At 46.0% G+C, this 60,948-nt stretch overlaps 1 protein-coding gene across 1 annotated transcript; it reads right to left on the reverse strand.

Annotated features, from left to right (window-relative positions):
* Positions 1–49,636: 49,636 nt before the first annotated feature.
* LOC146342935 (vomeronasal type-2 receptor 26-like) lies at positions 49,637–60,279 on the reverse strand. Its single transcript, XM_084808083.1, has 5 exons — positions 59,995–60,279; positions 55,134–55,994; positions 54,213–54,440; positions 53,072–53,198; positions 49,637–50,538 (listed from the first exon to the last, which is right to left on the reverse strand). The coding sequence occupies exons 1-5, from the start codon at positions 60,028–60,030 to the stop codon at positions 49,637–49,639; spliced, it is 2,154 nt and encodes a 717-aa protein (XP_084664209.1). The 5' UTR covers positions 60,031–60,279.
* Positions 60,280–60,948: the final 669 nt, after the last annotated feature.

Consider the following 60,948-nt stretch of genomic DNA (forward strand, 5'->3'; position numbering starts at 1 on the left):
AATAAAAAATGTACCCTTCTGTTGTTGGCTTAAGTGTGATTGCAAAAGAAAAGATGCTAAATAGTTTCATCAATTTGCATGATGTACAACTAGGGATGTACAAAAGTCCCTTACCTTTGACGAAAGTTGATTCGTGGTGGGGGGGAGGCGCTCCGTCCCTTCCCCTAAAATTCTGGCTGGGGGGGAGGCGCCCTGTCCCTCCCCCCTGGAATTCTGTCCAGGGGGGAGGCGCCCCGTCCCACTGGCCGCGAATCCAGTTCTGCCGGGACTGCAAATGGTGGCAGCTGTAGTCGCCGCCATTTGCGTCCCTACAGTCAGCCGTTATAGCCTACGTAAATGTTTATGTAGCCTGTCATGGCTGAGTGAAAAAAAAAACCGCGCATACGCAAATGGCGGCGCCCATGGGCGCCACCATTTGCGTACACGTGGTTGTTGTTTTTTTTCACTCAGCCGTGATAGGCTACGTAAACATTTACGTAGACTATCACGGTATTTTTTTAAAAATCTAGCTGTGATAGGCTATGTAAATGTTTATGTAGCCTATCACTTTTTGGTTTTTTTTTTTCCCCGCTGGAAATGGCGGTGGCGGCAGCCGGTCAGAAGACTGGCCGCCGCCGCCGCTGCCGCCACACCGTTGCCGAAACACCGCTGGAGCCACCGACGCCAGGGACATTCGCACAAGGTAAGTCCCGTCCCGGGGGGGCAGGGGGGGCAGACCATTTCGCCACCGATTTCGGGGGGCCGAATGCGCTGGCATTCAGCCTCCCCGAGATTCGTGGCGAAATTCTCTGACATCCCTATGTACAACCAAGTATAAACTCCATATAACAAAGTATAAACTCCAGGTACTTGCGGATGAGACTGGAGGACAGCCTGCAGAAGAAGAATCACAGGGGAACCTGCATGAGAGTGAGCAAGAGGCTAAAGGTCAGTCAAACAGAGGCGATGAAACCCAGGCCTACAAGAAGAAGAAGAGAAGAGTGGTAGTAGTGGGAGACTCCTTGCTGCATGGGATCGAGACCCAAGTATGTCGCGAAGACCCATGGACTCGCCAGGTATGTAGTCTCCCGGGAGGACAGATTAGAGACGTGACTGAAAGGTTGCCTGCACTCATAAAGCCCACTGACAGGTATCCCTTTCTTCTCATCCATGTGGGAACAAATGATACCGCCAAGCGGAGCTACGAAGAGATCACGTCAGACTTTGAAGCTTTGGGAAGGAAACTCAAGAACTTTGGGGCCCAGATAGTTTTCTCATCCATCCTTCCAGTAGTTAGAAGAGGGATAGAAAGGGAACAAAAAATACTCCGGGTGAATGACTGGCTATGAAGGTGGTGCCGACGAGAGAGATTTGGATTCTGGGACCACGGGCTATACTTCCTGGAAGATGGGCTGTTGGCTAGGGACGGGTTGCACCTCACAAAGGATGGGAAGAATGTGTTTGGCCACAGCATGAAGAACTTCATCAGGAGGACTTTAAACAGAATCCTACGGGAAAGGGAGATGTAATGTTGGGGGTAACAATGGACATAGGCGCATGCACTGCAATGGAGAGAACACAATGGAGAGAGCTCTGATAGCGCCCAATAATAGTCTTCAGCCACATCTAGGAAGAAAGCCAGACTATGAAGCACATGGTCTTCGATGTCTATATACTAATGCCCAGAGTATGGGAAACAAACAGAACGAACTTGAACTCTTAATACAAGAGGGAAATTATGACCTGATAGGTATAACTGAGACTTGATGGGATGACTCTCATGACTGGAATACAGCAATTGAAGGATATAACTTGTTCAAAAAGAACAGGAGGAACAGAAAGGGAGGTGGGGTTGCACTGTATGTGAAAAATACATATCTCTGCACAGAAAGACAGGAGGAGGAGCTTGGTAGCCCCATCAAGAGCATCTGGGTTGAAATAAATGGAGCAAAGAATAAAAGGAACATGGTGGTTGGAGTCTACTACCGGCCACCCAATCAAGGAGAAGACAAGGATGAAACTGTTGAAAAGCAAATAGCCAATGTTTTAAGGAAGCATGATGTAGTAGTAATGGGGGACTTCAATTTCCCCGATATTTGTTGGGAGACAAATTCTGCAAAACATGGCCCCTCCAGGAAATTCCTGACTTGTGTGGTGGATAACTTCCTCCTACAGAAAGCAGAGGAAGGAACTAGAGGATCGGCTATTCTTGACTTGATCCTAACCAACAGAGATGACTTAGTGGATAAAGTAGCAGTTACAGGAACTCTGGGGGAAAGCGACCATGTTGTACTTGAGTTCTTGGTTCTAAGGGAAGCAAAAGCCGAGTGTAGTCAAACGCGTACCCTGGATTTTAGGAAAGCTGATTTTCATAAACTCAGAACAATGATCAGTAAGGTCCCATGGCAAGCGATGCTAGCGAGAAAAGGAGTCCAAGATGGGTGGGAGCTTTTAAAAAAGGAAATTCTCAAGGCACAATCACAAGCAATTCCAACAAGAAGAAAAGGTGGACGACAACAGAAGAAACCAATGTGGCTTCACAAAAAGCTTAGGGATGACCTGAAAACAAAAAAGGACACATATAGGAAGTGGAAAGGAGGCCAAGTAACAAAGGAAGAGTACAGGCAGATAGCACAGAATTGCAGGGATGGCGTCAGGAAGGCTAAAGCTGAGAATGAGCTGAGGTTAGCAAGGGATGTTAAAAACAACAAAAAGGCTTTCTTCAGCTACGTGCATAGTAAAAGGCAGAGGAAAGAAATGGTGGTTCAGCTATTAAATAAGGATGGCAAAACGATAACAGATGACAAAGAAAAGGCAGAGGTGCTCAATTCCTACTTTGGCTCAGTCTTCTCCCAAAAGAGGGTCTATGACCCCCCTGGCAAAGGCGAAGTACAGGCTGAAGGGGCAGGATTGCAGCTTGAGATCGACAGGCATATGGTCAAGGAACACCTCATTACTTTGAATGAGTTCAAATCTCCAGGGCCAGATGAACTGCATCCTAGAGTCATAAAGGAACTGGCAGAAGAACTCTCAGAACCGTTGTCTATTCTCTTTGAGAAATCATGGAGGACGGGGGAAGTGCCAGATGACTGGAGGAGGGCTAACGTTGTCCCTATCTTCAAAAAGGGTAAAAAGGAGGAACCTGGGAACTCCAGACCAGTCAGTCTGACATCAATCCCTGGGAAAATTCTGGAGCAGATCATAAAGGAATCCATCCAGAAGCACCTTGACAACAATGCCGTGATTACTCGAAGCCAACATGGATTTGTCAAGAACAAGTCCTGCCAGACAAATCTGATCTCATTTTTTGATCAAGTAACCTCCCTTGTAGACCGTGGGAATGCTGTAGACATCATATACCTCGACTTCAGCAAAGCTTTCGACAAAGTGCCCCATGATATCCTGATGAGCAAACTAGCTCAAAGTGGGCTAGATGAAACAACGATCTGGTGGATCCACAGTTGGCTACAGAATCGGACTCAAAGAGTGCTTATCAATGGGACCTTCTCAGACTGGGGAGAGGTAACGAGTGGGGTACCACAGGGCTCGGTCCTGGGCCCAGTGCTCTTCAACATTTTTATTGATGACTTGGAGGAGGAGGTGCAGGGAATGCTGATCAAATTTGCATATGACACAAAATTGGGAGGGATAGCTAATACTTTGGAAGACAGAAACAAAATTCAAAGTGATCTGGATAGACTGGAGCACTGGGCAGAAAACAACAGAATGACATTTAATAGGGATCAATGCCAAGTTCTGCACCTAGGAAAAAGAAACCAAATGCACAGTTACAAGATGGGGGCTATGTGGCTCAACCACACTACAAGCGATAAGGATCTTGGAATTGTTGTCGATCACAAGCTGAATATGAGCCAACCATGTGATGTGGCTGCAAAAAAGGCCAATGCTATTTTGGGCTGCATTCATAGAAGCATCGCTTCCAAATCCCGGGAAGTACTAGTTCCCCTCTACTCAGCACTGGTTAGGCCTCATCTGGAGTACTGTGTCCAGTTCTGGGCACCACACTTTAAGAAGGATGCAGACAAACTGGAGAGAGTTCAGAGGAGGGCAACAAAGATGATCAAGGGACTAGAAACAAAGCCCTATGAAGAGAGACTGAAAGAACTGGGCATCTTTAGCCTTGAGAAGAGAAGACTGAGGGGAGATATGATAGCACTCTTCAAGTACTTGAAAGGTTGTCACAGAGAAGAAGGCCAGGATCTCTTCTTGATCATCCCAGAGTGCAGGACACGGAATAATGGGCTCAAGTGACAGGAAGCCAGATTCCGGCTGAACATCAGGAAAAAATCCTGATTGTAAGAGCAATACGACAATGGAACCAATTACCTGGGGAGGTGGTGGGATCTCCCACACTGGAGGCCTTCAAGACGAGGCTGGACAGCCATTTGTCAGTGATGCTTTGACTTGGATTCCTGCACTGAGCGGGGGGTTGGACTCGATGGCCTTGTAGGCCCCTTCCAACCCTACTATTCTATGATTCTATGAAACAACAATATATACAACAAAATGAGTATATATGTTCTGATATATAAACCTCAAAGATACACCATTTTATCTTAAGTAAATATTTATGTAGGCTATTACGGCGAAAAAAAGGGGAACGCAAATAGTGTAGTGGGCAGTATTTGCATTCCTTTTTTTCCCGCCATAATAGCATACGTAAATACTTAGGTAGGCAAAAACGGTGGGGGAAAGAAGGAACGCAAATAGTGCCCACTACGCTATTTGTGTTCCCCCTTTTTTTCACCGTAATAACCTACATAAATATTTATGTAAGATAAAATGGCGAAAAATAGGGAACGCAAATGGCGGCCGCCGTAGCCACCACCATTTGCATACGCTGTTTTTTGTTTTGTTTTGTTTGTGCCCAGCTGTGAAAGGCTACGTAAATCCCACCCGGATCCGAAACTTACCTGGGGTAGATCTTCCGGGCAGCAGCAGCTGCGACAGCTGGTCTTCTGACTGGTTGCCACCGCCGCCATTTGCAGTCTTGCAAAACAACAACAACAACAACGTGATAGGCTATGTTAGGGATGTACGAAAGTCACTTACCTTTTGACAAAATATGATTCGAGGTGGGGGGGAGGTGCCCCATCCCTCCCCCTGAAATTCTGGCCAGGGGGGAGGCACTCCATCCCTCCCCCCAAAAATTCTGCCCGGGGGGGAGGCGCTCCGTCCCTCCACCCCCGTATCCTGGCTGGCTGGACCCGCAAATTGCGGCAGACGTACCCGCTGACATTTGCATCCCTGCAGTCAGCCATGATAGGCTACGTAAATGTTTATGTAGCTTATCACGGCTGAGTAAAAAAAAGAAAAAGCACATATGCAAATGGCGGCGCCCATGGGCACTGCCATTTGCGTTCCTTACTTTGGCACGTCTAGTCTATGTAAACATTTACGTAGACTACGGCGAAAATATGGGGAACGCAAATAGCGTAGCATAGCGTAGATACTTGCATACACACGTTTTGTTTTGTTTTTACTCAGCCGTGATAGGCTACGTAAACATTTATGTAGCCTGTCATGGTATTTTTTGAAAATCTAGCCGTGTTAGGCTACGTAAATCTTTACATAGCCTATCACGATTTTTTGTTTTGTTTTTTTACTGGAAATGGCGGCGGCAGCCTGTCGGAAGACCGGCCGTCGCAGCCGCCGAACCGCCGCCGCAGCCGCTGCCACAAGGGAGATTCACCCAAGGTAAGTCCCATCCCGGGGGGGGCAGGGGGGGCAGGCTGTTTTGCCACCGATTTCAGGGTGCCGAATGTGCTGGCATTCAGCCTCCCCGAAATCCGTGGCGGAATTCTCTGACATCCCTAGGCTATGTAAAGATTTACGTAGCCTATCATGGCTGGGTTAAAAAAAAAAAAAAACACCCACGAACGCAAATGGCGGCTATGGCCGCCACCATTTGCATTCCTTATTTTTGGCCGTCTTAATCTACGTAAACATTTATGTAGACTACGATGGCGAAAATAAAGGGGAACGCAAATAGCGTAGCGGGCACTATTTGCGTCCCTTTTTGATTCGCCATTTTAGCCTACGTAAATATTTACATAGGCTAAAACGGCGAAAAATAGGGAACGCAAATGGCGGCCGCCATAGCTGCTGCCATTTGCGTATGCCATTTTTTTTGTTTTTTGTTTTTGTGTTGCTGTGATAGGCTATGTAAATACTTACGTAGCCTATCATGGCAGCCTAGCTGGATGAAAATGGCGGCCGCCCCATTTCCACCCCATTTGCATCTGCAGCAGCCCGTTCATGGCTGGAAATCCAGCTGCGGACGGCCCTGGCTGGCTGCTCCGCGGAGCTGCCATGGAGCGGAGCTGGCTGGGCAGTATTCTGGGGGGAGGACTGGGTCACCTCCCGCCCCCATCGAGGATTCTGGTGAGAGGGACAGAGTGCCTCCCCCCCACACCGCGAAAAATTCTGTGAAAAGGTAAGTGAGTTTTGCACATCCCTACTCCACAGTGATTCCGTGGATCCGGCCGTCGGCTCCTTATCAGCAGCAATACAGCTGCCATTGCCATGCCGTATCACTGGCTGAGGGCTCAATCTGGATTCAAATGGTGTAGCGGATGCCATTTGCTGCCATAAAGCTCTTAGATTAACCTAAATGCAGCCATAAATGGCTGCAGTTAGTTTATACTAAGGGCTTTACGGCTGCAAGTGGCATCTGCTATGTCATTTCCTTCCGGAGTGAGCCCTCAGCCAGTGATGTGGCATGTCAATGTCGGCCATATCACTTGAGATACAGAGCTGCCTGGGGAGGATCCGGCCAAAGAGGATTCTGAAGGGAGGTGGAGGTAAGTGCCCCGTTCCGCCACAGACTCCGGAAGCGGGATTCAAAAGAAGCTTGTCCTATGTGAAACTACCTCATTGGGGTCCGTGGCGGAATTCTCTGACATCCCTAGGGGTGGAGCTATGGGCTTATATAGACCAGCTTCCCTCTTCTTCTGGCCTCTGTATCCAGCTGTGATTAAGGATGGAGCATTCCAGGGGTGTTATGGCCAAGGCTTAGTGTGTAAATGGGTTTATGTGGATAAGAGGCTTCTCAGACTCATATTTGGTCATCAGCAGTCTGTAGCTTTATTTTGTTCCCTCCATTGGCCATTTTTCACCTTGCTTCCCTTGCCCCTTTTTAGCATGGCCTCTTTTCACCACAACCAGGTCTAACCCAGGCATCCATGGTTTTACCCAGCCCTAGGCTTCACAGACTTATTGGGCCTAGAGCTCCACAGCCTTTTTTATTTTACCTATCATCATCAAGACATGTGGATAGACTTCTCCACTTCTCATTTAACCAACATTTTTAATATTTAAATTCATAGTCAGTAACCATTATGGTAGTCAATTTTATAAGTTCATAATGTATAGATCCAGAGTTAATCATACTCAGAGTAGACCAATTGAGATGAACAGGACTTAACTTGGTGAGGACTAACTTAAGTGCCACTGATTTCCATGGGTCTGTTCTCAGTATGACTAAATCTCATGTTTTTGTGAAGAAGTGTTTCCATTCATGTGGACTATGGGTAAAACAGGGGAATTAACTGAGGAACAAACCCTTCCATATATGTATAGATATCTTAAATGCTCCTTCCAAGAGATTCTCTCTCTCTCTCTCTCTCTCTCTCTCTCTCACACACACACACACACACACACACACATCATTCCTCATTCTCACCAGCAGAGGGAAGCAGATACTTGCAAAACAATCTATCTTGCTCATGATTCTTGACCAAAGAATGCTTGATCTTGGCTTTTGTGCTTATCTTCCTATTTTGCTTCCTTCTGCTTTTTTCTTGCTATCCAGTTAGTTATTCCATTATATGTTTGGTTTCTTCAAAAATAACTTTTCTGACAGTTATATTTAATACCTAGATGAGCATCCCTTTGTTCAGCCCAAATGGATATGGAACTCTGAGTCCACTTCAAGGAAATTTAGGCAGATCCCTCAAAGGCACTTGAGGAGAGCTTTCAGCTGACTCTGTCTTCTCCTACGCAAAGTAGACCCGAAGAAACAGACTGATTCATTCATAACTGATAGACGTACTGAAATCTCCTTGCATGATGCATCACATATTACAGCAGATGTGTCTCTTTGTGAAATCACATCAGACAACTAGAAATGGATGAACTCAGAAATTCGCACCAGATTCACCTGGAAATTTAAGCCAATCCAAGGTGCTTGGGAAAACAGCCATTTTCTTTACCTCTATGAAATGTAATGCAACATCACTTCTCCATGACATCACATTGAAATATTTGGCATTTTTCTCTAGCTTCAATTGCAGTCCAACCTGGAGAGTAATTCAGGAACTTGTAAAGTTCACCTCCACTTAAGAAGAACTTGAGGAGAGCTTAAATGTTATCCAAGGATAGCTAAAGAACTTCATTGTTGTCTCTACTGAGAGCTTTTCTTCATCTCCTTCTCACAAGGTGGCAGCAGGGTACGGATGTACGAAAGTCACTTACCTTTTCGTAGATGTGATTCGCAGCGGGGGGGAGGCGCTCTGTCCCTCCCCCCAAAATCCTCGACAGGGGAGGAGGCGATGCGGTCCTCCCCCCCGGAATCCTGCCTGGCCGGCTCTGCTCTGCGGCAGCTCTGCGGAGCAGCTGGCCAGAACCGTCTGCAGCTGGAGTTCTGGCCACAGACTGGCTGCTGCAGATGCAAATGGCGGCCACTGTAGTGGCCGCCATTTGCGTCCAGCCAGGCTGCCGTGATAAGCTACATAAGTATTTACGTAGCCTATCACGGCAGGCAAACCATGGTTCAATCCGCGGTTACGAGCTCTGAAACAGGAGGTGAGACGGCTAGAGCGCCGGTGGTGGAAGTCTCACTCCAAAGACCATCAGACATGGGCTAGAGCTGTATCTTCAGCCTACCACATGGCGGTGAAGGCAGCAAAAAAGGAATATTATGCTGCCTCTATCACATCTGCAGAGTGCTGTCCCAGGAGGCTGTTCCAAGTGGTCCGGAGCCTGGTCGGTCCTGTGGTTCCTGAACCACTGGAGCATTCTAAGGCCTCCTGTGAGGCCTTGGCAAGGCACTTTGCAGATAAAATTGATCAGATTAGGTGTGTTACTCTGCACGCTGTGGATACAGTTAGTGAGCAAGAGGCGGCCTGTGGCAAACCGGTTTTGTGGGATCGGTTCCAGCTTCTTCCTCCTGATGAAGTGGACAAGGTGCTTTCATCTGTAAGGCCGACCACCTGCTTACTTGAACCTTGCCCATCTTGGCTCATTATGGGCTGCAGAGAGAGACTGGGTGAGGGGATCAGGGTGGTGGTGAATGCCTCCCTTGAGGAGGGAGTGATGCCATCAGCCCTCAAGGAGGCAGTGATAAGACTGCTCTTAAAGAAGCCCTCCTTGGATCCTCAAGTTCTGAACAACTTTCACCCAGTCTCAAATCCGCCATTTTGGGGCAAGGTGATTGGGCTGGTGGTGGCGATGCAGTTGAAGGCACACTTGGAAGAAACTGATTATCTAGACCCATTTCAGTCGGGCTTCAAGCTTGGGCATGGGACAGAAACGGCCTTGGTCGCCTTGGTAGATGATATGAGGAGGGCTCTGGATAGGGGTGAATGCTCCTTCTAGGGATGGCGGAGAATTTCTCCCCGAAACTTCGGGGGGCCGAGCGCCAACGTGTTCGGCCCCCCGAACAAGTTTCGGGGAGAAATCCTCCGCACCCCCCCGCCCCCCGCACCCCCCCGGGACGGGACTTACCTTCCCTGAATGTCCCTCCTGGCGGCGGGTCCAGCTGGCGGTTCATCCGGTGTTCGAGCGGGGCGGGAGCGGCAGCCGGTCTTTCGACCGGCTGCCGCTGCCGCCATTGCAATGAAAGAAAAAAAAAAAAAGTCCCCTGATCGGCTACGTGACGATTCACGTAGCCTATCACGGCTAGATTTGCAAAGTCAGCCATGATAGGCTACGTGAATCGTCACGTAGCCTATCATGGGTGACTTAAAAAAAAAAAAAAGTGTGTATGGATAATGGTGGCCCCCATAGGGAGCCGCCATTCGCGTTCCTTATTTGGTCGCTGTAGTCTACGTAAATCTTTACGTAGACTACGGCGAAAATAAGGGCAACGCAAATAGCGTTGCCCTTATTTTCGCCGTAGTCTACGTAAACATTTACTTAGACTACAGCAACTAAATAAGGAACGCGAATGGCGGCTCCCTATGGGGGCTGCCATTCGCGTACGCGCTTTTTTTTTTTAAAGTCACCCGTGATAGGCTACGTGACGATTCACGTAGCCTATCACGGCTGACTTTCTAGATCTAGCCATGATAGGCTACATGAATCGTCATGTAGCCTATCAGGGGACGTGTTTTGTTTTTTTTTTACTTTTGTGTTCGCGGCCGGGCGAGGCGGGAAGCCTCCTCCCCGGCCTGAATTTCGGCTGGGCGAGGCGGGAAGCCTCCCCCCCAGCCTGAATTTCGGCCGGGCGAGGCGGGAAGCCTCCCCCCCCGGCCTGAACTTCGCGGGTGAACTTTTCTCGCCGCTCACCGCGAACAAGCTGCGAGAAAAGGTAAGTGACTTTCGTCCACCCCTAGCTCATTCCTTGTTCTCCTCGACCTCTCAGCAGCTTTTGATACTGTTCACCACGGTATCCTCCTGAACTGCCTGGAGGGGTTGGGCATTGGAGACACCGTATTGCGGTGGTTCTGGTCCTTCCTCTCCGGCAGGTACTGGAGGGTAGCACTGGGAGAGGAGGTTTCGGACCCGTGGCCACTCACTTGTGGGGTGCCACAGGGTTCCATCCTCTCCCCGATGCTATTTAATATCTATGTGAAGCCACTGGGGGCTATCATCAGGAGGTTTGGGGTGCAGTGTCATCAATATGTGGATGGCATGCAGCTCTACCTCTCATTCAAATCTTCACCAAGGTTGGCCGTAGAATCCCTGTCCAAATGTCTGGAGATGGTGAGTGGCTGGATGGGGAGGAATAAGCTGAAGTTGAACCCTGACAAGACCGAGGTACTTTTGGTGGGAGACAAGAGGAGGCTGGGGGATGTTGACCTGGAGTTGCATGGGGTACGGCTACCCTTGAAAGACCAGGTCCGCAGCCTGGGGGTCATTTTGGACTCCCAGCTGTCCATGGAGGCTCAGGTGTCAGCTGTGAGCCGGACAGCGCTGTATCAACTCCATCTGATACGGCGGCTGCGCCCCTTCCTTCCCGACCATCTGCTCCCATCAGTAGTACAGCCTCGGATGGCCTTCTCTCTGTCCCATCAGCCAGGACAGCTAGACTGGTGGGGACGAGGGAGAGGGCCTTTTCTGTGGTGGCCCCCACTCTGTGGAACTCCCTCCCTAGGGAACTCTGTCATGCCCCCTCTTTAATGAGCTTCTGTCGTGCATTTAAAAAGTGGTTATTTAGGCAGGCATTTGGGGTGGGTTAGGGTATTTTAGAAAATGTTTTTATTGTAGAATTTTATTGTTTTAAACTGTTTTATTGTATGCTGTGCATCACCCAGAGTGGCTGGGTGACTGGCCAGATGGGCAATTAATAAACTTAATAATAAATAATGAATGAATGAATAAATAAATAAATAACAGCGTATGCAAATGGTGGCGGCTATGGCAGCTGCCCTTTGTGTTCCCTATTTTTCGCTGTTTTAGCCTACGTAAATATTTACATAAGCTATTACGGCGAAAAAAAGGAATGCAAATAGCGACCACTACGCTAGTTGCATTCCCCTTTTTTTTCGCTGTAATAGCCTACATAAATATTTACGTAGGCTAAAACAGCGATAAATAGGGAACGCAAATGGCAGCCACCATAGCTGCCACCATTTGCGTATGCTTTTTTTTTTTTTTTTTGCCATGATACGCTACGTATATATTTATGTAGCCTATCACAGCAAAATACAGGGACACAAATGGCGGTGGCTATGGCGGCCACCATTAGCATCCCTGCAGGCTGCCCAGTGGCCGGATGTCCAGCTGCGGGCGGCCCCGGCCGGCAGCTCCACAGAATCTCCGCAGAGCGAAGCCAGCCAGAGAGAATTTTGGGGGGAGGGACAGAGTGCCTCCCTCCCACTGCGAATTTCACCCTTCTAAAAGGTAAGTGACTTTTGTACATCCCTAGATTCCCACCACCATTATTTACCTATTCACCCTTAAAATCCATGACAGCTTTACATTTGGGTTTGCCATGTGGACAAGATGTCTGGCTCACCCCCCCCCCCCGATTCTCAGCATGCTTTCCTGAAACCAGATTCTTGCCTTTTCATCCATTAACATACTGTATCTTGTAGTTCCAGAAATGTGAGGCACATTTTACAGTCATTATTCTGTAGGGCTGGGGGATTAATCCCCCCCTAGAAATCCAAACACCTTAATTAGGTCTTTCTTCCCAATGAAAGTGGGAGCAATTCTCAGGACTTTCAGGATGGTGGAATGATTGGGTTACTTATAGGCAGTGGTAGTCATATTTGCATAATGAATAGCAACATGGTCAGTAGGCGAGGTGGTCAGTGGGACCCTAAAATAGCAGTCTTCTTAAAGCTTTCATACTGCAGCTTTACTTCTAAAAAGCACATTTTCAGATGATGCCTTTGACCATGTTTGATTGCCAATATCATCGGATGTGTCTTGTTGAGCATAGGTGCCCCTGTGGAATTGTCTCCAAAATGTTCCCTGTGTTCTCTGCTCTAATGTTCTTGTTCCATCCTTCTGCATGGATCCTAAAGTTTAAGGCATTTTTAGGACACAGCTCTTGTGTGTGTGCCCATGTCAGTCCAGTCTTTCAGCTGCCTGTGGCCAGAATGTGGAACCCAGCCTCACTTTTGGCCTCCTGTCCTAACTCTGGACCCCACTGTCTTCCTGATCCCAACCCCAAATCCAAAGTAAATATGTGACATTCTAAACTGGCTTGGGGAATATTTGTATAACATTTTGTAAATTACCATTGAGCCATGTGCATTTCTACTTGGAAGGAATCGTCATGAACTTCAGTGGGACTTACTTCTGTACAAAGTTACTGGCCATGGCTGCACTCCTTGATCTACTTATGGCTCAGTGGACTCCATGGGATGAAGTGTCTAACTACACGTTATATCCATTGATGGTGTTTTATTTTAATCAAAATGTTCTGTTATTTTTATCCAAGGTTTTAGTTCAAAGCCCTAATATTCAAATGTAAACTAGTCCTTAAACTTAAAAGGAAACCTCACAAGCAGTTCTCTCCATTGCTAAGCTGCTGTATTTTCACATTTTTACAACAGAATCCACCTTCCCGTCCTATTGTGCCCCATGGTTATGATCAGCACTTGTCCTCCATCACCTAAAACGTGTACTGTGCACATGCTGCTCTTTTATCCTGAGGTGTATGTAAATTCAGAGACAACTTCCTCTTTAAATAAGCCCTACACTCTCCCTAACCCAGCTACACCTACAGGCACAGGTCCTGTATGTCTGTGACTACTTTTCAAACAACCCCTCTCAAAACAACAGAAAAGAAAATGATAATTTGGCTTCAATGTCTTTTCTTTTTAACAGTCATCAGAGGTGCTTATTCTTCCTTCAACTACTGAGGAATGGCATATTCCAAGGGCTAATCTGCAGCAGGTCTCTTTAATATGTTTTTTTTTTCTTTCCCCCAGGTGTCCAGTTGGAGGTCCAGCTGGTTGAGTCTGGAGGGGATGTCAAAAGGCCCGGAGAGTCCCTCCGCCTCTCCTGTCAAGCCTCCGGGTTCAGCTTCAGCAGCTACTACATGAGCTGGGTTAGACAAGCTTCTGGAAAAGGCTTGGAATGGGTCGCATGGATAAGCAACGCTGGGGGCTCACAGAATTATGCTGAGAGTGCGAAAGGCCGTTTCACTATTTCCAGAGACAATTCAAAGAGCCAGCTGTATTTGCAAATGAACAATCTGAAACCTGAAGACACATCTCTCTATTACTGCGCAAGAGACACAGTGAGAAAAAGTGAATCTGAAAGGAGGAAAAATCCCTTCTTGTCAATGGCAGCTCTCCAAGTTGATTAAAATGCAACTGTTCAAATGAAAGGAAGAACAGATGAAGGAGAACAATAGCCAGGAAACCCTAAACTCTTGATCATGCACAATCTTTGAAGGAGCATGGTGTGGAAATCAGGGGCCTCAGCTCAGTGGTGGAGCACATGCTTTTTGCACGCAGAAGGTCTGACATTCAATCTGTGGTAGGGCAATGAAAGAATCCTGCCTGAATCTCTGGGAATCCATTGCCAGTGTCAATACTACTGGGCTAGATGGAACAATAATCTGACTCAGTATTTATTTATTTATTTATTTGCCACCCAATCGCCAAAGCTCTCTGGGTGATTCACAACAATTGAAACCACAAGAACAGCATAAAAGAATATAAAATAGGAAAGCTTAAAACCACAATATGACAGTACATCCAGAATAAAACCTAGCAGCAATGCACGCAGATTTAAAATACAGATGTAAAATGCCAATGCTAAAAGACCAGGAAGCTAAAATGCTAAAACACTGGGAGAATAGAAAGGTCTCCACCTGGTACCGGAAGGAGTACAATGTAGGTTCCAGGCAAACCCCAATAGGGAGCTCACAGCCAAGGTGCCACAGCAGAGAAGGCCCTTCTCCTAGTAGCCACCCGCCTCCCTTCCTTTGGGAGGGACTCATGGAGAAGGACTGCTGAGGATGATCTTAGGGTCCAGGAAGACACATATTGAAGGAGGTGATCCTTCAGATAACCTGGCCCCAAGCCATTAAGGGCTTTGAATGTTAATACCAGCACTTTGGATTAGGCTCAGAAATGGGCTGGCTGGCAGCCAGTGCAGCTGGAAAAGTACAGGTGTAATGTGATCTCATTGGCTAGTCCCTGTTAACAATCTTGCTGCCCTATTTTGGACTACCTGAAGTTTCTGGACCATTTTCAAAGGCAGCCCCACGTATAACGCATTGCAGTAATCCAGACGAGAGGTTATCAGATCATGAATAACTGTAGCTAGGCTATCTCTGTCCAGATAAAGGCATAGTTGGTATACTAGCCTAAGCTGATAAAAGGTGCTCCATGCCACTGAGTTCACCTGTGCATCAAGTGATATTTCTGGATCCAAGAGAACCCCCAAACTATGAAACTGATCTTTTAGGGGGAGTGCAACCCCTTCCAGAACAGGTTGATCACCACCAAGAAGGGCAGAAGAACCACCTACTAACATGGATTGAGTTTCAGTTTATTGGCCCTTATCTAGTCCATTACTGTGCCCAGGCACTGATTCAGAACAGCCACTGCTTCACCTGAGTTTGATGAAAAAGAGAGGTAGAACTGGGTGTCATCTGCATATTGATGGCACCTTAGCTCACACCTCCAGATAGCATCCCCCACAGCAGTTTCATGTAGATGTTGAACAGCATAGGGGATAAAATAGAGCCCTGTGGAACCCCATGCCATAATTGCCATGGCACAAAGCAATCATCCCCCAGCACCACCTTCTGGAGTCAGCCATCCAAGCAGGAGCGGAACCACTGCAGTGCAGTGCCTCCAACTCCCAACCCAGACAACCTATCCAGAAGGATACCATGGTCGATGGTATCGAAAGCCACTGAGAGGTCCAGGAGAATCAACAGGGTTGCACTCCCCCTGTCCCTCTCCCAGCAGAGGTCATCCCACAGGGCGACCAAGGCAGTTTCCATTCCAAAACCAGGCCTGAAGCCCAATTGAAATGGGTCTAGATAATCCATTTCATTCAACAGTGCCTGGAGCTGTCCTGCCACCACCCGCTCAAGCACCTTGCCCAGGAAGGGGATGTTGGCCACACTGGCCTATAATTGTTAACATCCTCCGGGTCCAGGTTAGCCTTTTTTAGGAGTGGTCTGATTACCACCTCTTTTAAAGGGGCTGGCACCACTCCCTCTCTCAAGGAGGAATTTGCAACTCCTGGACCCAGCCAGTCATCCCCTCCTTGTTTGATGTAATAAGCCATGAAGGGCAAGCGTCAAGCACATGAGTGGTCAGTCAGACTTGGCCAAGCACCTTGTCTGCATCATCAGGCCTCAATAATTGAAACTCATGCAATAAAACTGGATCAGACAGTACTCTTGATGCCTCTACTAATGGAACTGAATTAATTGTTGTGTCCAATTCATGATGAATCCGAGTGACTTTCTCTCCAAAGCGTTGTGCAAAGTCGTCACAGTTTGCTACCAAGGGTTCCACAGTTTCTCTCCCTGTCCCAGAATGTAACAGGCCACAAACCACTTCAGAAAGCTCTGCTGGATGACATTGAGAAGATACAATGCTGGTGGAAAAGAACTGTCTCTTTGCCACCCTCACCACCACAAAGTAGGCTTGATAATGAGCTGTAATCTGTGTTTTGTCAGACCCAGCATGAGTTTTCCCCAACCTGTGTTCTAGCAGTCTCCCCTCCTGCTTCATTGCCTTCAGCTCAGGTACATACCAAGGAGCTGGCCAGGCTCAGTTCAGAGGGAGAGGGCGCTTGGGTGAGATAGTGTCAACCACCTGCCCTTCCTGGGCAAGGTGCTTGAGCAAGTGGTTGTAGGACAGCTCCAGGCACTGTTGAATGAAACGTATTATCTAGATCCATTTCATTCGGGCTTCAGGCCTCGTTTTGGAATGGAAACTGCCTTGGTCGCCCTGTGGGATGACCTCTGCCGGGAGAGGGATAGGGGGAGTGCGACCCTGTTGATTCTTCTTGACCTCTCAGTGTTTTTGTTTTTTTTCTCGCTGTAATTGTTGTTGTTGTTGTTCAGTCGTTCAGTCGTGTCCGACTCTTCGTGACCCCATGGACCATAGCACGCCAGGCCTTCCTGTCCTGCGCTCTCTCCCGGAGCGTGCTCAAGTTCATATTCATTGCATCCGTGATGCTATCTAGCCATCTCATCCTCTGCCGTCCCCTTCTCCTTTTGCCTTCAGTCTTTCCCAGCATCAGGGTCTTTTCCAGGGAGTTTTCCCTTCACATTAGGTGGCCAAAATATTGGAGCTTCAGCTTCAGTATCTGTCCTTCCAATGAGCACTCAGGGTTGATTTCCTTTAGGATTGACTGATTTGACCTCCTTGCAGTCCAGGGGACTCGTAAGAGTCTTCTCCAGCACCACAGTTCGAAAGCATCAATTCTTCGGCGCTCAGCCTTCCTTATAGTCCAGCTCTCACAGCCATACATTACTACTGGGAAAACCATAGCTTTGATTAGACGGACCTTTGTCGGCAAGGTGATGTCTCTGCTTCTTACTATGCTGTCTAGGTTGGCCATAGCTTTCCTCCCAAGGAGCAAGCGTCTTTTAATTTCATGGCTACAGTCACCGTCTGCGGTGATCTTGGAGCCCAAGAAAGTAAAATCTGTCACTGCTTCCATTTCTTCCCCTTCTATATGCCAGGAAGTGATGGGGCCAGATGCCATGATCTTAGTTTTTTTAATGTTGAGTTTCAAACCAGCTTTTGCACTCTCCTCTTTCACCCTCAACAAGAGGCTCTTGAGATCCTCTTCGCTTTCTGCCATTAGGGTGGTATCGTCTGCATATCGGAGGTTGTTGATAATTCTCCCAGCAATCTTAATTCCGACCTGTGATTCATCCAACCCGGCATTTCTCATGATGTACTCTGCATATAAGTTAAATAAGCAGGGTGACAATATGCAGCCTTGTCGTACTCCTTTCCCAATTTTGAACCAATCGGTTGTTCCATGTCTGGTTCTTACTGTTGCTTCTTGACCCTCGTACAGGTTTCTCAGGAGACAGGTAAGGTGGTCTGGTACTCCCATCACTTTAAGAATTTGCCACAGTTTGTTGTGATCCACACAATCAAAGGCTTTAGCGTAGTCAATGAAGCAGAAATAGACGTTTTTCTGGAATTCTCTTGCTTTCTCCATGATGCAGCGAATGTTGGCGATTTGATCTCTAGTTCCTCTGCCTCTTCTAAACCCAGCTTGTACTTCCGGTAGTTCTCGGTTCGCATACTGCCTAGCTTGTAGGATTTTGAGCATCACCTTGCTGGCATGTGAAATGAGCGCAATTGTGCGGTAGTTTGAACACTCTTTGGCGTTGCCCTTCTTTGGAATTGGAATGTAAACTGACCTTTTCCAGTCTTGTGGCCACTGTTGAGTGTTCCAGATTTGTTGACATATTGAATGCAGCACTTTAACAGCATCATCTTTTAGGATTTTAAATAGTTCGGCTGGAATACTGTCATCTCCGCTAGCTTTGTTGTTACTAATGCTTCCTAAGGCCCACTTGACTTCACTCTCTAGGATGTCCGGCTCAAGTTCAATGACCGCACTATCATGGCTATCAGGGACATTCAGCTCTTTCCTGTATAGTTCTTCTGTGTATTCTTGCCACCTCTTCTTAATCTCATCTGCTTCTGTTAGGTCCCTGCCTTCTTTGTCCTTTATCATGCCCGTCTTTGCACAAAACGTTCCCTTGAGATCTCCAATTTTCTTGAAGAGATCTCTAGTCTTTCCCATTCTGTTGTTTTCCTCGATTTCTTTGCATTGTTCATTTAAGAAGGCCTTCTTGTCTCTCCTTGCTATTCTCTGGAACTCTGCATTCAGTTGGGTATATCTTCCCCTTTCTCCCTTGCTTTTCGCTTCCCTTCTTTCGTGAGCTACTTGTAAAGCCTCATCAGACAGCCACTTGGCTTTCTTGCATTTCTTTTTCTTTGGGATGGATTTCGTTGCTGCCTCCTGAACAATGTTACGGACCTCCGTCCATAGTTCCTCAGGCACTCTGTCTATCAGGTCTAATCCCTGAAATCTATTCCTCACCTCCACTGTATATTCATCAGGGATATGATTGAGGTCATACCTGAACGGTTTAGTGGTTTTCCCGACGTTCTTCAATTTAAGATGAAATTTTGCAAGAAGGAGCTCATGATCTGAGCCACAGTCAGCTCCAGGTCTTGTTTTTACTGACTGTATGGAGCTTCTCCATCTTTGGCTGCAAAGGACATAATCAATCTGATTTCGATATTGACCATATGGTGACGTCCATGTGTAGAGTCGCCTCTTGTGCTGTTGGAAAAGAGTGTTTGCTATGATCAGCATGTTCTCTTGGCAAAACTCTATTAGCTTTTGTCCTGCTTCATTTTGTACACCAAGGCCATGCCTGCCTGTTATCCCAGTGATTTCTTGATTTCCTACTTTAGCCTTCCAATCCCCTATGATGAAGAGGACATCTTTTTTTGGTGTTAGTTCTAGAAGGTGTTGTAGGTCTTCATAGAACCGATCAACCTCAGCTTCTTCGGCCTCAGTGGTTGGGGCATAGACTTGAATTACTGTGATGTTGAATGGTTTGCCTTGGATTCGTACTGAGATCATTCTATCATTTTTAAGATTGTACCCCAGTACTGCTTTTCCCACCCTTTTGTTGACTATGAGTGCTACTCCATTTCTCATAAGGGATTCTTGCCCACAATAGTAGATATGATGGTCACCTGAATTAAATTCGCCCATGCCTGTCCATTTTAGTTCGCTGATTCCCAAGATGTCGATGTTCAATCTTGCCATCTCATGTTTGACCACCTCCAGCTTACCTTGATTCATTGATCTGACATTCCAGGTTCCTAAACAATATTGTTCTTTACAGCATCAGATTTTCTTTTCACCACCAGACACATCCACAGCTGAGTGTCCTTTCGGGTTTGGCCCAGCCGCTTCACTCTTTCTGGCGCTACTTGGAAATACCCTCTGCTCTTCCCCAGTAGCATATTGGACACCTTCCGACCTGAGGGGCTCATCTTCCGGCGTCATATCTTTTAGCCTTGTGATACGTTCCATGAGGTTTTCTTGGCAAGAATACTGGAGTGGGTTGCCATTTCCTTCTCCAGTGGACCACATTTTGTCAGAACTCTCTGCCATGACCTGTCCGTCTTGGGTGGCCCTGCACGGCATAGCTTATGGCTTCACTGAGTTACGCAAGCCCCTTCGCCACAACAAGGCAGTGATCCATGATCTCGCTGTAATAGCTTACATAAAAATTTATGTAGGCTAAAACGGCGGGGGGAAAAGGAACGCAAATGGCACCCACTACGCTACTTGCGTTCCCCTTTTTTTCGCCATAATAGCCTACGTAAATATTTACGTAGGCTAAAACGGCTAAAAATAGGGAACGCAACTGGCGGCCGCCACAGCTGCCGCCATTTGCGTATGCTGGTTTGTGTTCTTTTGGATTGCCGTGATAGGCTATGTAAATACTATGGCATCTTCCCAGGATGCAAATGGCGGCCACTACAGCGGCCACCATTTGCATCCACAGCAGCCCGTCTGCGGTTGGAACTCCAGCTGTGGACAGCCCTGGCCAGCGGCTCTGTGGCGCCACCGCGGAGCGGAGCCGCCACAGAGGATTCCGGGGGGAGGGACAGAGCACCTCCCCCCACACCGCGAATCACATCTGTGGAAAGATGTGACTTTCGTACATCCCTAGAGTATCCCCTTCTCAAGACTAGCAAGTGGTAAGCTACCTCCCAACACTTGGAATGATGCTGACACTCCTCCCCCCCCCCAGCCCCGGTAGCTTTTTTCTTTTCCTCTATGGAACACTGACGCTTTATTACATTACATGAGAGTAATTGACCATTTTCCTCTAGCTGTAGTTTCAGTCCTTGCTGGAGAGTAATTCAGGAACTTTTAAGGCCTGCATTTTGAAGTGAACTTAAATAAGTCCTCCCCACAAATCCTTCTCAGGCAAGGATGGCTCGGAAAACCTGTGTGGTTGTCTACTGACAGCTTCCCTGCTCCTGCTTCTGACAAGGGGACAGCAAAGGGCATAAGGATCAGAAAAATCCATTGGCAGTGGAGGAATTAAAATGGGTATCAGAGCATGACGTTTTGTAGTTTTTACAATGAGTCTGGTGATTTCCTGAGCAAAATGTTTGAAAACAAACAACTATACTAGTCCCTTGACAGTTTGACTACCCAAGACCCCCCCACACACAAACACACACTACTCTCCCCCCAAATCCCAAACTCCTGACATTTAGGTTTCCCATGTGAGGACATTGCCTGGATTTTCCCCAAAGACTCTCAGCATGCCATCCTGTGCCCAGATTCCTGTACTATTTTTATATGACAGCTACTGGCCCATTTAGACCCAGAAACAGAGTTATTTTTTTCAGACAATATTCTGTAGGGCTGCATGCATAATCCCTTTCCACTTAAACACCCCCCTCCCCCCTTCATCAGACCTTTTTTTTCTCCCCAATGAAGCTAGGAGTAAATTTGGAGACTTTTTGGTGGCGGGAACATGGGGTTACTGATAGGTGAATTACCAGGTGGTCAGCAGACTTCTTTTTTTGTTTTGTTTTATATTCTACTTTCAAGGAAAACCTCAGCTCAGAAGATATCGAGTAGAGTAAATGCTGGGCACTGAGGCCCCTTAGAAACAATGCTAAATGTTAATGCAACATCATTATAATGGGTCTTGCACATGAAACAAAAAAATAGATGGCTTCCCCCATGATTTACTTCTTTAAAAGTCCATTTTCAGACTATGCCATCAGCCACGATTATTGGCTGATAACAACTGATCTCTTAGGTCCAGCATCGTTGCCTCTGTAGAACTGCTGAAACAGAAGATACCCAACACTTCATATATTTGCTGTATGTACTGGGAACTTTGTTTTAAAGGGTGAGATTGGGACTACATTCAAAAACTATCAAAGAAAAATTATGTTATACAGCACGTAGCTGGCCCTCTCTTTGATTTTACTCTAGGGTATTTTTGTGACCTTCCAATTTGGACTGGGTCCATGAAGAGGGGCAAGGCCTTCCACCCCAGCTTTTTGTGTCCCAAAAGCCACCCTCCCCTCCAGTGCATGGGGATTAAAAAAGAAAAAAAGAAGAAAAGTCTTAATTAGTAGTTAGAGATAGAGATAGATAGAGAGATATAGATATAGATATAGATATAGATATAGATATATAGTTTTATCTCAACCTTTAGGACCAGTCCCTCATATAAGGGTTCTGACTTCAGAAGTTCCATTTTAGATAGATAGATAGATAGATAGATAGATAGATAGATAGATAGATAGATAGATAGAATCATAGAATAGTAGGGCTGGAAGGGGCCTACAAGGCCATCGAGTCCAACCCCCTGCTCAATGCAGGAATCCAAGTCAGAACATCCCTGACAGATGGCTGTCCAGCCTCGTCTTGAATGCCTCCAGTGTGGGAGAGCCCACCACCTCCCTAGGCAATTGGTTCCATTGTCATATTGCTCTAACAGTCAGGAAGGTTTTCCTGATGTTCAGCTGGAATCTGGCTTCCCGTAACTTGAGCCCATTATTCCGTGTCCTGCACTCTGGGAGGAGTGAGAAGAGATCCTGGCCTTCCTCTCTGTGACAACCTTTCAAGTACTTGAAGAGTGCTATCACATTTCCCCTCAGTCTTCTCTTCTCAAGGCTAAACATGCCCAGTTCTTTCAGTCTCTCTTCATAGGGCTTTGTTTCTAGTCCCCTGATCATCTTTGTTGCCCTCCTCTGAACCCTCTCCAGTTTGTCTGCATCCTTCTTAAAGTGTGGTGCCCAGAACTGGACACAGTACTCCAGATGAGGCCTAACCGGTGCTGAGTAAAGGGGAACTAGTACTTCCTGGGATTTGGAAGCTATGCTTCTATTAATGCAGCCCAAAATAGCATTTGCCTTTTTTGCAGCCACGTCACATTGTTGGCTCATATTCACCTTGTGATCGACAACAATTCCAAGATCCTTCTCGCTTGTCGTGTTGTTGAGATAGATAGATAGATAGATAGATAGATAGATAGATAGATAGATAGATGATAGACAGACAGACATGGATGGATAGAGATGGATAGATAGGTAGATAGATAGATAGATAAATAGGTAGATAGATAGATAGATAGATAGATAGATAGATAGATAGATAGATAGATAGATAGATAGATTTCATGGTGTCCTAGATATTGAAAGGTGCCCTAAAAATCATTTTAGCTAGTGAGCCAGTTCTGATGGGTGTACATCGATAGTTATCATTAAAACTTAAAAGGAAATGCTATCAGCATTGCTTTTCTTCTTTAGTTGCTTTAATTTATTTTCACACCTTTTTAAAGCAAAATCCACCTGTTCTTTTATATACTTTCAATAGCTATGGCCATTGGCCAGCACATGCTCCTCTTTTATCCTGAAGTGTATGTAAATTCAGACACAGCTTCCTCTTTAAATCAGCTCTACCCTCTCCCTGACCCAACGACACCAACAGAGAGTGGCCCTGTATGTCTGTCATCACTCTGTAGTCAATCCCTTCTAAAAGCAACGGAAGGGGAAATGATATCTTGGCTTCAATGTATTTGCTTTTTAGTAGTCTTCAGAGGTTTTAGAGATTGTACCCCAGTACTAATTTTCCCACCCTTTTATTGACTATGAGTGCGACTCCGTTTCTTCTAAGGGTTTCTTGCCCACAGTAGTAGATACAATGGTCACCTGAATTAAATTCACCCATGCTTGCTTGTCCATTTTAGTTTGCTGATTCCTAAGATGTCGATGTTCAATCTCGCCATCTCATGTTTGACCACCTCCACCTTACCTTGATTCATTGATCTGACATTCCAGGTTCCTAAACAGTATTGTTCTTTACAGCAGCAGACTTTCTTTTCACCACCAGACGCATCCACAGCCGAGTGTCCTTTCGGCTTTGGCCCAGCCGCTTCACTCTTTCTGTCACTACTTGGAAATTCCCTCTGCTCTTCCCCAGTAGTATATTGGATACCTGAAGGCAAAAGGAGACGAGGACAGCAGAGGATGAGATGGCTAGACAGCCTCACCGATGCAATGAATATGAACTTGAGCACACTCTGGGAGAGAGCAGAGGACAGGAAGGCCTGGCGTGCTATGGTCCATGGGGTCACGAAGAGTCGGACACGAGTTAACGACTGAACAAGAAGTCCTCAGAGGTACTTTGTCTCATTTCAAATACTGAGAAATGGCATCGTCCAGGGGTTACAATGAAGCAGATCTGTTGAAATGTCCTTTGTTCCAGGTGTCCAGTCAGTGGTCCAGCTGATTGGGTCTGGTGGGGATGTCACAAGGCTCGGCGAGTCCCTCCACCTCACCTGCCAAGCCTCTGAGTTCTCCTTCAGAAGCTATGGCAGGAACTGGGTGAGACAAGCTCCTGGAAAAGCCTTGGAATGGGTGGCATACAGATCTCCATCTTACACTCACTAATCAGAGAAAGTGAGGGGACAATTGACCCTCTCTAGGGATGAATCTAAAAGCCTGCTGTATTTGCAAATGAACAATATGAAACCTGAGGACACAGCTGTGTATCACTGTGCAAGAGACATAGTGATAAGAAAGCAGGCAAAAACTCTCCTTGTCAGTGACAGCTCTCTTAGCTGAATCAAATGGAACAGTCTGAATGAAAAACAAACAAAAGGACAAGAAAAGGAGAGGAATAGCCCGGTCCTACATTTTTGTTCATGTGAAATCCTTGGGTTTTAGGGAGCAATCCTATAAATTGTGCCCCAGTGATCAGCGGCACCCAGACGAGGGCTTCTGCCAGGACACAGGGCTTCTGATCATCCAGTGCAGGATGGGAGAAGTGGCAGAGATGATCTTCACCTCCCCATCCTCTCATTTGGCATATTTCGCTAGACAGGTTTTTTCGCCCATCCAGTGATGATGCTTCAGAAGGGAGGGGAGGAGGCTGGAAGATAGATGTTCAGGTAGCTCATATCCTGGCCTAACCCCAGCCCCTACTGTCCTCACGGTCTCCCAACTGGCTACAGAATCCTGGGCATGTCTACCCACAAGTCAGTCTAATGGGGATTACAAAGGCAAAAGGAGGGGGGAAAGCCTTCATCAGTGGAGTTATTATTATTTTTAATGATGTAATTTTGTCTCAGCATTTCAGACCAATAAGTGTTCTGTCCTTGAAGCTGCCATTTTAGAAAATTGATCGATAGATGAGAGAGAGAGAGAGAGAGAGAGAATAGATATATGAATAAACATAAAAGAAAATTCCAGAAGATGTTTCTTTCATTCTTTAGCTGTTTAAATTATTTTCACACATTTTAAAGCAAAATGATGAGAAATGCCCACATGATTCTGCCTGCTCAGTCAATAGTGCTATTCTCACACATGCTTCAACCTTGGGGATCCCATCATAGGAAAGTTATGCATTGGTGTGTCTTTTCAGTAACTCCCTTTGAATGGGATGTTCTCCTTGTTGCAGTTGCAACTAATTCAAATGTTTGAGAGGGGCAAAAGTGGTACAGTCCTCCAGGAAAATGTATGTGGAAAATGGACACACATGGAGAGAGATCTGTGTCGAGGCATTCCGGAAGAAACCACCTGATACTTGGATTCTGATGCGATGCAGCACTGCGAATGGAGCTTGCCATGTGCCCCCAATGGCCCATGCTTGATCCAACTCACAGAATGCTTCTCCTTAACTAGGAAGTATAGGCCAGTGTAAGCAACTTCTCATCGCCTACTGCAGCTGCAGTGACCATAAGGTTTGGAGAAGTTGCATAGGCTGTTCCTAAATGACATAGATTTGTAATGTACGTCGGATAAAAGGAACAAATCTGCATGCTTCCAGACACGGGGGGTGGGGTGTAGGGATGTCAGAGAATTCTGCCCCGGACTCCAGTGAGGCCGGATTCTAAAGAATCTGCCCCCCCCTGAATCTGTGGCAGAATGGCCTCCCGCCCCCCACCCCCTGCCACCCCGTGGAATCCCCCTGGGACGAAGCTTACCTGGGGCAGATACGGGCGGCGGCTCCGGCGGCAGCTCCGGTGCTGGCCGGCTGCTGCCAGGCTGCTGCAGCCGCAAATGGCAGCCATCCTAGCGGCCGCCATTTGCATCCTTGCAGGCAGCCGTGATAGGCTACCTAAGTATTTACATAGCCTATCACGGCAAAGAGCAGGGACGCAAATGCATGGCTGCGTTTACCGTGATAGGCTACGTAAATACTTCCGTAGCCTATCACGGCTGTCTGCAAGGACACAAATGGCGGCCACTATGATGGCCACCATTTGCGGCCACAGCAGCCCAGCTGCGACTGGAACTCCGGCTGCGGCTGGCCCCAGCTGGCAGCTCTGCAGAGCCACTGCAGAGCAGACCCGGCCAGGGAGGATTCCGAGGGGAAGGACGGAGCACCTCCCCCCCACCATGGATGCCCCCACATGTAACAAGGTAAGGGATTCGTACATCCCTAGTGTGTATGGGGGTGTGACAGAGAACATGTTGCATCAACACTTGGCTTGTTGATCCCCCAGGCTGTCCTGTAACTTCCCGTTCCTTTTTCCTACTCCCTCCCCTTCTGATTCCTTCTTCTTCCTCTTGTTTCTGCACCAAACAACATGTGGCCTCTCCGTGAAGGAAGCAAGTATCCATGATTCTGTGATTCTATGATATCTCATGCCTTGGCTTACTTACACTCCCAGCATCATGGGCTGCTTGCTGTTAAACAGATAGCTTTCTTTGACAATGTGTATAAAAGGCACTAAAAGGGTAAGTTGACTTGAACTTCTTCTAACTCGGCTCTAGCCTGCATATATTGCCTCTAATACTCAATGCGGTTTTACCACGCTTTCTCCATATATACGGGCAATTCTGTTGTATGTCACACCAGACTTTCCAACGATGTATTCATCTGGTCTAGTCCTATTCCCAAAGAACAAGTCAACCCACCACCACCTCCACACAGGTCAGACCAAAGGGTCGCTCCCCCACTTCCAGAAATGATCATTTTTGCTCATTGCAACGGTTTCCCCTGGAAGCACTGCATTGTGTCTGCCAGTGGTAGGGGCTGAGTGCATGCTACCACGAGTGGGGCCAGCCACCCACTGTATTTGTTTGTTTGTTTATTCCATTTATTCCACGTCTTTTTTCCTCTCTTGCAAGGAATCCAAGGTGGCTTACATGATCCTCCTTCTCTCCATTTTATCCCCACAACATCAACCCTGTCAGGTCGGTTGGGCTGTGAGTCTGTGACAGGCCCAAAGACACCCAGTGAGCTTCCATGGCCAATTGGGGACTAGAACCCAGATCTCCCAGCTCCCAGGCCAACACCCTCACCGCTACACCACATGTCCAAGCGTGGACTGGACCTTGCATGACACCACCAGCATGCCTAGGTCACCTGTGCAAAGGCACCACTGCTTTCTACACAATGTGTGGTGCAAGCAAACAGTAGATTTCCAAAATGTTCCAGTGTGGAAACAATTGCTCCAGATGACTCAAGGACTCAAGTTAAGCCACTGGTGCCACAAAGAATACCAGGAGCAAGTGTCATACAAATCTGGGTGCTTCCTGGTTAAATTCACTCACTGAGATAAAGGATGGCCTGCTTTCCTGCCTTCCTGCCTCCCTCCCTCCCTCCCTTTCTCTCTCTCTCTCTCTCACTCATCAGGGATCCTTCACACAGAGATTTTATCCTGCGATTGAGATTGCTCCTTCATGGAAGTTTGCGGGCTCTTTACATGATGCCGCAACCATTCAAGGCGTCTCCTGCACTAAATGCCTTTGTCCCATTTTTAAATAGATCACAGATAATGAGCTCTCATTATCATTGCTGTGTTCTGCTTCGGTTTCCTCTGTGAAAAGAGTAAAAGTGATAAGAAGATGAGTGCGATCAATGAAAGATAATGGAAGACTCAGATATGGGGAGAAGGAGGGGAAAAGGGGAGGGGGGAAAGGAAGCATGTGAAAAAGGGTGTCGTCGTGATCCTGCATTTAAAACGGAAGCAGAAAGCCCCGTTTTAAATGTAGGATTTTAGGCTGGTGTAGAGATGCCTTCAGTGGGTGTTTCTTGCACAAGAGTTCTCATATAGTGCAGAGAGAGAAAGAGGGAGGGGGGGAGAGAGAGAGAGAGGTGTTATTTGTGCTGGTCGCTCTTCTGACTGCTGACACAGAGGGTTTTATTTTCTTGTCACTGGCAGGAGGTTAAAAGCTGAAAGATATTGCTGGAGTTAATGTTTTCCTTTCTTTGGCCCTTCAACCTTGCTCTGAGGTATGCTCCTGACTGTAATTCAGCTAGTCCCTCTTTTCTCCCTCTCTTATCATACTAGAACCAGGGTCATCCCATGAAGCTGATTGTTGAGGGATTCAGGACAGATAAAGGGAAGGACTTCTCAACACAGAACAGAGTGAAACTGTGGAATTTGCTACCACAAGATGCAGTGATGGCCACCAATTTGGGTGGCTTTAAAAGGGGGTTAGACAGATTCTTGGACAAGAAGGCTATCAATGGCTACTAGTCCTGATGGCTTTATGCCACCTCCCTCCGGTATTAGTGGCAGTATGCCTATGTACATCAGTTGCTAGGAAACATGGGCAGGAGGGTGCTGTTGCACTCATGTCTTGCTTGTGGGTTTCCTATGGGACACCCTTGGTCTGATCCAGCATGGCTCTTCTTATGTTCTTAATCCAATCCTGTGTCAAACAGGATAACCTGAAACAGTCTTTGAGTCTCATTTGCACCACCTCAGCTTCCCAACGGCTGCAGAGCGTGGCAATGGATCCAGCAGCAGGTAGGGAAAGGGCTGAACTGGATGTACTGGATCTGTCATTTTAATGGGGACAAGCACAATGATGCATTCTCCAAGGCCAAACAGAATTCTGAGCTGAGAGGTCCGAGAATGACAGCTGTCTGCAGCTGAATCCCCAGTAGCTGAAGACCCTGCTACATGCTAACGTGCATGAGACACACAATGATTCAGAACAAAGCAGAAAGTTGCAGATCCTAACTGGATGTGAGTGTGATGCCCTGCATGCAATTAGCACAACTCGCAAGCACCTTGGCACGGTATGTGTGTGAGGGGGAAAGGAGACTTTAATCTTTCACCCCCTTCTGTAGTCCTGATCTGAATCAGTTCCTCTAACCCTGGAATTTGCAATGGGATGGGGGGGGGAGGCTCCCATTGGAGTGGAGGTGAGCTTGTTTTTCCATAGCAAAGAGCAGGTGCAAGGCCCTTGGGGGACCCACTGGAGTTGATGAAGAGTGATAGGAAAGTTTAATCTGGTGTATTATGTTTTATTATTAAGCTGAATGTGAGTCTGTCTGTCTGTCTGTCTGTCTGATTGTCTATCTATCTATCTATCTATCTATCTATCATCTATCTATCTATCTATCATCTATCTATCTATCTATCTATCTATCTATCATCTATCTATCTATCTATCATCTATCTATCTATCATCTATCTATCTATCCTATCAATTTGAATTTGAAAAGACTCCATAAAGAATGGAATGTAGGGATGTACGAATCCCCCTTACCTTTATTTTGCTGGGGGTTGGCCGTGGGGGGAGGCAATCTGTTTCTCCCCCTGGAATCCTCTATGGGGGGGGGAGGTGATCCATTCATCCCCCCCCCCCAGAATCCTGCCCGGCTGGATCCGCTCCCCGGTGAGTCCGCAGAGCCACCGGCCAGGCTGATCCGCAGCAGGGCCTCTGTCTGCTGCTGTGCTGCTGCGGACGCAAATGGCGTCCCCGCTTTAGCCATGATAGGCTACGTAAATATTTATGTAGCCTGTCACGGCTAAAGCGGGGACGCAAATGGCATCCGCTACGCAGGACGCCATTCGCAGTCACACAGTGGTGCAGCAGACAGCAGTGGCCAGATCCAGACCTGCCGGAGGCAGGTAGGATCTGGTCTGTGGGGACTTCAAGGGGTGGCAGGGGGGAGCAGTCCGTTCCACCACGGACTTGGGGGGTTCTTTAGAATCCGGCCTCACTCGAGTCCGTGGCAGAATTCTCCTCCATCCCTAATGGAATGTAGCTTGCGAACCTCACCAGTTAAAGTAGAGCCAGAAGAACTCTGGAGTAGGAGAGCAAGATGTTGTGATTGGTCTTTTGCTCAGACAGGCATTTTATGACAAGAATGTATTTTTTTATAGACACAGCCTGTAACTCCCAATTTACATTCAGGTAGAATATGCAAATGTTTCTCACCCGGCCTCCTCTTTTCTACGGGATTTCAAAAATCCTTCCCCAAAGCAGAGTTTGACTTGGTAGTTGGTAGACAAATATGTTTTCTGTTTCCATGTCTGCTTCCTTCCAGTCTCCAGAAAGAAGAATGTGGTCTTTGTTCCTCTCCGTTGTGCTTCTTGCCATCTCACCACGTAGGTGTCTCCCCAAGGAACCAACAACATGGTTTTCATTTTGCCACTTGCAAGATACAGGGCTTTTCTTAATGGACCTTTTTCTTCCTCCTGTCTAGGTGTCCATTCCCAGGTGACTTTGGGCCAGGTCAGTTCAGTGCAGCTGAAGCCAACAGAAACCCTCAGGCTCACCTGCTCCATTTCTGGGTTCTCCCTCACTACAAGTGGGTATGCTGTCAGCTGGATCCGTCAGACTTCAGGAAAAGGGCTGGAATGGCTGTGCCTCATCTACTGGGATGATGACAAGCACTACCTTGACTCACTGAAAAACTGGATGACCATCTCCAGAGATGTTTCCAGGAGTGAAGTTTACTTGGAGATGAGAGGCATGGGGACGAGAGACACTGGCACATATTACTGTGCCAGGAGAAGCACAGAAGGCAAAAGCAGAGGGGAACCTGGACAAATACCAGCTTTGCAATGACTAGGCATTCCATTAGGGAGGGCATCCTTGAAATACTAGGATCTATTCTCAGTTCCCTCCACTGAACGCAGCCTGAACGCAGCTTTTACATGTGATTGCCTACAGCCTGTAAGACCACATGTTCACTTCAAAAACGTTGCAGAGATGTCGCCAGAGAGGGCATAAAACAGCTACTATCTGACTAGCGAGAACAGTTGATCAAAGACAAAACAAAACATTAGTGATCAACAGATGTCATTCTTGGCCCAGCTCCAGCCTGCTGTGGGTTACATCAGGGATTTTGAGTTAAGCTATACTGGCAAATAGACCTCATTGGAGACAGATGACGGAAACAAGGGTTTTCAGCTTCCTGCTCCTATAAAAATCTCAGAGTGTCCCAGAGGACAGTGAACAAATATTTCTTTCATGTAACCAAGGCAAAGATGGGGGTGACAGAGAGCTAGGGAGGTTAGAGGAATGTGTTTGGGGAGTGGAGCTCGGCGGGTTTTCATCGGCTTGGTCCCCTGGACTCCGGCCCCGCTTGTCCACGAGGTGGACTGACTCAACACAGGTTCCACTTGAGCCAGCTCATGGACTTCCACCATTGCTATGCTCCTTCTCCCTGCCTGCCACTGCTGTGCATACAAAGGGCTCCTTTTCCGTCCTGGGACCTGGGAAAGAAAAGGAGCCATTCGCCCACAACCACCATGCTGCCGCCATGTGCACAAATGATGCCTTTTCCTTCTCACGTCCTGGGAGAGAAAAGGAACCCTTTCCTCACAGAAACACTGCCACCTCTGTGTGCACAAATGGCTCCCTTTCCCTCCCAGGTCCTGGGAGGGAAAAGGAGCTTTTTGTGTGTATGTACACTGGCAGCATGGTCACTAAATGGCTTCTTTTCTCTCTTGGGTCCCAGAAGAAAAAAAAAAAGACATTTTTGCACAGCAACTGCAAATGCCAGTGGGCAGCCTATGGCCCAGCTTGCTAAAGCAAGCCAACCCAGGGGCTCAGGGGAAATCGGTGGAGCCTGAGAGTGAAAAACTGTAGTTTTGTTCAGGCTGCAGCTGAAACGACAGGCCTCCCTCTGAGTGTTTTCAATGTTGCCATTGGTGGGAAAAGTAGAAATGCACTGTAAGCGGATAAAGGGGACGTGCTGGGATGTCGGAAAGCTGGAATGTTGTAAGTAGATAAGAAAACTGTGCTGGGAGGTTTTGTTCCCTGTATGTCCATGTTTAGCTCCCACCAGCATGTCAGTATCTCACCGGCTGACAGCTGTGGTGCAGCAAGAAATGGCAAAATATATAAGCTACTGTGTATCTGTACCAAGGTGTGGACCTCCTGTGTGTGCGCGATTCACCCATGCTCCCTTCTAAATCTGCTTAACAAAGGCTTACAGTGTCAGAAGACCCCCAGTCTGCTGTGGTCCCTGGGAAGGTCTGAAAACTTTTTCCTCCTCAAGCCCCAAGAGTCCTGGATTTCCCCACACCAGACATCCCTACAGAGAGCCACAAATTGCTAGGACCATTTGAAGCAACACGAGTAGAGGGGGAAGGGAAAGAAATGTATTAATGAACAATTTTGATCGGTCAAATTGACCTTAATTTTCTTGAGTGAAACTATTTTCATAATTCATTGACTTCTTTTATTTGTTTGCTGCTGTGAAGTACCTGTGATGATTTATTTATTATTTAGAGCACAATCCTATGATTGTTGAGACAGAAATAAGTCCTACAGCTCCCAGCATGCTGGCTGGGACATGCTGGCAGTTTTAGGTCTTTGGTTCTGTGTAAAGAGATAAATAGGATTACACCTTTATTTACTCATGGAATATATATCCTGCTCTTCTGCAATGGGCCTCCAGGCTGTAGCCCTAAGCATACTTAGTGAAAATCAGGTCAATTAAAATCATTGGAACTCACTTCTCAGTAAACCTGGGCAGAATTGTACTTGTCAGTGTGGTTAACAATCAGAAAAAGCAATTAAAACAAAACTATGGATCATTAAAAATATCTGATATTTTTTTAAAGTGCAGAGTTGTGAAAAAGGAACAAAACACTCCATTGTAAGAGGAGAAGAATCATACTGATTTTGTCTGCTGTTGAATACAAGGGTCTTTGCCTGGCAGGGTTGATGTCAGGATGTCAAGGTTCCATTTGGACCCACTGAGCAACTCCTTAAGGATTTCTTGCCTCCTGACTGACACTCTAGGCACAGGGGTTAACCTCAACAGTTTACTAGTAGATTTAAGTATAGCTAAAGGTTTTTACACAATACAGCTGAGTGATGCAAAACAAAAAGGCACTAAAAGAAAAGGAAATTTGCCAAATGCAAGATCCTTTACTCTAGCTGTGCTTAGACATTTACAGGCTGCTCCTGTCTGCTCCCTCTTCAGGCCCTCTTCTCTCTCTCTCTGCTCTGGCTACAGCCAGGACTTTCTGACCCATACTGGCTCTCTCCCTCTCTTTATATTTCCTCCTCCCTCAAAACTGGAAGTACTGCTTCAAATGTGAAGAAGTGACACTTAAGTGGAGAAATGAAACTGACCCTGAACTGGAGAAATGAAACTACTCCTCCCTAGGGATGTACAAAAGCGACTTACCTTTTTGTGGATTCTGTTCATGGTGGGGGAGGAGGTGTTCTGTCCCTCCCCCCAGAATCCTCGATGGGGGGGAGGCAATCCGGTCCTCCCCCCCAGAATCCTCGACGGCCGGCTCTGCTCCACGGTGGCTCCGCGGAGCAGCCAGCCAGGCCAGGGCCGTCCACAGCTGTATTTCCGGCCGTGGTGGCTGCTGGGTAAAAAAAAAAAAAAACACGGTGTACGCAAATGGCGGCGGCTATGGCCGCCGCCATTTGCGTTCCTTATTTTTCGCCATCTTAGTCTACGTAAATATTTGCGTAGACTAAGACAGTGAAAAATAAGAATGCAAATGGTGGCAGCCATAGCCGCCGCCAGTTGGGTACGCTTTTTTTTTTTTTTTACCGGGATGTGATAGGCTATGTAAGTCCTTACATAGCCTATCACGTCTCTGTAAAAAAACAAAAAAACAAAACCGAAATGAGGCAGACTGCAAATGGCGGCGGAGCCGCTGCCACCCAGAACATCTGCCCCAGGTAATTCTCGTCCCTCAGGGGAAACCCTCAGCTCAGAAAATCATCCAGCAGAGTAAATTCTGGACACTTCGAAAATGTGTGACTGATGCCCCCTGGAAACAACACTAAATGATAATGCACCATCATTACAATGGGACTTGCACATTAAAAAGAGAAAAAAAAAGAGATGCAGAGTGTGCTTTTTATTCAAACAAAGAGAAGGTTGCTGATCTTTCCCTTCATGCTGCATTTGTACAAGTCTGACTGCTTCAGAAAGAACTTTCCATTATACTGTCTCTTTTTCTTCATAAGTTTACAGAGTATGGTGTAGTGGTTAGAGTCCAGCCCAAAGTTACCCAGTCAGTGAGATAACTAACAGGAGGTTTGATCATGTGTTGGATGTGGAAATACAAAGCTGAGCTGGGGGCAAGTGAGGTGGTGACATGTGTAGGAGTCAGGTGCATTGAACTCAGTAACACTTACTTCTGAGTAGACATGCACAGAGTTGGGTCTCTTCTCCATTTTAGCCTCACAACATCAACAACAATGCTGGATATGGAAATATAAAGCTTAGCAGGGAGAATAATACCTCATGCAGGGCTCCAGGACCGTCCTGGTCATTTTACAAGGTTTTTTCTTTCTTTAAAACAGCGTTGCTTTAAACAAAGAGTGCATCGCTTAGGCACACCTAGGACAGATTGGAAACCCAGCAGTGACCCAATCTGATGCGGGGTGGGGGGGGTGTTATCCCCTTCTCAAGACCGGGAAGTGGTGAGTCACCTTCCAACCCTTGGATTCACTCCCCATAGCCTTTTTCTTCACCTCTATAAAATTTAATGTAGCAATGACTCTATTATATTACATTAGAGTATTTGGCAATTTTCCTCTAGCCCCTGCTTCAGTATTGCAGGAGAGTCATTCTGGAGCTTTTAAAGCCTGCATTTTGAGATGAACTTTAAAAAGCCTCCAAAATCCTTCTCCGAGTATGCTGAGGAAAAAAAAAACAACTTTGTGGGTGTCTCTACTGACAGATTCCCTTCAACTCCTTCTCACAAGAGGGCAGCAGGGGCATAAAGATCAGAAACTTCCATTGGCAGCAGAGGAAATAAAATGGCCACCAGAGCATGACATTCTGTGGTTTTGACAATGAGGCTGGTGATTTCCAGAGCAGTTTGCTTGAAAACAAACACAATACTAGTCCCTTGACAGTTTGACTACCCAAGACTCTCTCTCTCTCTCTCCTGTAAATCCAAGACACCTTTACATTTAGGTTTCCCATGTTGACAAATTGTCTGTTGTTGTTGTTTTCCCCCAGATTCTCAGACTGCCTTCTTATCAGGCAACTCACTGGTCCTTGTAGGCCAAGAGATAGAGCCAAAATTTACAGAAAAGTATTCTGTAGGGCTGCATGAATATTCCCCCTCCGCTCAAACACACACCCCTTCATCAGATTTTTCTTCCCAATGAAGAAAAGGTGGCAATAAATTTGGGGACTTTCACAATGGAGGGAAGATGGGGTTACTTATAGGTGGTGCTAGTCATACTAACATAATGAATTACCAGGTGGACAGGAGGTGTCTTTTTGTTTTATATTCCACTTTCCTGTAAAACCACATCTCAGAAGATCATCCAGCAGAGTAAATTTGGTGACCGTTGCCCCTTTGTAACAGTGCTACATGAGAATGCAACAGCATTACAATGGGTCTTGCAAATAATAATAATAAAAATATGGCTTCCCCCATGCAAAAAAAAAAAAAAAGTAGAAGAAAAAAGAGATGGCTTCCCTGATTTTACTTTTTTAAAAAGATACATTTTTATACTGTGCCATTAGCCATGATTGTTGGCTGGTATCATTGGATCCCTGAGGTCCAGCATAGTTGCTTCTGTAGAACTGCTGAAATAGAAGATCTCCCACATTCCATATCTTTGTCTTATGTGCTTGGGACGTTATTTTTAAGTTGCTAGATAATGTTTTATTGGAACTACATTCAAAAACTAAGGAAATGATTCTACATGATGAAGCAGCTTTGTTACAATGGGGCGGGGGGATAGAGACAGAGATTTTCATCATGCTGCAGCTTTACATTTAAAAAGTCAGTTTCTAGATGATGCCATCCACCAAAACTGATGGCTCATATCATCAGATGCCTCTGAATGAGCGTGGATGCCCCTGTGAAATGTTGTGTTCTCTGCTTTGATGTTCTTTGGATCTATAACTTACCATCTATGTTACTTTAAGGAAACAGTTCTCATCCCATCTTGTGTGTATCCAAGTCAGTCCAGTCTTTCAGCTGCCTGAGGCAAGACTCTGGATACCAACCTCACACTTTTCCTTCTGTCCTAACCCAGCCCCTACTGTCCCCCCAGTCCCCCAAATGGCTATGAAATCCTGGGCATGTCTACCCACAAATCTCATTGAATTCAGCCAGACTTACTTGCACAGACATCTGTATAGCGTGGCAGCCTAAGGCAGCAATCCACTCTATCCACTTACCACTGAGTAAGCCTTAGTGAGCTCCATGGTGCTAAGTGTCAAAGTACATTCTACATTCATTGCTGGCCCTCTCTTTGTTTTTACTCTAGAGTATTTTTGTGAGGTACCAATTTGGACTGGGACCACCATACACAGGGACAAGGATTAAGCCTTCTACCCCAGCTTTTTGCTTCCTGAATAAATCCTCCTACCCAGTGCACAGGGATTAAAAAAGAAAAAAGAAGAAAAACAAAGTATCAATTGCTGGAGTTATCAATTACTGATTTTAAAATTATGACATTTTTACCTTAGCCTTTATGACCAAGCCCTGATATTAATGTTCTGTTCTTAAAGGTGACCTCAAAATCACATAGATAGATAGATAGATAGATAGAAAGAAATAGATTTCAAATCTAAATTAGTCCAGATGGGTGTAAATCTATATTTATTATGAAAACTTAAAAGGAAATCCCACAAGCAGTTCCATCTATCCTTTGGCTGCTTTATTATATTTTCACACATTCTAAAGTAAAACCACCTGTTCTGTTTTGTTCTTGCAATAGCTATAGCCAGCACCTGTTCACTATCTTCCAAAATGTGTACTCTCTGCATTCTTCTCTTTTATTTTGAAGTGCATGCAAAGTCAAAGACAGCTTCCTTTTTAAAGCAGCCCTACCTTCTCCCTCATTCAGCTATGCCCACAGGCACAGGTCCTGTATGCCTGTGATCACTTTTCAGTCAATCACTCCCAAAGCAACAGAAGGAAAAATGAAATTTTGGCTTCACTGTGTTTTCTTTGTAGCACTCTTCAGAGGTACTTTTTCTCCTTTTGAATACTGAGTGTTGGCATATTCTAGGGGTTACTATTCAGCATGTCTTTTTAAAATGTCTTCTGTTCCAGGTGTCCAATTGGAGGTCCAGCTTGTCGAATCTGGAGGGGATGTTAAAAGGCCTGGAGAGTCCCTCCTCCTCACCTGTCAAACCTCTGGGTTCGCCTTCAGCACCCTTGGCATGTACTGGGTGAGACAAACTTCTGGAAAAGGATTGGAATGGTTGACATATGTATATTCATCTTACATTTACTACTCTGATAAAGTGAAGGGACGATTCACCCCCTCCAGGGATGATTCAAAGAGCATCCTGTATTTGCAAATGAACAACTTGAAACCTGAAGACACGGCTATGTATTACTGCATGAAAGACACACAGTAAAGGGAAGTGAATCTGAAATCAGGCAAAAACTCTCCTTGTCAATGAATGACATCTCTCTACACTGATTTGAATGCAACCATTTGAATGAAAGAAAACACAGAAAGGAACAAGGAAAGGACAGCAATAATCTCATCCCGCACTCTTGTTGATCTGAAATGTGGAGGCTTTAGTTCATTTTAATTCATATAGTTAAGTGAAACAGTATTATGTTTCATCCAATTTCTGTAACTAGTTTACATCCTTCCTCACTTCAGACCAAGTGGAGGGACATTATACAGGCAGCACTGAAATGTCTGGTTCCCTTTGGATAAGATTGCTATGAAGATATCAGATGTCTTCGTAATATTTGCCTTACATGCAAGCCTACAAGCAGAACACCTTGGAAGCTGACGCTCCTTTATAGGGATGGTCAGGAAAAACTCTCTGTCCGTGCTGCCGGATGCTCGCTGAACCCCTGCTAACCATCTGCCTCTGTTCGGCTCCCTGAATGAGCCATCACATGGTCTGTGGCTGCCCAATGAGTGACCAGCAGCCACCTGATCCCTGAACAATCTGCCATTTTGCAAAAAAAAAAAAGTGGGTCACGTTTTTCCGTAACTGTAATGCTGCATAAATGCCGGCAATAAATGGGCCATTTATACAACATTACAGGTGGAATGTTCTGTAAATGGCCCCTTTATGGCCGTCATTTAGGCAACATTGCATTTATGAAAGAAAAAAAAAAACCCTAAGCCACCATTTTTTTCACAAAATGGCAGCTTGCTGAGGGAATGGGCAGCCGCTGGGCACTCACAGACTATGTGATGACTTGCCGAACAAGGTCCAGTAACCATGGCGGCCCAGAGACTGGGGTCTGGTAGGCTGAGCAGTGGGGGAGTCCACTGAACTCCACCCCCTTCTCAACTCCCACGAATTTCACCGCCGATTTCGGGGGGCCGAATGCACTGGCACTCGGCCCCCCGAAGATTCGGGGAGAAATTCTCCGCCATCCCTACTCTCCTGTCTCTTGTCTTTCTATATTCACAAACTGTCATTTCTCCCATGGACATCTGCTGAGTACTCATCTCTGATAGCCTGAGCCATTGAATTGCCCATTCAAGACATATCCACACTTATCAATGGATCATGGTGGTTCTCTTGTCCAGTCTCCAACAACACGTAGCCATCTCCTTGGGCTCTTCCGGAGTGATTTGACCCATTTACAGTAATAAGACAGTCAAACTCACAACATTTGGTTGGAAAGTATGTGGCAATAAGAAACCCATATTCCTAAGATACTAAAGTCAACAGTGAGATGAGAACAGTGTCACCAATTTAGAAACTGAAATTTAAACTCATTTTATTTTGTTTTAGGTATACCCATGACTCGAGATGGACAAATCTGAGAGTTTCATTTTCTCCCACATTAATTGCTTTTAAATCTCAAGTTCTTTCCATCCTGTTCATGAAGAAATCAGCAAACGTTTGGTAAGCGTTTTTTTTTTCCCCATAAACAAACCAAATCCAGTCTTTGCCCATCTGCACCAGCCAAATTCAATATCTATTCTCAACATGGAGCTTGTGAGTTGAAAAATAAAAATAAAAATCAGCACCACAATTCAGCATCACAATATGGTTGAATACACTGGGATTCAAACCCAGATGTTTAAGAGCTAAGTACTCAACCCCATCTGTAGGGTTGGAAGAATGTTCCAATGTTGGAGTCTCCAACTTTTGATTATTATTTTTTTCCATCTCAAGTTCTTTATGTCTTGTTTATGAAGAACTGCATGAATTTTAATTATTTTTGTTTTATTTTTTGGAGAAAAAAAATAACTGAACACAAGTCTCACCCTTCCCTATTCATGACTCTTTTTTCTGGTACAAACTGAGACCCTTCACACACATCCCCCCACATGTAGGAGCCACTTCCTCAGTGTCTGATCCCATTTGGACATACTATGTTAGTTTGCATTTGGGTATAAATGAGGCAATTTAGTAGGTTGGGCTGATCACCCTGTTTTTCCTACCCAGTCACCAGCAGTGAGAACAACATTTGGATGAGAAATACCCACATGATTCTCTCTGCTCATTCAGTAGTGCTGTTCACACATATACTTCATCCTTGGGGATCCCAGAAAAGGGAAGTTATGCTTTGTTTTTGGTTTTGGTTTTTTACATCTCCTGCCCTCCACCAAGAATGGGATGTTCTCCTTGTTTCAGCTGCAGCCATTTCAAATGTTTGAGAGAGGCAAAAGTGGTACAGTCCTCCATGAAAATGTGTGTGGAAAATGAACACATATGGAGAGAGGTTCATGTTGAGGTATTCTGGAAGATGCTACCTGATATTTAAATTCTGATGTGATACAGCACTATGAATGGACCTTGCCATGTGCCCCCAACTGCCAGCGCTTGATTCAACTCTCATAATGTTTCTACTCAATTATGAAATGTAGACAAATGTAAGCAACTTATCTTAGCCTATTGCAGCTGCAGTGGCTATAACGGTTAGAGAAGTTACATCGGTTATTTGTAAACAACATAGATGTGTAATATAGTCATCTAGTCTAGTCCTGTTCCCAAAGAACAAGTCAACCCACCCACCAGCTCCCCACAGATCAGACCAATGTGTGGTACAGGCAAACATTAGATCTTCAAAATGTGCCAGTTTATAAACAATTGCTCCAGATGACCCAAGTCCTCAAGGTAGGCCACCAGTGCCACAAAGGACAGTGATATTCTACCTCTTATATACTGGGACCAAATGTCATACAAATCTGGCTGCTTCCTGGTTAAATTGACTCATTGAGATAAGAATGGCCATCTCTCTCTCTCTCTCTCTCTCTCTCTCTCTCATCAATGGATTTTCCTTGCACAAGAGTTCCTGTTATATACACACACATACACATACACACACACACACGTATGCAAGCACACACACACCCATATTTGCACATTTGTTAATGGTGCTCCTTGACCTCCTGACTGCTGGCACAAGTAGATTTATTTATTCATCAGTGGCAGGAGGTTAAAAAGAGAAAAATTATCAAAGAGTTAATGCTTTCCTTTCTTTACCCCTTCTGTCCATGCTGTAATACAGCTAATCTAATCCTGTGTCAAAGGGGTGATTCTGAAACAGTCTTTGAGTCTCACTTGCACCATCTCAGGCCAGTGGCTGCAGAACATGGCAATGGATCCAGCAGCCAGTAAGTAAAGGGCTGAAGAGGATGGGATCGATCTATTCTTTCAATGAGGACAAGTACAGCAATGCATCTCCCCAAGGCTAAATGTCAGCTGAGAAGTCCAAGAATGAAGTCTGTCTCCAGCTGAGTCCCCCAACAGCTGAAGACTCTGCCATGTACAACTGTGATGAGCCACATAATGATTCATAACAAAGCCAGAAAGTCGCAGAGCAAAACTAGACACGAGTGTGATGGCATACAAGCAATTCTCACAACTCGTAAGCACTGTGGCATGGAGGGGGGAGGGAGGGAGGCTTTAATCTCTTTCCCCCTTCTGTGATTCTGATTCACATCAAGCCCTCTACCCCTGCAATTTTCAGTGGTGGTGGTGGTGGTGGTGGGAAGCTCCCATTAGAGTGAATGGAAGCTTCTTCTTTTTTTTTCTTTGCAAAGAGCAGGTGTAAGACATTTGGGAGCAGGGACCTGCTGGAGTTGACAAAGAGTGTTGGGAAATGTTTGACTTGGGTTATTTTTATTTATAGTTAATCAAGATGGGAATCTCTCTCTCTCTCTCTCTCTCTCTCACACACACACACACACACACACACATTTGAATTTAAAATATCCCATAAACAAGAGAGAATCATAGAATAGTGTGGTTGGAAGGGGCCTATAATGCCCCACAAGAGCAAGATCTTGTGTTGGTCTATTGCTCAGACAGGTATTTATGACGTCATATATAGATATAGATATAGATATAGATATAGATATAGACACAGCCTGTAACTCCCAATTTATATTCAGCTAGAATATGCAAGAAGCAGTGACAGATTTTATTTTCTTGGGCTCCAAGATCACTGCAGGCAGTGACTGTAGCCATGAAATTAAAAGAAGCTTGCTCCTTGGCAAACCTAGATAGCATAATAAGAAGCAGAGATATCACCTTGCCGACAAAGATTCGTATAATCAAAGCTATGGTTTTCCCAGTAGCAACATATGGCTGTGAGAGCTAGACTATAAGGAAGGCTGAGTGCTGAAGAATTGATACCTTCGAACTGTGGTGCTGGAGAAGACTCTTACGAGTCCCCTGGACTGCAAGGAGGTCAAATCAGTCCATACTAAAGGAAATCAAGCCTGAGTGCTCATTGGAAGGACAGATACTGAAGCTGAAGCTCAAATATTTTGGCCACCTAATGCGAAGAGAAAAGTCATTGGAAAAGACCCTGATGCTGGGAAAGATTGAAGGCAAAAGGAGAAGGGGATGGCAGAGGATGAGATGGCTAGATAGCATCACCGATGCAATGAATATGAATTTGAGCACACTCCGGGAAAGAGCGGAGGACAGGAAGGCCTGGCGTGCTATGGTCCATGGGGTCACGAAGAGTTGGACACGACTTAATGACTAAACAACAACAAGAATATGCAAATATTTCTCACCCAGCCTCCTCTTTTCTATGGGATTTCAAAAATAATTCCCAAAGTTTGACTCAGTAGACAAATTACTGTGCCAGGAAACTAGGGGTGGACGAAAGTCACTTACCTTTCGTCGAAGCTTGTTCGCGGTGGGGGGGAGGCGCTTTGCTGCTCCCCCCGCGAAGTTCAGGCCAGGGGGGGAGGCTTCCCGCCTCACCCCAGCTGAAATTCAGGCCGGGGGGGAGGCTTCCCGCCTCGCCTGGTCACGAACTCGAAAGTTTTTTTTTTTTTTTTAAATGCCCCCGTGATAGGCTACGTGATGATTAACGTAGCCTATCACGGCTAGATCTGCAAAGTCAGCTGTGATAGGCTACGTTAATCGTCATATAGCCTATCACGGATGACTTTAAAAAAAAAAAGCGCGTACGCTAATGGCGGCCCCCATAGGGAGCCGCCATTCGCGTTCCTTATTTGGTCGCTGTAGTCTACGTAAATCTTTACGTAGACTACGGCAAAAATAAGGAACGCCGTAGTCTACGTAATTTTTGCCGTAGTCTACGTAAATCTTTACGTAGACTACAGCGACCAAATAAGGAACGCGAATGGCGGCTCCCTATGGGGGCCGCCATTATCCGTACGTGCTTTTTTTTTTTTTTTAAGTCACCCGTGATAGGCTACGTGACGATTTACGTAGCCTATCACGGCTGACTTTGCAGATCTAGCTGTGATAGGCTACGTTAATCGTCACGTAGCCTATCATGGGGGCATTTTTTTTTCTTTTATTGGAATGGCGGTGGCGGCAGCCGGTCGAAAGACCAGCTGCCGCTCCCACCCTGCACGAACACCCGCCGAACCGCCGGCCGGACCCGCCGCCGGGAGGGACATTCGGCGAAGGTAAGTCCCATCCCGGGGGGGTGCGGGGGGCAGGGGGGGTGCGGAGGATTTCTCCCCGAAACTTGTTCGGGGGGCCGAACATGTTGGCACTCGGCCCCCCGAAGTTTCGGGGAGAAATTCTCCGCCATCCCTACAGCAAACACACAGAATGCAAAAGCAGTGGGGAACCTGGACAAATACCAGCTTTGCAATGGCTAGGCATTCTGCTGGCATGGCTTTCTTGAAATACTAGGAGCTGTTCTTGATTGCCTCCATTGAAACCAGCCTGACCACATCTTCTACATGTGAGTGCCCACAGTCCATAGGACTCCATGATCACTTCAGGAACTTTGCAGAGATGTCACTGAAGTGGGCATCCAAGAGCCAGTAACCCATCTGGTAGAAAATGTTCAAAGGAAAAATAAAATATTAATGATCAACAGCTGCCATTCCTGGCCCAGCTGCAGCCTGCTGTCAGTTGGAGGGTGCTCAACCTGTTCTGGATGGGGTTACACTCCCCCTGTAGGAGCAGGTTCCTAGCTTGAGTGTTCTCCTGGAGCCATCTTTGTCACTTGAAGCTCAGGTGTAGGGATGGACGAAAGGGACTTTGGGCGCCGCCATTTGCATACGTGCTTTTTTTTTTTTCCAAAGTCACCCGTGATAGGCTACGTGACAATTTACGTAGCCTATCATGGCTGACTTTGGAAATCTAACCATGGTAGGCTAAGTAAATCGTTACGTAGCCTATCACGGGTGATTTTATTTTTTTACTTTACTTTTTTGTTTTGCAATGGTGGCGGCGGCAGCCGGTAAGAAGACCGGCTGCCGCCCCCGCCGAAATGCCGCCGAAATGCCACCAGGACCCGCCGCCACGAGGGACATTCGCAGGAGCTAGGTCCCATCCCGGGGGGGGCGGGGGGCCGGCGGAAAATTTCACCGCCAATTTTGGGGGGCCGAATGCGTTGCCATTCGGCCTCCCAGAGATTCGGGGAGAAATTCTCTGCCATCCCTGCACAGGTGGCCTCAGTGGCATGGAATGCCTTCTAGCAACTTCAGTTTCTGTCCCAGCTGCACCCTAATCTGGACAGGAATAACCTGGCTGCAGTGGCCAAGCTCTGATAACCTCCAGTTTAGATTACTGCAATGCACTCTACATGGGGCTGCCTTTGAAGATGGTTCAAAAGCTACAGCTTATGCAAAATGTGATGGACAGATAACAGGGACCAGAAGGTCTGAACATATAACACTGACTCGGACCCATTGTACTGGCTGCCTGTTATCTCCTATATGTTTCTGAGCCCAATTTGATGTATAAAACCCTATAGAGCTCAGGACCAAACTACCTGATGGAGTATCTCTCCCAGCATGAACCTGCTCATATAGTATGCTAATCATCTAAGGTCCTCCTCCAGGTGTCTTCTCTGAGGGAGGCTCAGAAGATGGCTACAAGCAAGAGGGCCTTCTTAGTGGTGGCTTCCTGATTATGGAATAAACTCCCCAGTGAGGCCTGCCTAGTGCCAACATCATCATCCTTCCAGTGCCAGGGCAAAACCTTCCTCTTCGCTCAGTCATTTGGCAGCATTTGATTAAAAAAATAAAATAATTGGGTCCTGGGATTTCTTATTGTTGATTATTTTAAGTGTGTATGTGTGTGTGGTCTGTTTATATGTTTCTATGTAAATGGTTTTTGTATTATGTGCAATTAGGGATGTGTGAACAAGCAATGTTCATGTTCATCCGTGTTCCAAACATCGGCTTGCTGTTAGTCTGTCCTTGATTTAAACTCAGTTGAGATCTCTGTTTGTTTTGTGAGAATGGGAAAATTGTGCAAAATGAACATGATCAAACATGAAAGTTGCACAAAAATCCTCATATTTGTGCAAATTTTCCACACAGACTAAAGCATGAAATGGTGCATTTTTAAAGTTGTGCAATTATGAACTTCTTTCTCATCAAAATTTGTATATTTTTTCGAACATGAGCGCATGTTCAAGAATTTAGGGATATACGAAAGTCACTTACCTTTCCGCGGATTATGTTGATGGTGGTGGGGAGGAAGGCATTCCGTTCCTCCCCCCCAGAATCCTCCATGGATGGCTGTGCTCCGCGGCAGCTCCGTGGAGCAGCCGGCCAGGCCCAGCCAGGCCAGAGCCATCTGCAGCCGGATTTCTGGCCACGGAGGGCTCTGGGGAAAAAAAACCCAAAAACCCGCGTATGCAAATGGCGGCGGCAACGGCCGCCGCCATTTGTGTTCCTTATTTTTGGCCGCCTTAATCTACGTAAATATTTACATAGACTATGATGGCAAAAATAAAGGGGAATGCAAATAGCGTAGCGGGCACTATTTGCATCCCTTTTTGATTCACCATTTTAGCCTATGTAAATATTTATGTAGGCTAAAACAGAGAACCAAAAGGGGATGCGAATAGTGCCCGCTACGCTATTTGCGTTCCCCTTTATTTTCGCCGTCATAGTCTATGTAAATATTTACATAGACTAAGACGGCCCAAAATAAGGAATGCAAATGGCGGCGGCTGTAGCCGCCGCCATTTGCGTACACGGTTTTGTTTAGTTTTTAAACCCAGCCATGATAGGCTATGTAAATCTTCACGTAGCCAATCATGTCATTGTTGCTGTTGTTTTTTACAAAACTGCAAATGGCAGCGGAGGCAGCTGGTCGGAAGACCAGCTGCTGCAGCCGCCGCCGCTGCAGCTGCCGGCCGGAGCCGCCGCCACCCGGAACATCTGCCCCAGGTAAGTCTCATCCTGGGGGGGATCCGTGGGGGGTGGGGGGGCAGGCTGTTCCACCACGGAGTTTGGGGAGCCGAATGCACTGGCATTCGGCCTCACCGGGATCCGTGGTGGAATTCTCTGACATCCCTACAAGAATCTGAGAACATTTTCAGAGAATGCATTCTCCTGCTCATTTTTGGGGTTGTGAACAATGCATGCTCACATGTCTTGCAAGCAGAAACTAAATTATCCTAAATTCCTATGTATACTATTCTATTTTAAAGGTTTTTAATCTTCGTAAACTTCCCAGAGAGAAGTTTATATAAAATAAAGAAGTTTATATGATATAAAGAAGTTTATATGATATAAAAATGTAACGAAATGTAACGATGTACGAAATTCACTTACCTGTTCGCGGATGTGATTTGTGGGGGGGGGAGGCACTCCATCCCTCCCCCCAGAATCCTCGATGGGGGGGAGGCGATCCAGTCCTCCCCCCTGGAATCCTGCCTGGCCGGCTCTGCTCCGCAGCGGCTCCGCGGAGCAGCCGGCCAGGGCCGTCCGCAGCCGGATTTCCAGCCATGGACGGGTTGCTGCGGACGCAAATGGTGGCCGCCGTAGCAGCCACCATTTGCATCCAGCCAGGCTGCCATGATAGGCTATGTAAGGATTTACATAGCCTATCACAGCTAACCTCCCCCCCCAAAAAAAAACCAGCGTACGCAAATGGTGGATAGCTACGGCGGCTGCCATTTGCGTTCCCTATTTTTTGCCGTTCTAGCCTACGTAAATATTTACGTAGGCTATTACGGCGAAAAAAAGGGGAACACAAATAGCATAGTGGGTGCTATTTGCATTCCTTTCCCCCCCCCACCATTCTAGCCTATGTAAATATTTACGTAGGCTAGAATGGTGAAATATAGGGAACACAAATGGCAGGCGCCATAGCTGCTGCCATTTGCGTATTCTGGGTTTTTTTGGGGGGGGGTTAGCCATGATAGGCTACTTAAATTCTTACATAGCCTATCACAGCTGCAAGGACGCCAATGGTGGCTGCAGCAGCCCGGCCATGGCCGACCAGGAGACCAGCCGCCGGAGCCGCCACTGCCAGAGCCGGAACCACCACCGCTGCCACTGCCGAATCCGTCGCATCCACCCTAGGTAAGTTCCGTCCCAGGAGATTCCGCCGGGGCAGGGCGGGGGGCAGGAGGCCATTCCGCCATGGATTCCGGGGAGGCGGATTCTAAAGAATCCAGTCTCACTGGAATCCACGGTGGAATTCTCTGCCATCCCTATCTGCTATACTGGCAAGTAGACCTCACTGGAGACAGATAATGAAGATAAGCCTGTTCAGCTGACTGCTACTCATCTCAAAGTATCCCATAGAACAGTGAACAACGATTTGCCTGTAGTAACCAAGGGGTTCCAGAGAGATGCAAATTGCTAGGAAATCATCAAGCCAAGCAAGTACAGGAGGAAGGGAAAGGAATGTATGGGACTAACAACTTCGATCCATCTTTCATTTCGTTGAGTGAAACAATTTTTATAATTCACTGACATTTGGGAGTTTTTCTCCTGTGAAGTAGTACCTATGATGAATTATTTATTCCTTTATAGAATGTATATCCTGCTTTACAGAATGTATATCCTGCTTTTCAGCAATAAGCCTCCAGGATACAATCACATGCATATTAGTGAAGAATCAGGCCCATTAAAATCAATTAGGCTTACTTCCTAGTAAATATATACAGTATTGTACTTTCAGGTTGGCTAGCTATCAGTAAAAACAATTAAAAAACATCAACATAAAAAACCATGGTTTTTAAGAAATGCAGAGTTGTAAAAACAAAACAAAAAACACAAACATATATGCAAACACATTCCATCATCACATGAAAAGAATCATGTTAACTTCCCCTGCTGTGAAAAAAGAACTTGGAAAATGCAAATGTCCTTGCCTGGCAGGGTTGGTGTCAGGGGTTGGCATTGTTGGGCAGTTGTTGATCTCTTGAGGCCCACAACCTAGCAGGGAGGGAGGGATTGCTGAACCCTAGACTCCCTGGCTTTGCTCCTCCCTCTTGCTGTTGCTTCCTGCTTACCTGTGCTGTCTTAGCATATAAGAGCAAGGAGAAGGGGCAACAATCTCCACGCAGGTGGCCCTATCCTTCTGGACAGCAGTTCAGATTGGGTCCAGCGTGAAATGATACATAAACGGGGAGTAAGACAGTGGAGGTGCACTCATTCAGGAGGTGGTCCTATTGCCTAAGGGCACCCCCAAAACTTGACCTGACCTTGTTGCTGGTGCAGAAATGCTTCAGAGCAGGCATTCCAAAGACAGAAAAAATACTCTGTCCCTGGTTGCATCCTGCCTATCCTCAGAAGGTAGGTTCAGACGGAAATTGATCACCAATACTAATCTCAATTTATAGGCAGGCATATGTGTAAAAATTAAGGCTGTGCATGGACCCCCTGCTTTGCTTTGGATGCTGCTTCAGATCCTGAGGATCAGTTGCATTTTGTCTTGGACCAATTCAGACCCCTCTGCTTCAACTCGGTTCCAGATCCGAAGTGAGACTCGGATATCCAGATCACTCGGTTTGGGCGTTTTCCCATTCACTTGCATGGAAAAACACTAATGGCCATAAATTTTTCAAAGTTCATGGTAAATACATGAAACGTGGGGGACTCTCTGCCAACATGGAGGGGATCCCACCTGTCAAATTTCAGACAGCTTGGCCAGGTACTTTTTGTGCTAGGTGCAGCTGAAATTTGATTTTTCCACAAAAACTCTGACAGCCAAAAGTGATAGCTCTCGGCCCCACTCCGCTGCCACCTCCTGCCTGCTCAGCTGTCAAGGACTGCTAGCCATCTCCTGCTCATGAGGAGGAGACAGCTAGAGAGGTGGGGTGTGTGTGCTACACCTCCACCTCCTCCTGCCTGGGTGAGTCACAGAGCTTTTTGAATATAAGTCTATGTGCACACACTATGTGCATTTGCCCCCCCAAACTCTGTGGCAGGATGGCCTGCCGCCACCCCGCCAGCCCATGGATGCCCCCTGGGACAAGACTCACCTAGGGTGGATCTTTGGGGCGGTGGTGGCTCTGGCAGCGGCTCCAGCGGTGGCGGTGTGGCAGCTGGTCTTCCCACCGGCTGCCGCTGCCACCATTTCCACTCTTGTAAAAAAAAAGGGAAAAAAAAGAAAAAGAAAGACATGATAGGCTATGTAAAGATTTATGTAGCCTATCATGACTAGGTTTAAAAAAAACACGACGTGATAGGCTACGTAAATCTTTACCTAGCCTATCATGGCTGGGTGGGTTAAAAAAACCAACAACCGCGTACGCAAATGGCAACGGCGACGGCCGCCGCCATTTGCGTCCCTTACTTTTGCCCTCTTGATCTACGTAAATATTTACGTAGACGATGATGGCGAAAATAAAGGGGAACGCAAATAGCATAGCGGGCGCTATTTGCATCCCTTTTTGATTCCCCGTTTTAGCCTACGTCAATACACGTTTTTTGGGTTTTTTTAACCCACCCAACCATGATAGGCTATGTAAAGATTTACGTAGCCTATCACGTCTTTTTTTTTTTTAACCTAGCCATGATAGGCTATGTAAATCGTTATGTAGCCTATCATGTCTTTTTTTTTTTTTTTACACAAGCCTGGAAATGGCGGCCCCAGCAGCCAGTCAGAAGACTGGCCGCCACCGCCGAAGCCGCCGCCGAAGCTGCAGCCAGAGCCACCGCCGGAGCTGCTGCCGGAGCCGCCACCGCCCAGATGATCCGCCCCAGGTGAGTCTCGTCCCGGGGGGGATTCATGGGGGGGCAGGGGGGGCAGGCCATTCTGCCACGGAGTTGGGGGCCGAATGCACTGGCATTCGGCCTCACTGAGATCCGTGGCAGAATTCTCTGACATCCCTATGCAAATGCCTGTAACATCACAGACATAGCCCTGTTAAAGCCCCCATTTGTATAGAAGGGAATCCTATGGAAAAGAACAAGCAGCCATTTGAGTGGCAAATGATGATTGCTGAGGGAGCGAACACCCATGCACTTGCACAACTTGGTGAGTACTGAGGCGGGCAAGGGCTGGGGCTTGCAGACTTGTGCTGATGGGCAGGGGTAAGCTGGCTATTTCACACTGTGCTTTGAGCCCCAACCGGGCACCAGTGCCATCCCTAAACACAGGCTACTCAAGACTTTCTTCTTATTAGCTGCTCCTTATTGTTCAACTCAGGCCTCAGCAAAATAATGTAGCATTTGGGGAAAAAGATACACCCCAGTAAGCTGGCACTAGAGGCTAAGATAGAGAAGATCTCCACACCTACTGTGTATTTCCCCTTGGTGCTCAGGTAGGTTGGAACAAAAGATAACCAAACACTGCAAAACATCAGCATACTGAAGGTGATAAACTTAGCTTCGTTAAAACTATCAGGCAACTTCCTAGCAAGGAAAGCCACTGTGAAGCTGATGATGGCCAGAAGTCCCATGTAGCCCAGGACACAGTAAAACATGATGACAGACCCTGAATTACATTGCACAATTATTTCCTTAGTCACCGAGTGCATGTCTAAATCTGGGAATGGGGCAGAGGTTCCAAGCCATACCAAACAAATGCCAGCTTGAATGAGGGAGCAAGAAAGGACAATACAGTTGGGTAGTCGTTTCCCCACCCACTTCCTTACAATGGACCCTGGTTTGGTAGCCATGAAAGCTAGAAGGACAGTGATCGTTTTGGCCAAGACACAAGAAACAGACATAGAGAAGATGATGCCAAAAGCAGATTGTTGTAGAAAACATGTCACTTTCCCAGGCTGGCCAAGGAATAAAAAAGAAGAGAGGAAGCTAAGCAGCAGGGAGATGAGAAGTGTGTAGGTGAGATGCCGGTTGTTGGCTTTGACTATGGGGGTGTCTCTGTGCTTAATAAAAGTTCCTATCACCAGCACTGCGATCAGGGAGAATAAAACAGCAACTGAAGCTAAACTGATCCCTAAGGGTTCTTCATAAGACAGAAAGGAGATACTTTTAGGGATGCATCCATCTTGGTTCTGGGTTGGATACTCATTTTCTGGACATTTGGAACAGCCAGCCATATCTGAAAAAAGAAAGGAGGCATAACAATCTCAACTCCACCATGTAAAACATAATAAGGATAAGAGCTTCAACCCTGTGGTGAAGATTTTTGGAGACATTCTGGTTAGGGATCTCAGATAATTCAGTGACGGATCTCGGTGAGGCTGAATGCCAGTGCATTCAGCCCCCCGAAATCCATCGTGGAATGGCCTGCCACCCCCCCACCCCCTGCGGATCCCCCCCCGGGACGAGACTTACCTGGGGCGGATGTTCCGGACGGCGGCGGCTCCAGTGGCGGCTTCGGCGGTGGTGGCGGCTGGTCTTCCGAATGGCTGTCTCTGCCCCCATTTGCAGTCTGTGTCTCCCCCCCCCCATAGACGTGATAGGCTACGTAAAGACTTATGTAGCCTATCACATCTGGGTTTAAAAAAAAAAACCACATACGCAAATGGCGGCGGCTACAGCCGCCGCCATTTGTGTTCCTTATTTTTTGCCGTCTTAGTCTACGTCAATATTTACATAGACTAAGACGAAGAAAAGAAAGGGGAACACAAATAGTGCCCACTACGCTATTTGCGTTCCCCTTTCTTTTCTTTGTCTTAGTCTATGTAAATATTGACGTAGACTAAGACAGCAAAAAATAAGGAACGCAAATGGCAGCAGCCGTTGCCACCGCCATTTGCATACGCGTTTTTTTCTTTTTTAACCCAGAGCCCTCCGCAGCCGGAAATCCGGCTGTGGACATCCCTGGCCTGGGCCTGGCCGGCTGCTCCACAGAGCTGCCACGGAGCACAGCTGGCCGTCAAGGATTCCAGGGGGGAGGACCAGATCACCTCCCCCACATCGAGGATTCCGGGGGGAGGGACGGAACGCCTCCCCCCCCATGGACAGAATCCACAGAAAGGTGAGTCACTTTCGTACATCCCTAATTCTGGTTCCAATGTACTGAGTTTCACTGACTGGTGCAAGGGATGTTGTGGGATTCCAAGAGGGGGGTGGAGCCTGGCAGACCCTCCCCCCAACTCAGCCTCCCAGCCTCCTGTCTGTGAACCACCGTCACTTCGCCACAATGTTCAGCTCCCTGGTCAAGCCAGTGGGCAACTCAGCACTGCTCTGTTCCTGCTTGCATGGTGAGTCTGCCAACCTTTAATCATGCTTGAATAGCACTGTTGTCATGAGCTAAAGAGTTGTTCACCATGTTCATTCCAGAAGGTGTGAACTCAGGCAATCTTGATCAATAATAGGTATGTATGAGAAATTAGTTTCACTTTGTATTTCATCAGGATTTTCCCATTTCTCGCCTTCTGGACTGAACACAAAAACAGACTCACACTTAATATGTGGTCAAAGTCCAGACATTTCCAAGCTTGCAAAGGGATGTACAGATCCAAATAATGTGTTCACCAGCATGCGTGCATTTGAAAAGTGTGCATGAAAAAAATATGTAGTTTTGAAAAGTGTGCACAAATACACTTAATTAATGGGAGAAGAATGTGTTCATTTCACAGATTCATAAAATTGATGAGTATTTTTGGAAATACATGGATAAAAGTATGCATGGGTTTTCATACAAACAAACAAGCAAGCAAGCAATATGATATGGAGTCCAGTCAGAACGAGCTTCAAGATGGAGTTTGGAGAACTTCAGCGAGCTCAAATTTGGCTGGTTCACATTCACACATGCCTTATCAAAAATGAACTGAAAGACATTTCTCATACATCCCTAATTCATTTCTATCACTCATATCATACTTACTTATCACTTGATGTCTCAGAGATAAATGTCTTGGCTGACAATACAGAAAATAATTGTGTTTGAAGTAGGGATGTCAGAGAATTCCGCCATGGATCTGGGTGAGGCCGAATGCTAGTGCATTCGGCCCCTGGAAATCTGTGGCGGAATGGCCTGCCCCCCCGCCCCCATGGATCCCCCCCCCCGGGATGAGACTTACCTGGGGCGGATGTTCCGGGCGGTGGCGGCTCTGGCGGCAGCTCCGGCGGTGGCTGGTCTTCCGACCAGCTGCCGCCACCACCATTTGCAGTCTTGTCGTTTTTTGTTTTTTTTTACAGAGATGTGATAGGCTTTGTAAAGACTTACGTTGCCTATCACGGCTGGGTTAAAAAAAAAACGCGTACGCAAATGGTGGGGGCTACTGCCGCTGCCATTTGCGTTCCTTATTTATCGCCATCTTAGTCTACGTAAATATTTATGTATACTATTACGACAAAATTAAAGGGGAATGCAAATAGCATAGTGGGCGCTATTTGCGTCCCTTTTTGATTCGCCCTTTTAGCCTACGTAAATATTTACATGGACTAAGACGGTGAAAAATAAGGAACACAAATGGCGGCAGCCATAGCCGCTGCCATTTGCGTACGCGTTTTTTTTTTTTTACCCAGCCATGATAGGCTACGTAAGACTTTATGTAGCCTATCACGTCTCTGTAGAAAAACCCAAAACGTTACAGGAACATCATCTTAACTTGCCATTTCATGAATACCCACTACTATTAGACTTGCATACCAGCATATGTTGATATACTTACATTGCCTACCAGTTTGATGGGAAACCTTCCCTTCTGGACATGGAGCACAATCGTAGCAGCAAAACTTCTCCCCTTCCTTCTTTCTCTTCTGATGACCAACCTGGCAGGAGTCACTACACACAGAAAGGGGACACACCTATTCATAAACATGAAATAAGTTTAGGATGGGGGAAGGTAGATTTTTTTGTGTTTGTAGGCTGACTGACAAACAAACAAAACAAACAAACAAACAGAACACCTGCAGGCTGGGTGGAAAACTGAAAGATCTGACAGCATGCTCTTGTGGCAGGCAGATGAGATAGATAGATGATAGATAGATAGATAGATAGATAGATAGATAGATAGATAGATAGATAGATAGATGGATGGATGGATGGATGGATGGATGGATGGGCGGGCAGGCAGGCAGGCAAGACAGAGAGACAGACAGACAGACAGACAGATGGAGACAGAGACAGAGACAGAGACAAGTTGTGTGTGTGTGTGTGTGTGAACAAACCTTTAACTTGTATGAAAAAATATAAGCATCTTTTCAAATGTTTTCAGGAACAGAGGTAGTTACCACTGTAATTCTACATCTGTCTTTAGATTTTTCATGTGGTACGTGGCACTGACTGGCTAGACATGGGCAAATCTTAAAATCTGTGTTTCACCGCATCTCTCCTTTCTGCAATTGCAAGCCCATTTCAGCCTGCCTTTGCATCAGTTTTTGAATGCGGCTGAATTGGTCACAAAATAGTCCACACAAAAATGCACATGCCCTTTGGTGTATATTTTTTCCTAATGTGCAGAAATTAACTAATGTGCACAAATTGTTGTACACAATTTTCCTAGTTTTTTTGCAAGCATTTCCCCCAAATACAATGCATTTTTGTGCACACTTCCCCTCAATATACACATTCCTACTTTCAATCAAGATCACAAAATTGTGAAAAGTGTGGTTATTGATGCAGAACTTCATTCCAGTTGACTTTAGGTGGATCTGAATTTGGTGTTTGTACAAAAAGTTGGCCTTGACAAATTTCATCCACATACCTAATGAGTGTATTACAGAGCTCAATCGCCCATGACAGGATAACTGTATGCATCAAAAGAATTCTCCCTCCTCATAATGGAGTAGCCCTCAAGAAGGATACCCCAGAAAGCACACCTGGTTAAAGCTCCTGTGCCACTCAATTATATCTTCATTAATGATGAATTCTTTCCCTTCAAGAGCATTGGGATACACCCTTCCAACTTTGACTCTATGGAAGGAGTTGTTTGGAAAAGTGACCATGTTCATTATATCAAACCCAGTTACCATCTCCCTCTTGTCATTAAATGATATGGTTTCTCCAATGGAGTTGTTAAATGAAATGCCTTGAAGAAATGGATGGAGCTAGTTGAAAAAAGGAAAGAAACAAACACACAACATACAATACAACATGACCAGTTGGTATCTAGTATCTACCTTCCATGAACAGAATGAATCCCCATGGCACACAGTGCCACATTCAGCAGGGTCCCCGATCCCTCTGTGTAGAATATTTAGCTTACTAGATATTTTTTAATTATTCATTCATTTATTTATTTATTTCTATACTACCCAATAGCCAAAGCTCTTTGGGTGATTCACAGAATAAAAACCACAAAGTGCAGAATAAAACAATATAAAATATTAAAACTTTAAAAACACAAAATAACAGTACAACAAGAATAAAACCCAGCAGCCTAGATAGGTTCTTGTGGTGAAGTCTACTTCCATTAGCCCAGCCACATGCACCACAATCTGAATCTAACCCATAATTTTTATGCCACAATTTCCATGAATGTTTCCCTGCTAATAAAGCTTTAGGAAGTTTCCTGTAACATATATGCAGCCTAGATCTGTAGTGGAAGAAGGCAAAGCGTTGCTTTCCTTTGTCTAGGCTCCAAGAAGGAGGACATTTGGAAAATTATACCCTATGTTAAAAAAGAAGAAGAAGCCAATTTAACTTGTTATTATTCATGGAGGAGAAAGGGTGATGCTGTTTCACCATACACTGATATATTCAGGGTAATGAACAAGGCCATTTCATTGTGGAGACATTACCTGCCAAGGCTGGAGATGAGGAAGCTCATGTCTTTTATCTTTGTCTATTGTTCTGTCTTGGGATCTAGATAAGATGACGTCATGCAAAGTATGTGCTATTGCATAGATGGCATTATAGACACTGTAGCTGTGGCCAGTCATATGAATTTCAAAAACAGATTCAGAGAGGTTCTCCAGCCTCTCCTCCCCAGTACATCTTTTATCACCCTTTGTTGGCATGCTGGGATTTGAAAGTGAGCAGTCAAAGGCTTGTTCCCAGAAGTCCTTGAGAAAACCATCTCCTTGTGTCCAGTCAGGTGTTATGTTCTGAAGATATGTCAGGAATCCTAGAGGTTTATCAGAATGAATGGCAAAGGAAAGAGTCCCTTGGAATATTTTAAAATCCCAATTTATAATGCCCATTACTGTAAAATCAGTCTGGGCTGTCATAATCCATACCTTTCCGATAGTTGTAGTTTCATAGTATTCGGGATCTGCTATGTTCACTAAGGTGCTCAGCCACATAATGGTCAAAGTTTCATCATAGATGACACATGCTCTCGCTTTCCTATCCATTAAAGGTAGACATACATCTGCGGCCAAACCATTTAATCCATTAATGTCAAACAAATGGCCTTGTTTTGGGATCCTTGCTGCAAAGGCTGAACAGATTCCGTTCTGGGAAAGCAATGACTCCATGGCCTGCAAGAAATGTTCTCCACTCTCATCGTCTATAACAAAGAGGCCAACCCACATCCATCTGAAATGCTGAAGCAAGTGGATTATCCCCTTATACTGATAGGCTTCATTTGGAACCATGCGATAAAAGGAAGCAACCTCCATTGTATCACTCTCTGCTAGGGCAAATGAGCCATAGGTGAGCTAAAAGGGAATGGTCATATCCTTTAGAGGGATTAAGATGTGTATTGCATGTATATGTAAGCGCCCTATTATGCAATTAATAACAGGTGAAGCAAAATCCTGCTCTGACTGTCTGTCTGGGGTAAGGTTTACAGTGTTAACATTGAAAGATTTTATATTCTATAATATGAGAATTATCACTGCCTTGTTGTGGCGAAGGGGCTTGCGTAACTCAATGAAGCCATAAGCTATGCCGTTCAGGGCCACCCAAGACGGACAGGTCATGGCAGAGAGTTCTGACAAAATGTGGTCCACTGGAGAAGGAAATGGCAACCCACTCCAGTATTCTTGCCAAGAAAACCCCATGGAACGTATCACAAGGCTAAAAAGATATGACGCCGGAAGATGAGCCCCTCAGGTCAGGAGGTGTCCAATATACTACTGGGGAAGAGCAGAGGGTATTTCCAAGTAGCACCAGAAAGAGTGAAGCGGCTGGGCCAAAGCCGAAAGGACACTCAGCTGTGGATGTGTCTGGTGGTGAAAAGAAAATCCGATGCTGTAAAGAACAATGTTGTTTAGGAACTTTGAATGTCAGATCAATGAATCAAGGTAAGCTGGAGGTGGTCAAACATGAGATGGCAAGACTGAACATCGACATATTGGGGATCAGCAAACTAAAATGGAAAGGCATGGGCGAATTTAATTCAGGTGACCATCATATCTACTATTGTGGGCAAGAATCCCTTAGAAGAAATGGAGTAGTACTCAAAGTCAACAAAAAGGTGGGAAAAGCAGTACTGGGGTACAATCTCAAAAATGATAGAATGATCTCAGTACGAATCCAAGGCAAACCATTCAACATCACAGTAATTCAAGTCTATGCCCCAACCACTGAGGCCGAAGAAGCGGAGGTTGATCGGTTCTATGAAGACCTACAACACCTTCTAGAACTAACAACAAACAAAGATGTCCTCTTCATCATAGGGGATTGGAATGCTAAAGTAGGAAATCAAGAAATCACCAGGATAACAGGCAGGCATGGCCTTGGTGTACAAAATGAAACAGGACAAAAGCTAATAGAGTTTTGCCAAGAGAACATGCTGATCATAGCAAACACTCTTTTTCAACAGCACAAGAGACGACTCTACACAAGGACATCACCAGATGGTCAATATCGAAATCAGATTGATTATGTCCTTTGCAGCCAAAGATGGAGAAGCTCTATACAGTCAGTCAAAACAAGACCTGGAGCTGACTGTGGCTCAGATCATGAGCTTCTTGTTGCAAAAATTTGGCTTAAATTGAAGAACGTAGGGAAAACCACTAAACCATTCAGGTATGACCTCAATCATATCCCTTATGAATATACAGTGGAGGTGAGGAATAGATTTAAGGGATTAGACCTGATAGACAGAGTGCCTGAGGATCTATGGACGGAGGTCTATAACATTGCTCAGGAGGCAGCAACTCAATCCATCCCAAAGAAAAAGAAATGCAAGAAAGCAAAGTAGCTGTCTGAGGAGGCTTTACAAGTAGCTGAGGAAAGAAGGGAAGCGAAAAGCAAGGGAGAAAGGGGAAGATATATCCAACTGAATGCAGATTTCCAGAGAATAGCAAGGACAGACAACAAGGCCTTCTTAAATGAACAATGCAAAGAAATCGAGGAAAACAACAAAATGGGAAAGATTAGAGATCTCTTCAAGAAAATCGGAGATCTCAAGGGAATGTTTTGTGCAAAGACGGGCATGATAAAGGACAAAGAAGGCAGGGACCTAACAGAAGCAGATGAGATTAAGAAGAGGTGGCAAGAATACACAGAAGAACTATACAGGAAAGATCTGAATGTCCCTGGTAGCCATGATAGTGCGGTCACTGAACTTGAGCCGGACATCCTCGAGAGTGAAGTCAAGTGGGCCTTAGGAAGCATTAGTAACAACAAAGCTAGCGGAGATGACAGTATTCCAGCTGAGCGATTTAAAATCCTAAAAGATGATGCTGTTGAAGTGCTGCATTCAATATGCCAACAAATGTGGAACACTCAACAATGGCCGCAAGACTGGAAAAGGTCAGTTTACATTCCAATTCCAAAGAAGGGCAACGCCAAAGAGTGTTCAAACTACCGCACCATTGCGCTTATTTCACATGCCAGCAAGGTGATGCTCAAAATCCTACAAGCTAGGCTTCAGCAGTATGCGAACCGAGAACTACCGGAAGTACAAGCTGGGTTTCGAAGAGGCAGAGGAACTAGAGATCAAATCGCCAACATTCGCTGGATCATAGAGAAAGCCAGAGAATTCCAGAAAAACATCTATTTCTGCTTCATTGACTATGCTAAAGCCTTTGATTGTGTGGATCACAACAAACTGTGGCAAATTCTTAAAGTGATGGGAGTACCAGACCACCTTACCTGTCACCTGAGAAACCGGTACGAGGGTCAAGAAGCAACAGTAAGAACCAGACATGGAACAACCGAGTGGTTCAAAATTGGGAAAGGAGTACGACAAGGCTGCATATTGTCACCCTGCTTATTTAACTTATATGCAGAGTACATCATGAGAAATGCCGGGTTGGATGAATCAGAGGTCGGAATTAAGATTGCTGGGAGAATTATCAACAACCTCCGATATGCAGACGATACCACCCTAATGGCAGAAAGCGAAGAGGATCTCAAGAGCCTCTTGTTGAGGGTGAAAGAGGAGAGTGCAAAAGCTGGTTTGAAACTCAACATTAAAAAAACGAAGATCATGGCATCTGGCCCTATCACTTCCTGGCATATAGAAGGGGAAGAAATGGAAGCAGTGTCAGATTTTACTTTCTTGGGCTCCAAGATCACCGCAGACAGTGACTGTAGCCTTGAAATTAAAAGACGCTTGCTCCTTGGGAGGAAAGCTATGGCCAACCTAGACAGCATAGTCAGAAGCAGAGACATCACCTTGCCGACAAAGGTCCGTCTAATCAAAGCTATGGTTTTCCCAATAGTAACATATGGCTGTGAGAGCTGGACTATAAGGAAGGCTGAGCATCGAAGAACTGATGCTTTCGAAGTGTGGTGCTGGAGAAGACTCTTACGAGTCCCCTGGACTGCAAGGAGGTCAAATCAGTCAATCCTAAAGGAAATCAAGCCTGAGTGCTCATTGGAAGGACAGATCCTGAAGCTGAAGCTCCAATATTTCGGCCACCTAATGCGAAGAGAAAACTCTCGGGAAAAGACCCTGATGCTGGGAAAGACTGAAGGCAAAAGGAGAAGGGGACGGCAGAGGATGAGATGGCTAGATAGCATCACGGATGCAATGAATATGGACTTGAGCACGCTCCGGGAAGGATCACAGGACAGGAAGGCCTGGCGTGGTATGGTCCATGGGGTCACGAAGAGTTGGACACGACTGAACGACTGAACAACAACAATATGAGAATATGATGAAATGTCAGACAAATCGTCATGGTAAAGAAATCTGCTAGACGCATTTGTTCTCTATCTGAAGCCCATGTGCAGTTTAAAAGGAAACCCCCCCCATCTTTCTTCTTCCATCTGTCAAAAACTAATTTTCTGTTCATCCCAACTCTTCTTTCTTAAATACAAAACCACTCATACAATTTATTTTAATTGTTTTTAGAGAATATCTATACTGTTTTTTTCTGGGGGTTTTTTTCTTTCTTTTTAAAAACATGCTTTGCCATAGTACTTCACACAGTGAAATCATGATAAAATAAAACCAATCAATGCAAACTATAAACAGTGATAAAACACTACAATGCCATTACAATGGGCAATGATCCCAGTCAGGAAATGCATGGGCAAACAAATGTGTCTTTTGTTGTCAGAAGAAACACCTCATAATAGGAGTCTGTCTAATCTCAGTAGAAAGATCATTCATTCCACATGGTGGGCGCCATGAAAGAGAAGGCCCTCCTCCACATCCTGGCCAAAGAAACATCAATATGTGATGGTGTCATGAAAAGAGAAGGGTTAATGTCATGTGTGGTTTGTGAATGCTCCCACTTCTCTATGAACAGATCTTACCTGTGGAATCTTGTAGATACTTAAAATGTCTTCCATACGGAAGGAGATATCAGATCCTAGTGCACCGATGGCACCTATTAGGTTTTTCTGGGTACCACATTTGTAGTTGGGGACAAATCTGTGCGATTTAAACAGCAGGTCCAGTGTGGTCCAATAGGTCAGCCTTGCATCGTAGTAGCTGTCGTAGATGTGGTGCCCGAGTGTAACATTGGGCAAGAACTTGGGATTCTCGTTGATCTCATTGATGGCAAATGCTAAGGCCAGGATGTGCTGGTAGAACTTTGTCACCAAGCTACAAATGAAGCACTAAAGATTATTTCAGAAGATAATTCTATGACATATCATTTTTACATAGCACAGGAGCACTCTAGCTTTAAATATGGCAGTCCAGTTCTCATAGTGGTGTATGGAACTCACCATTCAGAGTCCACCGGGGGGGTCCACGGGGGGGGGGAAGCAATCCGTTCCCCCCCCCCGGACTCCTCCCTGGCCTGCTTCTCTCTGTGGCAAGTCTGCGGAGCTGCCGGACAGCTCCGTCTGCAGCTGGACTGCCGGTCTTCAGACACAAATGGCATCTGGCATAGCAGAGGCTATTTGCGTCCCTGCTCTTTGCCATGATAGGCTACGTAAATCTTTCCGCAGCCTATCACAGCAAAAGGCAGGGATGCAAATGGCATCCACTACGCTGGATGCCATTTGCATCTGAAGTCAGGCAGCAGCAGATGGGACAGGCGGCAGCGGATGACAGCAAATGGATGGCAGCAGGTGGGATCTGGCTGGTGCGGATTCCCCTGGGTGGCGGAGGTGAGTCTTTTGTTCCTCCGTGGACTCCGGGGGGCTGGATTCTAAGAATCCAGCCTCATTGGAGGCCATGGCGGAATTCTCCGCCATCCCTAAATTCTCAGCCCAAAACCACACAAGCATCATCTGCTTTCATCATTGTTAGAATGAAGG

Source organism: Heloderma suspectum, chromosome 6 (genome assembly GCF_057233095.1).
Source record: "Heloderma suspectum isolate Gila_16-S chromosome 6, 16-S_ref, whole genome shotgun sequence".
In the NCBI taxonomy this organism is placed as follows: Eukaryota; Metazoa; Chordata; class Lepidosauria; order Squamata; family Helodermatidae; genus Heloderma; species Heloderma suspectum.

Coding starts and splice junctions, on each gene's coding strand:
- LOC146342935 (XM_084808083.1), bottom strand. CDS start 60,030: ATGGAAGACATTTTAAGTATCTACAAGATTCCACAG. Junction 55,995..59,994: donor GTATCTACAAGATTCCACAG/GTAAGATCTGTT, acceptor ATTCCCTTTTAG/CTCACCTATGGCTCATTTGC. Junction 50,539..53,071: donor GAAGGTTTCCCATCAAACTG/GTAGGCAATGTA, acceptor TTCTTTTTTCAG/ATATGGCTGGCTGTTCCAAA.